Source organism: Mytilus californianus, unplaced genomic scaffold (assembly GCF_021869535.1).
Source record: "Mytilus californianus isolate M0D057914Y unplaced genomic scaffold, xbMytCali1.0.p SCAF_13, whole genome shotgun sequence".
Lineage (NCBI taxonomy): Eukaryota > Metazoa > Mollusca > Bivalvia > Mytilida > Mytilidae > Mytilus > Mytilus californianus.
This window is the reverse complement of record NW_026262615.1, coordinates 44205514-44277602: the sequence shown is the minus strand read 5'-3', so window position 1 is coordinate 44277602 and position 72089 is coordinate 44205514. Positions and strand designations below refer to the sequence as shown.

General features: G+C 32.1%; 2 protein-coding genes and 1 long non-coding RNA gene across 3 annotated transcripts; all 3 read right to left on the bottom strand.

Moving 5' to 3' along the window:
• Nucleotides 1-16998: 16998 nt before the first annotated feature.
• On the bottom strand, nt 16999-19467 carry LOC127723736 (uncharacterized). Its single transcript, XR_007992227.1, has 3 exons — nt 19324-19467; nt 18256-18403; nt 16999-17313 (listed from the first exon to the last, which is right to left on the bottom strand). It is a non-coding gene; the product is annotated as an uncharacterized LOC127723736 (long non-coding RNA).
• A 21578-nt stretch (nt 19468-41045) lies between these two features.
• Nucleotides 41046-47011, bottom strand: LOC127723731 (cholecystokinin receptor type A-like). Its single transcript, XM_052230481.1, has 2 exons — nt 46960-47011; nt 41046-42631 (listed from the first exon to the last, which is right to left on the bottom strand). Exon 2 carries the CDS (start codon nt 42628-42630, stop codon nt 41509-41511), a length of 1122 nt encoding a protein of 373 aa, XP_052086441.1. The 5' UTR covers nt 42631; nt 46960-47011; the 3' UTR covers nt 41046-41508.
• Nucleotides 47012-59817: 12806 nt separating this feature from the next.
• Nucleotides 59818-63388, bottom strand: LOC127723725 (galanin receptor 2a-like). Its single transcript, XM_052230474.1, has 2 exons — nt 63259-63388; nt 59818-61329 (listed from the first exon to the last, which is right to left on the bottom strand). The coding sequence occupies exon 2, from the start codon at nt 61326-61328 to the stop codon at nt 60195-60197; it is 1134 nt and encodes a 377-aa protein (XP_052086434.1). The 5' UTR covers nt 61329; nt 63259-63388; the 3' UTR covers nt 59818-60194.
• Between the last annotated feature and the right edge of the window lie 8701 nt (nt 63389-72089).

Below are 72089 nucleotides of genomic sequence, written 5' to 3'. Positions count from 1 at the left end.
TTTTTTATAATTATGATTTTGAATATCCTTTTCGGTATCTTCCACCTCTATTCTAAAGATACTATTGCTATTAGATTTCCAAGTCACAGCGTATACAGTCCCTTTGGCAGATAGTGTCTTTTTTGTTTTTAGAAGTGCATAAATATTCTGCCCATTCCAGTCAGATGTACAGTTCCTTTAAAGATTAAAAAATCCGAGCAACAATGCAGATTGTAGATATGGAAAATCTGTTGCAAAGTCACACACATGCAAATTTTACCTTCGAATAATTTTAATAATTTTTTGTGTGTCCTTTTTGGTTATATAGCTCATCTCAACGTGTACAAGTATCTAATCATCCTGATGTTCAACGTTTAAGGTTTATGTGTTGCTGATAAAGGTAAATTGAGAATAGGGTTTTGAACCCACAAAATGTATAAAGTGTTATTTTCATTACATGTAGGATACCAAATACAACATGTTATTGCAAGTCAACAATTCTGTCTGTTTACCCTACTATAGACTGTAGGATACCAAATACAACATGTTATTACAAGTCAGCAATTCTGTCGGTTTACCCTCCTATAGACTGCAGGATACCAAATACAACATGTTATTACAAGTCAACAATTCTGTCGGTTTACCCTCCTATAGACTGTAGGATACCAAATACAACTTGTTATTGCAGGTCAACAATTCTGTCGGTTTACCCTCCTATAGACTGTAGGATACCAAATACAACATGTTATTGCAAGTCAACAATTCTGTCGGTTTACCCTCCTATAGACTGTAGGATACCAAATACAACATGTTATTGCAAGTCAACAATTCTGTCGGTTTACCCTCCTCTAGACTGTAGGATACCAAATACAACATGTTATTGCAAGTCAACAATTCTGTCGGTTTACCCTCCTATAGACTGTAGGATACCAAATACAACATGTTATTACAAGTCAACAATTCTGTCGGTTTACCCTCCTATAGACTGTAGGATACCAAATACAACTTGTTATTGCAGGTCAACAATTCTGTCGGTTTACCCTCCTATAGACTGTAGGATACCAAATACAACATGTTATTACAAGTCAACAATTCTGTCGGTTTACCCTCCTATAGACTGTAGGATACCAAATACAACTTGTTATTGCAGGTCAACAATTCTGTCGGTTTACCCTCCTATAGACTGTAGGATACCAAATACAACATGTTATTGCAAGTCAACAATTCTGTCGGTTTACCCTCCTATAGACTGTAGGATACCAAATACAACATGTTATTGCAGGTCAACAATTCTGTCGGTTTACCCTCCTATAGACTGTGGGATACCAAATACAACATGTTATTGCAAGTCTACAATTCTGTCGGTTTACCCTCCTATAGACTGTAGGATACCAAATACAACATGTTATTACAAGTCAACAATTCTGTCGGTTTACCCTCCTATAGACTGTAGGATACCAAATACAACAATATTATTGCAGGTCAACAATTCTGTCGGTTTACCCTCCTATAGACTGTAGGATACCAAATACAACATGTTATTGCAGGTCAACAATTCTGTCGGTTTACCCTCCTATAGACTGTAGGATACCAAATACAACATGTTATTGCAAGTCAACAATTCTGTTGGTTTACCCTCCTATAGACTGTAGGATACCAAATACAACATGTTATTGCAGGTCAACAATTCTGTCGGTTTACCCTCCTATAGACTGTAGGATACCAAATACAACATGTTATTACAAGTCAACAATTCTGTCGGTTTACCCTCCTATAGACTGTAGGATACCAAATACAACATGTTATTGCAAGTCAACAATTTGTCGGTTTACCCTCCTATAGACTGTAGGATACCAAATACAACATGTTATTGCAAGTCAACAATTCTGTCGGTTTACCCTCCTATAGACTAGGATACCAAATACAACTTGTTATTGTAAGTCAATAATTCTGTCGGTTTCCCCTCCTATAGACTGTAGGATACCAAATACAACATGTTATTGCAGGTCAACAATTCTGTCGGTTTCCCCTCCTATAGACTGTACATTTTGATTTATTCTTTAACTACTTCGTCCTTAAATTACATGTAGTATTTTTGTCGTAGAATTTAAAGCGTCGGAAGTGAATATACAAGCCGCGAAAATTAGTCACTGTGATCAAATATCCATATTCCCAATCAAATTGGCAGACATTGTAACTGTTATGGCTACAACATCAGTGATTCAAGTGGCTCGATGGGAGCATCTGTCACATAATACTAAGTAGTGCAATATTGAAACTCAGGGAAAAAGTATTTAGATATTCATATTTCAAATGTAGTCATATTTTAGCATTTACACAAAGAAATGAGCTACATTTGAATTCAATATAAACCATTTGATGTCTACAGAAGTAGGCAGGGTAGTTCACTAGGACAGCCGATATATTTGGATATTACATATGTCTATTGACTTAAATATGTTTTTTTTTGTATGATTATTTGCTAAAAATATTGATCACGATAAATCAAAAAACAACAGTATGATTTAAATCGGTGTCACAGTACAATGTTTTAATCAGACATAAGTTATCTACAAATAAACTGTGATGAAACGAGTGAGGTTTATTTTAAAGATATCGTTTGGCGCTAGAAATTTTTCCTCTTTCCTGTTGTCGATTAAAATTATGATTACTTGTGATGGTAAAAGATAACAATAATTTATATCAAATTTCGATTGTACATTCAAGTGCAGAAAAATTGCATCAGATAAAACAACTACAAATTATTTTATAAAACTCTTTTAGATGAAGTAAACTCCATATATAACATCTTATACGTATAATATATGGAATATCCGTTTCACAGATGATAGCGGATATGTTCCTACTTCCTAATGTCGTAACTACAATCCCTTTCACGAATGTGACCTACTGCATTAGACTATTTACCGGATTTGTACTAACATGAGCAACATGGCAGATGCCACATATGGAAAAGGACCTGCTTACCCTTCCGGAGCACTTGAAATAACCCCAAGTTTTTGGTGGGGTTCGTGTTGCTTAGTCTTTGTTTTTTATTCAGGCGTTACTGATGAGTTTTTTGTAGACGAAACGCGCGTCTATCTATCTGTCCCCCAAAGGTGCAAAACGCCACGTTCGGCAGTGTTTCTGCGTAGGTATAAATAAGGAGATGCGATATGATTGCCAATGAGACAACAATCCGTCAGAGATCTAATGACTTGGATGCAAGCAACTATTGGTCCCTGTACGGTATTCAACAATGAGCAAAACCAATCCTTGTAGTAAGCTATAAATATAAAAAGCAACGACACGACAAAACGTAAAACAATTTAAAAGAGTAACAAATGTCCTTAAGTATGATTAAATATTTAAGGGAAACAGATCTGACAGACAGTAACCAACGACAAATACTAAAACAACGAAAGCAGAAACTGCTAATAAATAGTTCAAAAGTGATTGACTATACAGATCGAAACGTAGATATAAACACAACTATGAAGAAGACAGAAGACACAAAGTACCCATCTGCGAGTACACGCAGTTACTAAAGGCTAGTTAAAAGCAAATTACAACTAATAAATATATCAAGTTTTCGAGACTAATATAAGTCAGTACACATCCAATCGATTTATTGTAAAGACTTCATGAACCATCTTTAAAAAGATTACCCCCTATGCTAATATATAAATATCAACAGAATGTAGCACCATTAGTATTCATATCTGTACTGCAATACATATTTAGTTATGTTTTAATCTAGTTATAACAAAATTAATGTTCAAATATAATAGTATTGTGTTAAATTGATTACCTAAGAGTAATTTTCTTCAAAGGATAAATAAGTGTACATGCATATGGATGGTATCTAAATTAACATGCTTTATAAACATAATCATGGCAAAACGTAGGGTGTGATATCCCTTTTGTAATAAGGTTTCAATAGCTACAACAAAATTTTCAAACCTAAGCGATGTATCTTTGAAAGAATTTAGTAATATAATTTCAAGTAATTTTTAGTAACGAAATCCCTGAATTAATACTTTACCAATTATATATAGATTACGTTCATTGAAATATAAACCTCCATGTACCAAGTCAGAAATATGATAACTATTTTCCAGTCTTTCTATTGGTTGATATAGTGGTGCGTTTGGTTTTGTCAGGTTTTATGGACTTTCCTATATTTAATTTAAATTAGAGTTTGGTAGTTAATATATTTTACAGACATGGGCAAATACGTATTTACTCAAAACACTTTCTTTATAATAATATATCCTACAATAACACTTCATCCAATATTCCAAACATTATTGTTTGATAAAGTTTCTCATAGAGAAGACTCTATTATACAACAATTGAGATTGTGTAACTTTCAGGTGTCGAATTTCGTCAGCATGTGTTGTTTGATTGTGCAAACTTTCTCAAATTTTGGTTTATTCATAACTGTACGATGTAAATATTTCAAATGTAATACAAATTGGCATATATACAATTTTAAGGTAAAAAATCAAGAATGCGCTAATCTGGTTAAGTAGAATACCTCTTTTGCAATCCTGTCACACAAAATATAGGCATATAAGCTGTATCAAATTATGACTCATAGAAGGTTTTATCATTTTTATTCCGGTGAATTATTTTTCTTATAACATATCTTCCCATACAATTTCAGGCATTCCTGTCGAAAAGTTCTATCCAAAAGACAAAATACTACAGGATTTGTTGCATTGTTAACAAAAAAATCCGCGCCCTATGATATCGGAGACTGGCCGGATACTGTTTTTATACATCTTAGGATTCAATATATGGACCATTTTCGTGAAAACATATAACATATTTCCTATGTTGGATACAGCGGTTGCTATCATGAGGCTAATGGTTAGTCGAATCGCATTTCCAAGATTGTGCGATGAACGAGTCGACTTTTTGTTTGCCCTGTCACAGGTTCCAGCTTGCAATTTATTTAATTTTACCGCCTCATTTTGAATAGTTGATGTTATTTGAGTGGTACCCGATCTAATATCCGAAGTTGAATTCAAAGACGAAACCGATCTCTTTCTTATTGATTTCCTCCATTTTTTTCGAGTACAAACTTCTTGCAGTATTCTTCCATATGAAACCATGCACATAACAACGCAAACTAAACCTATAAATAATGTTATACTGTAATAAATTCCTAAATATTCTATATTTTTATACATTGGAGGAAGTTTGCATTCCTCACCAATTAGACCAAAAATGTTTGTTTCTATTTCGTTCACACCATAATATATTAATACTGGGATTGACAATATCATGCATAATCCTACGAGAACAGAAGATATGACATTCGACCTTTGTGTATTTGTAATTAGTATCGGTTCATTTTTGACAAATATTCTATATCTTTCAATGGCAATTGTAGTCAATAATATGCTGGAACAACATGATTTAGAAATTTGAAGAATTTGCAAGCACCGACAGATGAAAATGTGTAGTCGTATCGAATATCGAAAATCTCAAAAGGCATACAAAATACACATGCTGTAAGATCGATAAAGGCAAGCCAAATGATAAAAACTCGAACCGAATATTTTTCCATGATCGTGGATAATATATATATATATACCAATATCGTGTGTATATTTACAATTGTACCTATGACTGACAGAAATATGAGAAATAGTGTAGCTGGGATATCTTTTTCTATAACTCTTTGGTATTCTATTTCCCTCAAATATGTAAGAGTTTCGTTTGTGAAATTGGCTGCCATCCTGAAAATTATAAAATGAAAATGGAATGCAACTGTTTCATTTTGTTTTAATGTAACACCATTGATGAAGGTAAGCTATTTTTATGATAACCCATTTTCGTCAAAACTATGTTAAAACCTAACGACGAGGGGGGGGAGGGGGGGGGGGGGTTAACGACCTTGACTACCCATGAGGGTCTTGCACGGTCGGAAAATGTTAAAACCTGTTTTGTGTGCATATTTCTCGTTAGCGTACTTAGGGTGCGTTCGAATATGTAAATGAGATAACTATGAATACCCAAAGGTACATAATGGAAACTATTGTTGAAAACTGTTCGATATAAATCTGATCATAGTTGACCTCTTGTATCCAGTCTTTATACAGCTTCTAATCAGTTAACTGTCTATAGTGTCATGTAATCAAATCAGATCCACGCATGATTACTCAGTCGGTATTTTACTTGTTGAGTTATCATTAACCTTTACCTCATTCAGTCTCTGATGGAGAGTTGTCTCATTGGCAATTCTACCACATCTTCTTATTTGTATATTGATTTGATGGGTAAATGATCAACAAAACATCAGACACATTAAGGTGAACATCTACATAATTAGACAAATTTTCACTTCTTGCTCCATTAGTATTACCCGTCGTTCAAATCATTTTTGTTCAACCAAAAACTTTTGATGATCGTGTATGATGCAATCAAAATATTTAATTGAAACGACAGGTGTCTATATCCATATCCAAATATGTATGTTGGTGCGATTTTAATCAAAAGAAATAAAAGCTCGATATAGATTTCAAAAATCTTTTAAAATAAGGACCAACAGGAAAACAGTTTAAATAAATAGCATGTACATAGCTAAAATAAATGTTCAGGCAAATATCGAATATCCGGTTTTTTACGCGACTGACACGATGAGTCTGATTTTTAATGTTGTAAGTAAATTTAGTCCACAGCAAGACGAAATTTCTCATAAAGGAGAATATTATTCTATAACCAAAACGAATAGAATTATTGTTTTCATAGCCGTGCGCTGCGTTATTATCTATAAAACAGCATATACCAGTTTCAAAGATTTCTGTTCTTTCCGCGGATAACATCTAAGGCCTACTGCACTCAGAGGTGACCACGCTGCCAAATAACCATCAAAGTGATGAATGTAGAATCACGATATATCGAAAAACCAGACATAATAACACGACTTTTTAGATATATTTGATATAACTACGTCTGACTCAGTACTTGGAAACACACTACAATGAATCGACCGAAACTTATTGTTAAAATGATTTCCTTGTGCCTGTACTTCGTTAAAAAATGTTTTGACTACTAAATGTCCGGTAATTTAACGCATAATAAATTGTTTCTCCATTTTCAAATGTATTTCAAGTGCATGACAATGAAACTAGAAAAGACCAGTTCCAAATTAGCTTTTACTACAGGAAATGATCAAGAACAGGTGTGAATAAAAAAAAACTTCCTATTTAAGTATCTGTTTTTTTATATATATACATATATATTTCTTTATTTCAGACAGAAATTTATTTTACGATTTTAATACATGTAATGATACCACCACTTAAATTGGTAACAATCAACATTTTACACAATATATACAGAGTATCCATCCGAAATCCCAATATATTTGCGTCCATTCGTGTTTAGTTTTGAAACATCAAATGCTAAAAACAAAAGTCCGCTTTTTATTCAATGAGCTTTGTCGGAGAAATTATAAGAATGTTTTCTTTTTTTCCTGCATACTTATAGAAAATGATTATTTTTTTTATTTTAAACTAAAATTAGTTATGATTTTGATATATGAAAAAGCAGAGGATACCAAGGGGACTTTTAAGATTGCAAAAAATCAAAACAACGATGTAAAGACGAACAATTCCACAAATAATATATGGAAAATTAAAGACTGAGCCAAACGAGTCCAACCAAAAATACAGGGTTAACTAATGAACCTCAGAAAGGTTATGATTGCATTGCTGGCCTTCTTTTCAGTTAAATTGATCGAAACAAAAAACATAATGATGGTAAATGAAAAACAAAATATCAGACATATAGAGGTGAACATGTGAGAAGGACAAATATGCACGTCTTGCTCCAATATTGGTACCGTCGTCTAGATTATTTTAAGTGAAAACGTTGTAATAAGTCACGTATAATGATTTGTTAATTGAATTTATTATCACTTCAAATTTCTAATATGTTTGTTTACTGCAGTTGCAGATATTATTAAAATTGTTCGCTCAGTTATTCGAAATTTTAATCCTCAATGATCTTCAACTTCGTACTTAATTTGACATTTTAAAATTTTTTTATTAGAGCGTGACTGTTGTATCTTTTGTAGACGAAACGAACGTTAAAAATCTTAATCCTGGTATTTATGATAAGTTTATTCAATCACATTTATAACCGTTCGATTATTTCTATTGTATGATATAGGACTAGAAAATCTAATTTAGCATTACAAACATACCTGAATAGAACTTCAAAGTCTTTTTTCCGGATGCTTACAGTTGTATATGGTACTTCATATAACAATAATTTTACACTTATTGTTTCTATATTTCAAGTAAAATACTGAAATATATAACTGCTTTCAATCGTATTACTACACGCCTTTAACAAAAATATCCAATGAAAAATTTTACAGAGCGTTAATTGCTTTTCCTGTTCTTCGTTTTTGACCAATTCATGTCCGGTAATTTAACAGATATCAAATTATTTTCCCGATTTCTAAAGCTATGAAATGTATTTGAAGTGCAGGTAATATAATCGGAAAAAGTCCAGTTCAAAATATGCCGTTAATTCAGAAAAATGTAAAAAAAAAAAAAGACTTGCAAACAATCCTTGCAATAGGTTCCTTATCTAAGTTTACTGTATTGTTACATTATTTATAACAGAAAATAATTGCATTTTACCATTTAATATAAAAAGAAGATGTGGTATGATTGCCAATGAGACAACTCTCCACAATAGACCAAATGACACAGAAATTAACAACTATAGGTCACGGCACGGCCTTCATAAAGCCTATACCGCATAGTCAGCTATAAAAGGCCCCGAAATGACCAATGTAAAACAATGCAAACGAGAAAACTAACGGTCTAATTTATGTACAAAATAATGAACGAAAAACAAATATGAAACACAGCAACAAACGACAACCAATGAATTACAGTCTCCTGACTTGGGACAGGCACATACAGAATCTGGCGGGGTTTAACTAGTTTGAAGGCGCCAACCCTCCCATAACCTTAGACATTAGTGTAATAGTACAACATAAGAACAAACTATAAAAATCAGTTGAAAAAGGCTTAACTAATCAAATGGATACAAATAGAAATACATCCAACAAAAACACAAAGTGGACGTGGATGGGTACTTGTACATCCCACCAACAAAAATACACTTAGCACATCTCTGAGAGTACTCGCAGTTACTGACAGCTAGTTCAAAGCCAATAACAACTAATAAAAAAAATCATGCATCAAAGACTAAATTATCAATCAGTACACATCAAACATCCAATTGATTTAGTGTAAAGACGTCATAAACAGTCAGAGAAAATCATGACCTTGTACAATGCCAAATACAGGTATCGACAGATTCTAGAGCCATAAATGTGCATATATATATAACAATAATATTTAGTTTGGTTCTAATTTACTGATAACAAAATCAATATTCACACCAATAAAAACAATATTTAAAGTTCTAATTACAGTGTTGAATTGGTAACCTTTTCGAATAAGTTTATTTAAAGGATCGATAAGTTTACCGGGATCGTTTCTAAATTTCCGGGCTCGGAAAACAACATCTCCGTTAATATAAGGATGTGCTATCCTGTTTGAAACAAGTTTTCTACAAGTACAACCAAACTTAAAAACCAAATCTTTATATCTTTGGAAGAATTTACTTAAGGTTTTAAGTAATTCGTGGTACTGAAATCCATGACTTAATAATTTACCAATAATACATAGAGTACGTTCATTACAATCCAAAACGTCACAACAAACACGGGCATAGTGAACGAGGATGCCAAAGGAACAACACCATCCAAAAATGGCAAATTAACAATAGGGAACAAAAAATCGTCCCTTTTGTTGTAAATTTTAGTGTTGAGTTTTCCGTGTAAAGTAGGACTTTCAAATGTTCAGAAGAGGCCCTAAGCTGTGATGTGGTTATGATATGTTTGTCTACTATATGACTCTCTGTGGAGCGCACGGACTTGAATGTAGATTAATTTAAAATTTCAATTTTATGAACGTCCGTGTAGTGTGAATGGTAGAGTTATTAAATATACTCAATGAGTAGATGAAATCAATACCTGTGTTAATATATTTAATTTTCAGAAAGTGCCGTGTTTGATCTTCAGGTTTATCGATACGCGGAAACAGCCTTTGATGGCAAAAAAGCTGTAATTATGCGCGAATATTGATAGAGTGGGCTAAAGAACTAGATCGTGTCACACTCCTTGAACATATCATGTAATTTACTAATTGGTATTTGATACAGTTTACATAATAATTGATGCCTACCATTGTTTTAAAATATAGATAGGAGATCATCAAGTGTATAATTTATACGATGTTTAATTCGTTGCTTACGATGTCCATGTTGTGATTTCTACAAAAATTTGTAAATAAGCATCCGTCCGTGTCATTCTTTATTTGCCACCATTTGTAATTCAATTTGCAAAATCAGGATCTAAAAACAATAACTAAATGCGTGATCGTTTTCCGTTGTTGAAAACAAAAAACAAAGAATCGTTTTTTAAATCATAAAACAAAAGACGAATTAAAGTCAACTTGACATATCGATTTTCAGTTTTAGCCAATCAAAACGTTGAAATGTAGTCATTCTTTATGCATTAGAGAGTTGTATCTGATAATTGAAAGTATAAGATTTTTTTCTTCTATTTTTCTGCATGTAAAAAGAAAATAAGAAGTGTTTTGGTTTTTTTATCCTAAAATTATTATTGATTTCGATATATGTGATGTTGGCAGCATAGATAGTCTGACTTATTAATTTAGATAAGGAACATTTACGAGATCAAACAAAGACTTTCCAATTATCTTTTGTTCACCTTTAATAATACTAAAATTAACAAATCTTTTAATTAAATTGATAGAAAAAATATAAAATATAAAACAAAATATATTATATTAAAAATGCGTTTGTTTGTAAAAAATACCATCTTTATTGGAGGTTAATTCTAAGAAAATTATCTCGTTTGTTTAATTAAGGAAAGAAAACATGGATAGCAATTACAAAATTAGCGAATTCTATTTTTAAATCAAGGAAAATGGTGATGATGAAAAAATAAGACAAAAGATACCGATATGACATTCAAACCTCATAAGTCAAGGACAAATGAAAATTGGCATGGCAAAAAAAAACGAAAAACGACGAAAAGACAAAAAATTCAACAAACACTACATAAAAACCCAAAGACTGAACAGCCCTAGCCCCATCAAAACCGGGGATATTCTCGTGTTCAAAGGAATGGTTAGCCGTTACTGTTCCACAATGGCACCCGTCACAATAAACTAATCGATAGAATTTTAAGCTAGAATATGAGAAGATAGTTCTTATAAGGTGGTTTCTGAAAATTAAAAAAAAAAATCGGGGTCAAGGAACTCGTATAAAAAAAGTCGTAAAAGTATGATAATTGTCTTCATGTAAATGAAAAGTAACTTTCTTCTCACTAAATTTGCACATTTCATTATAGATCTAACTTAGTTGATTTCTGCGATTGTTTACAATATAAGTTGATTGAAGACCCTGATCTACCTTAAACATTTGTTTCGAGATTTCTTAGGACAATATTTGAGCCTTAATGACAGGAATTTCGTTGCAAATGTTGTTTTGGTTGACAACATGATATGTCAGTCTACAACGGGAAAACAATCAAGTCTAAAATTTACGCAATACTAAGTACTCTGACGCGTGATGACAAATAAAGTAACAACAATTTTTTAAAGAACTATATTCGTTGGTATTGGACTGGTTGCTGTAACTGGGATCCTTTTAAATTAATGTTACATTACTTATTGAACTACTGTCAGGAAAAAAAACAACAGAAAAAAGTAGTTATAATTAATGATGTTCGAATTGCAATTGTGTTTCAAAACTAGAAACCCCAAAGATTGACTGGGGAATGGAAATATGGTCTCTATTGGTCTTCCTCCGACCGGCAATAAATCCCTCGCCAAACTTTCCCGTGTAGGGGAACTCTGAACACCTCTCCACCATTTGAATAAATTTAACTACATGCATCACTTGTTGTAAAAAAAAATGCCATGCTTTTAACCAGAATGCTTCTTGATGCTTAGATTAATTCTCAAAGTAAGACCAACTGAGTGGACGCCTTTCTGGTGATAAACACGTTTATGAAGAAATCCAATGATGTTGCATATATTACCTAATGCATGAAACATTATTTATGTATCTAATAAACCTTCGATTTTCGCCGTCGATTTGGAACAAGTAAAAAAGAAATTGCTCTCGCAGTGAAAATCATGGCTATGCTTTAAAAAGGGAAAATATGTATCATCATTCTGGACGAAAGTGAAGGATTATTGACATTATTTATTCAATTCTACAGAGGAGTATAGGCCACACTACACGGTATCAAAATAAATTGAATATAATTATATGTAATGTCCCTAATTGAGAAGAATAAAGAAGATACTGAATTTCAAATAGATAGTGACACAGTGTTCTCCCCAAATATGTTTAGCACCAGGGTCTCTTGTTTTGTTTACTACAATGGTGTTATCTTAATAGATTCTATAACGGAATATGGTGTTTAATCATGATATTCTGTATGACACAGTGTTATTTCAAATACCATTCTGTTGCAATAAAATGAATTCAAAATAAATACCAGGATTAAAAATTGTGTACGCCAGACGCGCATTTCGTCTACAAAAGACTCATAATTGACGCTCGAATCACAAAATTTAAAAAGACCAAATGAAATACGATGGTGAAGACCACTGAAGACCCCAAATTCCTAAATGTTTTTTTTCCAAATACAGCTTAGTTTAGCTATTCCTGAAATAGATGTTGTTACTGAATTAACATTTCAGTTTTCTTTGATTAGAGACTTAAAATTTATTTTATAGCATTATATATAATTATTCAGGTAACGCTTTTGCAATGAATATGAGGTATAGATAATTTTGCTTGTCCATCGGTCTATTGCTCAGTCTTGTGAATCTTACACCATTGATGTACTTATATAAAGTTTTATCTTATTTTACAAGTGCACATGTCCTCAAATGGACAACTACACCAAAAAAGGGAAGTGACAACATATGCTCCGTAAGATGTAATCGTAGATTTGTGCCTTAAAAGTGAAATTCGAAGATGAGTTGCTCTTGCTGCAAATAGATAAGTGAATTAAGTACAATCATTTCATTGGATTATTCCTAATACTATACATGATTACTACTGCAAATAATTTTCTAGTGGCAATCAAATTTGTTCATTCATACTCATTGTGCATCTTTTTTGTTATCTAATCGTAGTTGCCTTAGTCATGTCTAGACATGTAACATTATCTACTGGACTTCAGCATTGGTATGAATATATTTATTTGATTTACACAGAGAGCAAACATATTTGCGATTGACTAGGCTATTAAAGATGTTAAAGAATGAGTAACTGTGGAATCACAAAACATTTTGAAATCCAAACTTGTATCAATTTAAAATTAACAAGCCAATACTTAAAATAATCGATCAAGTTACTATCAAGGATATCAGTCTTTTTTGAAACAAATATTTCTATTTTTTCTTGCTTTAAAATTCTATATTCTGTCGACAACTTTTGTATGAGGAAACAACAGAAAAATTGAACAATAAAATATTTTGTTATTTAGTGATAAAATTGAGAATGGAAATGGGAAATGTGTCAAAGAGACTACAACCCGACCAAATGCGGCGAGGTTAAATATGTTTTGTGAGATCTCAACCCTCCCCCTATACATCGTACTAATGTAGAAAAAACAAACACACATCAATACGCACAGTAAAACTAAGTTTAAAAGAAGTCTGAGTCCTATGCCAGAATAGGTAACAAAAGAAACTAAGCAAAATGACAATGGTACATAAATTAACAAAGCAATACTAGAAGTTACAGGCATACCAGCTGCAGACCTCAATTAAACTGATTGAAAGATTATGTATTCATCATAAGAATATTGGAATAAGACAAAACATATTTTGAGCACGCATAGAAAGCGACAAGAAGTGTTTATACGCAGAAAAAATGAAAACTTCACACAGTAGGTTTGGAAATCTTTAAGGTTACTTTAAGGGATGATTGTAACATATCATAAACTGTAATGTTTAACCATGATTAGGGAATTGATTTGATACTTTGTGTGATAAAATTAAAATTAACAATAAACAAAACTCCAACGAAAATAAAAAGGAAATTCCCTTATCAAACAGAGTTATGAAGAAGAACGATTGATATTTACACTTCAGTCGCTTTTTGTCAGTTATGACAGTTGTTATCCATTCGTTTGATGTGTTTGAGGTTTTGATTTTGCCATTTGATAAGGGACTTTCCATTTTAAAACTTCCTCAGAGTTCGGTATTTTTGTAATTTTACTTTTTGTCCAAAACGATGTAACTGTTTCTCAATTTACTTACGAAAGGTTTTCGCAGTTCTTCAGTTCCAGTATAGTCGACTGATTTAAAATTTGACAGATTGTGTCTACCTGCCGCTTATGACATTTTGATCTAGTGTGGATGGATTTGCATGTCTGTTGGTGCAAGCAGAAGTGAGACACTTGTCCTGTCGATGCATTCGGTCTAACTCTTCTCTGGCTGGAATTCATGCGATTCTCTGAGTTTTTGGTTGTTGCCTTGATTTGTATCTTTGTTATCTATTTATAAGATTGGAACATACTGTTGCCTTAGTTTACATTTTCCAATTTCGTTAACAACCCGTTTATTACTATCTCCATTAGGACAATAAATAATTGGCCGTCATGGCTCCGAATTCCCTGTGATTTAGACGGATGAGTTTGAAATTGTTAATGTTGAGTGGCTTTAAAATTGAAGAATTTGGAGAATTCATCATTTCCATAAAATTGGTTGAAAACACTCAATACGTTTAATCAATTAGAACATTTTAAGACATCTTATTAATCAAGTCAGGGTGATAAGAATATCGGAAATAAATTGCCAAACTTAATTAAGTTTGTCTGTCATCTTAATTTCAATATAGAATACGAAGATGTGGGATGACTTCCAATCAGACAACTCGCCATCAGAGACCAACTCAAATAGAATTTAACAACTAAAACTCCCCGTGCGGCCTGCAGAAAAATCCATACCGCATAGTCAGCTATAAAAGGCCCGGAATGACAAATGTAAAACAATTCAAACGAGATAACTAATGGCCTGATTAATGTACAAAAAAAACCCCGAAAAACTAAAATGATATACCGCAACCAACGACAATCGCAGAAATACAGGCGTTTGCCTTTGGACAGTCACATACAGTTGTGTGGGTTAAACTAGTTTCTTTGCGCCAAACCCTGACTCTAACCTGGGATAGTGGTGAACAAATTATAAAAATCACTTGTACGGGTCTTAATTCAAAAGATCGATGCAAAACAGAAAGAAAAAACACAGACCTAACGTGGCAGGATATGTATACATCCCAACAACAAAATAGTACATATTTGAGAGTATTCGAAGTTACTGACAGCTAATTCAAGTCGACTTAATTCCCAAGCTATTTATTTTTTTCAAGGACAAGACAGATTAGCTTTGAATCAATTCTGTAATGACCCTGGCAGCTCATCAACGACACAAGGTACCTTCTTCATTACATGTATCACTTCACTGTTTTAGCAAAAGCATTAAAAAAGCTTACGTAATTCATAAGAATGTATCTGACAAAATACCCCTGCCATAGAATTGAGGCAGACATCATTTCCTTACTAAATTTAGTTGCGCCGCCATACAATTAAGGCAGATATCAAATCCTTGCTTAATTTAGATGCTTAGATATACGTCATTTAGTATATGTTATCATTTACATGTGATCGTATTGATAGTGAACTCATTGGCAATCATAGCACATCTTCTTTTTTATCTGGATTTAGATATATTGAGTAAGTAAAAGTAAAATAACAAAAATATCGAACTCCAAGGAAAATTCAAAACGGAAAAGTCCTTCATCAAATGGCAAAATCAAAAGCTCAAACACATCAAAAGAATGGATAACAACTGTCATATTCCTGACTTGGTACAGGCATTTTCTAATGTAGAAAATGGTGGATTAAACTTGGTTTAACTATTCCTTACAGAAGATATCTAGAGAATAAATATGATTTTAATTAAAGCTTAGTTGTGAAATAAAACAAATATAAGAAAAGATTTGTGGGACGAAAGGCAAAATAAATACTAAAACACATGTGAAAACAAATTTTCAGAAATAAAAATACCTCTAGTTCAGAAAAACCGGACTTAATTTATGAATGGAAAAGAGAGAATTTAATACAAAATACCAAGTGACGATGAATTCATTGTGTTCTCATCACGAAGATTATACTATAATTGAAAAAGTTTCTTTTGATGCAGGAAAATATATTGATTTTATCACGGGTTGGCCCTTTATGCTTAATATTTTACCAAGACCAATAAAAAGGAGTTAAGTATCGGTAAAAGTGCCAAACCCGTGGTAAAATCAATATAAATTCAAGCACCCATGAATTATTACTATTCTAATAGGGCAAAGCGTTTTAGTTGTAGGCAAACATTTGCTGTTCACGTTATTGATCACAATTTTAAAATAGACGTAAAAGACGAAGAAAACTGAATTAGTGACATACTTACCGATTTACAACAATATACTAAGAAACGTGAGGAAAAGTAAATTAATAATGAAAATGGAACCATTGTGTGTGTTTCTACTTGAAATCATCCCTTCGTAGATTTTTACGGACGCCATTACGAGTTGGGTGATCGTTATGGAATAACCATTTCATAGATGATATCGGATATGTTTCTTATGTCATAACTACAATCCTCTTCCCTTTTTCACGAATATGACCTACCAAGTTAGACTATTTACCTAGTTTGTAATACATTTGTAACATGAGCAACACGACGGGTGCCACATGTTGAGCAGGATCTGCTTACCCTTCCGGATCACCTGGGATCACCCCTAGTTTTTGGTGGGGTTTGGGATGCTTAGTCTTCAGTTTTCTATGTTGTGTTTTGTGTACTATTATGAGTCTGTTTGTCTTTTGGACCATGAAGAATTTGCAACCACTGGTAGATGTGGTGTAGCTGTATCGAATATTATAAATTTCAAATGGCATAAAAACATGCTATAAGATCAGTTAAAAAAAGCAAAATGATGAAAACTCGAATCGAATATTTTGCCATGACTGGCGATATCTTGAGTATCAATATCATGTGTATATTTCCAATTGTTCCTATGATACACAAGAAACTAAGGCATACTGTAGCTGGAATCCCTTGGTCCAGAAATCTTTTGTGTTCTATTTCACTCAAACTGGTATAAGTTCCGTTTGTTAAATCAAACGCCATCCTGAAAATTGTAAATAAAACCTTGATTTTAATAACACAACACATTAATGAATGAAAGCTACTTGTACAATTTTTGATTTTTCGAGTAGAACTCAAAAGTAATTTGTCTTGTGTACTACTGAATGATAAATTTAATTTTTAAATCAGCGGCCTTTTAAATTTTACTTCCTTCTTAACGATCAAGTGAGTTTATTGTTTATTGTAATTGATTCAGATATGTTCGTATAGCCTAATTCACATATGAACACAAAGAGACACTTTTGACGCCTTCTAGAGTTAGTTAACCTTAATAGATAGGCCGCTTTACACAAAACGGACGGATATGTTCTAATTGTTGCAACTACAATCATGTCCCCTTTTCACCGAAAGTGAAGTTCTAAATTACACTTATCAATGACATGAGTGACATGACGGGTGTCACATGTGGAACAGGATCTGCTTACCATTCCGGAGCACATGAGATCAACACCATTTTTGGTGGGTTCGTTTCGCTTAGTCTTTGATTTTCTATGTTGTTTTATGGGACTGGTGGTTGTCTGTTTGTCGTTTTTGTTTTAGCCATGGCGTTATCAGTTTATTTTATACTTATGAGTTTTAATGTCTCTTTGGTATCCAACGCCTCTCTTTTAAAAACAACCTAAGTTACCACAAATTTGTTAGCGTTAAAATGATTTCCTTGTTCCTGTACTTCGTTAAAAAAACTTATTTGACCAACAAATGTATGTCAAGTGTCAAGTGCTAGACAATCAAATCGAAATAGATCAGTTCCAAATCAGCATTTAATGCAGGAAAACGTGAATCACAGATTTGTAAAAAAAGTACAATAACTTCCTTGTTGAATTTTTTTTTTTTTTACCAAATTTTATCGGACAGAATTTTATTTTATGATTTTAATCAATGTAATGATACCTCAACTTAAAATGGTAAAAACCTAAATACGTACAAAATATCCATCAGAAGCCCAATATATGTTGCCTCCATTCGGGTTCAGTTTTGGCCAATTAAAAAGTGGAGTTATAGTAATTTGTCATGTCGATGTATGAGTTTGAATGTCCCTCTGGTATCTTTCGCCCCTCTTTCATGATTTATATCTGATAATTGAAATTAGATTATCTAATAAAATGTAATTAGTTAATTGGTTAACTGTCTTGTACGTCCTAAACAACAACTGTCTTGCTCAACATCAGACGGTGTAGTGTAATTTTCTTTGAAGAAAAATGTGTCTTATTATATCAAAGCTTTCCCAAAGTTTAAATTTTTAGGTATTATTCAATGGTTAAAAAGTTTAATGAATATATAAAAAAGAAGATGTGGTGTGATTGCCAATGAGACAACTCTCCACAAGAGACCAAAATGGCACAGAAATTAACGACTAGAGGTCACCGTACGGCCTTCAACAATCAGCAAAGCTTATACCGCATAGTCAGCTATAAAAGGCCCCGAAATTACAAATGTAAAACAATTCAAACGAGAAAACTAACGGCCTAATTTATGTACAAAAAATGAACGAAAAACAAATATGTAACACATCAACAAACGACAACCACTGAATTACAGGCTCCTGACTTGGGACAGGCACATACATACAGAATGTGGCGGGGTTAAACATGTTAGCGGGATATCAACCCTTCCCTTAACCTGAGACAGTGGTGTAACAGTTCAACATAAGAACGAACTATAAAAATCAGTTAAAAAAGTCTTAAATCATCAGGTGGATACAAATAGAAATACACCTAGCAAAAAAACATAGTGGACGTGGCCGGGTATTTGTATATCCCAACAACAAAAAGACAATAAGTACTGATCTAAGAATACTCGCAGTTACTGGCAGCCAGCTAGTTCAAAGCCACTAACAACTAATGAAAGAAAATCATGCATCTCAGACTAAATTATCAATGTATGCATGTCTGGATGTTTCTGGTGTACCGAGTAATTTTCAACCATTGTCATAATACGTTGTAATCATATATGATATAACAGTTCAAAATCGTATTTGACATTTAGCAAATACCTCAATGATCTTTATTGTCTTTGTGCATATAGTTGTATGTACATTTACAGATGATAGATAATTTATCCTTAAGTGGTCTAATGTTCAAGTATAAAGTTCTTATATACAAAAACATGATTTTTCATATTACTACACGCCCTTCCGATGATGCATCCAATGAAAATTTATTGTTATCACAAAACTGAAGTCAATATGGGAAAGCCTAATGTGGTTAACATGTTTAGTCGATCAAACAATCATATGGTTGTCGTTTCTTTAGTCTATACAATCATATATGGCTGTATACTGTTTTAAACGCAATGGCGTAAGTGAAAAACCCATGGACAATCTAAAACGAGTTTCAAACTGATTCCAAACTGACGACATTTGGATAACACGAAACAATGAGGGACAATACCGTACATTTAATGAAGAAAAACTACTTGCCCTAACTGATTCGCTGTTGGCAAACAATTTTGTTCGTCCATATTCCTTGCTCATCCTCTGTTGTCAATGTAAACAATCAATAGTTCTTTCTTTAGTCTTGTATTTACATGTCATACTAGACTTCGGTTTTCGTACTGAATATAATTGTAAGCTTGATTACACCGAGAGCAAAAATGTTCGCGATAACTTTGATTGACAGTATTTATACCTAGTATATGTGTTATTGATACTTCAAACTCAATTTTCCATATATTTTATCAAGCTGTTTGGTGATTAGGACTGAACGCTTGTGTATTTTAAAGTATGTCATCTTAAAATGATTGTCCCTACTTTGTACTACACCGACAAGCCGAGTCGGATTCTTTTTTTCTTCAAATGCTCGTTAATATGGTTAATATCTGCATAGAGACATATCGCCAAATAAATATGTTTTGTTTTAACATAAAGCTATGAGCAATCTTATTGCTACATACTTCGTGAGTGAAGCAAATTAAACCAGTTACAAGTGACTGTTTGTTTTCAGGTATTTGTTTTAGCATACCTTTAGGGGTGAGCATGTTATCTATATACCACCAAGGCGATTTTGGATGTCGAAGGGTGATAATGTTTAAGCACAAAACATTTCAAAATCGAGACATTATACAAAAAACTTAAATATATTTGAAATTAACCAGCCACTACTTAAATATGGAAATAATCGATACAATAACTATACAAGGTATTAGGTTTATCATTGAATACGCCAGATATGCGTTTCGTCTAAATACAATTTATTATTACAGCTTTAAGCAAACCAGCTGTATCAAATCAAAAATCAATGAACATTTAAAATCAGAACGTTGTTTCAAATTTGAATACGGCCATTTGTTTCTTACGTGAAAAAAAACTCACCGACTTAAACCTATTTCTTAAATTCTATAAAGATATATTTTTTTTTCCATTAAAATTTTTGCCGTTTTTCTGTTCTTCGTTAAAACAATGCTTTCAAGTATTTTTAACTGATGATTGATAGGTAAAATTATTGTATTTCCTTTTCTGAATGTTTTGGAAGTGCAATGCATTATAACCATTCCTAAATTTGTTTTTATTACAAGTTATTTTTTTAGCAAATGCTCAATTTCGCCCTTAGGTTCTGTAGAATGTAATATATATATTGTTGTTAATTTTTTTTGTTAGAATGGATTTTTTTTTTTAATTTTAATTTTCAATCTTAATTTTTAAACTGTTATGATAACAATAGAAAGAAGGGCAAATTTGTATTATGCATTCTCATTACAAATGTTTCTATTCTTTTCCTTTTGCAAAATAACAAATTGTTTGGGCACAATCATTATATTTTTTGTTAAAACACCAGAAAATTGAATAATATTAAATTATCTTATAAAGTTAAATTTGAATGATTAAGGTATTCGTTGTTATTCTGTGGTTAACATGTCGAAATATACTATTATATTATTTATTTATGTATTTCTCTGTCTTGGGTGTTCTTGCATTTATTTGTGCTGTGTTCCCGACATGCAATGTTGTCATTTTAACGGTATATTTAACATTGCCATAAAGCGCGGAGATTTGGCTAGCCACAAAACAGGTTCAACCCACCATTTCTTTCTTAAAATGTCCTGTACCAAGTCAGGAATATGGCAGTTGTTATCTAATAGTTCGTTCCTATGTATGTTGCATTGTCGTTTGTTTTTGTTGCACTTCAGTGTTCTGTTTTTTCGTTGTTTTCCCTTTTATAGTTGATACGTTTCCCTCGGTTTTAGTTTCTAATCCGAATTTGTTTTTTCTCAATCGATTTAAGGCTCTTGAAGAGCGGTATACTACTGTTGCCTTCATTCTACACGTGGAAAATGAAATATCAATATTTAAATTTTAAAAGTTAAATATAAGAATGTGTTTCGAAATGACACTGTACCCCAATTGCACTATATTAATTTGATCAGTGTTAATGATGTTAATCCCATAATTTCGCATTGATATAGTACAAAAGACAAACAACACGTTAAATTAATTCATACGTCCGATGCGCTTTTCTTGGATTTGCCTTCATCAGGAACGCTCAAAGCCAAATATTTCAAAGCCAAGGAATTATAAGAACTGAAACAATTGAAGAACTATATGACAAAAATTAATCTAATACAATAGCCAAATCCATCTAAGGCCAACTTTGACTGAGGGAGTTGAAAACTTAGTTTTTTTATAATTTCATAATTTGTAAAGACAATTTTAGAAAGGGTTGTTATACATCATATAAGTACCAAAGCACTGACTACTGAGCTGATGATACCCTCGGGGAATGATAGTCCACCAGCAGAGGTATCGACCCAGTGATGTTAAAAATGAAAACAACACGTTATATATATGGTAGGCAAAATAATAATGAGCATTTGTATAAAGATTCAAAATGATGTCACTACAACGTAATTGTGAATTCCTTTTGCGAATAAATTGAACATGATAATGTACCTATTTCACATGTTCAGAGAACTATAAAAAAAAAAAGGATGACATTGTGTTTCGGTATCAATTATAAAAGTTAATATCATAATGAAAATGTGTTCAGGTTTCTGGCTTTAACAAATCAAAAATTCAAACAGATATTGAACGGACCGGCGAACGATATAACAGACGTAGAGATGAACTGACGAACCAACTAACCTGGAAACATAATTCCATTCCACTGTCGGAAATTGGCAGAGCCACTAGACATGCCTTCAAATTTGATTCTTATATGTAACAACCGATTTCATGAACAATCTGTTGAAGAAGATTTCCATTTGAACTTCAAAGAATTACTGCAGGTACCTCACTAAGTCTTTATATTTTACAATAACATTTTGCAAATTACAACTGCTAAACTTCTTTTAATTATTTCTATTGAATGATATTATTTCCTGTGTCGATATACCTTGCATTTTTAATCTAGCAAAAAATCAATCTAAGTTTAATTGTGAACTGTTTGAGTCGATAGACACCAAAGGAATTTCCGCGGGAATATTTTGTAAAAGGGGAACGAAAGATACCAGAGGGACATTCAAACTCATACATCGAAAATAAACTGACTAAAAAAGAAAAAAGACAAACAGACAAATAATAGAAAACTAACGACTAAGCAACAAGAACCCCAACAAAAACTGGGGTTGATCTCAGGTGTAATCATTTGATATCAAAGCGTTGCAGGTTGCCATAACTAGTTTCTTACTAAGATATCTGCATGTGCTGATGCAGTCTTTTGATTTTTAAATTTCGGTTCTATCAAGGATTGTTTGACATCACTCTGGAATTTTTATTTGTTTTTACCACAGATAATTGACAGTATACTGTGCAGTGATGTAAGCAAATGCGGCATAAAACAATTGGGAAAAAGTTTTGAAACACGAAACGATGACTACCTTTACTCAATATTGACCTTCCCATTCACAAATAGTATCTTTGCAAGGTTTGTATAGATACCATTTATGTCACGAGCCAAAAAACGCGTAAGTTATTGATGGGTGACTGTTTTACGTAGAGTGGCAAAAATTGCATACACAGTTGGGACGAGTAAATGTAATGTGATACGATTATTAACGGAGTTTGGTACTAGACTGATTCAATCCTGCTTGTTGAAAAGATAACAGTTCAAATACCCATTGATCTATGCTGGGTGTTTTAAATTGGTTAGGTTGAGTGTACATGATACATTGAATTGTGACTAGCATCATTTCCATACATTTGTTGGAAAACATTAAAGATACCAATCAATCCATGCATTTAAATATTTTTTAATCAAAACACGTTGATATCGAATAAAGCTGACAATATGGTATGACACCACTAACTCAATTCTGGTAATAAAGAACACACAAGAAAGTAGTCCATATATCAAACAAATTAGTTCTTACGCTTAGCTGTCATTTCTAATATATATAAACCATGTGGGTGATTTTAGTGTCAAATAGAAGTTGAAGGACTGGGGATCGTTGTTAAACCCTTGTTGAATGATAGTAGCAATAATACAAATATCGTACGAAGTTGAACCAGAAAAACATATAACTGTAGCAAGGTTCGAAATACCTGTTATTGTACTTCCAAACTTGTCCCTGTGCTCTTGTACTTAATTAGTGAAGTGTTTTTTCCAGCAAAAGTAACAAGAATGTATTGCGTTGACATGGAATGACTGTTAATTGAACTTCAGGCTCACGAATGATTGACATTGGATAATTTAACATAAAGAGCAATGGGTATTTTATAATTGGTTATCTAATATAGATTAACCTAGTTTGTCTTTTATTAATTTTCCTAATGAAATCAATTGTTTACATGTTTTGTAAACTCCTGACCGATGCAGGAATGAAAAGACCTTAAACAATCATCTTCTGCAGGGCCTTGACTACTCTCAAAATAAAATTGTCAATTATCTATGGAGGAATCGTCAATGCATAGATACAATTACCATTTAACCAAAGCATACAGTTGCTTTTAGGCATTCTCAGGCATGTATAACAAATATCTGTAGCAATAAAATGTAGACCGACATAATATCCGTGCCTGAAATTTACTGTATGATAAAACAGGAAACAAAAAAAGATCTGACAGACAACCAAAAACGACAAACATTGACATAACGTATAAAACAAACCAGCTAAACCTGTTGGAAAGGGATTTACTATACAGATCGATAGGTGTTGCTGAACACAACTTTCAAAAAGAAAGAAGAAACAAAGTACCTATATGTATAAGAGAACTTTCAATTGCTGATAGCTAGTTCAAAGTGAACTACAACTAGTTGATATATTACGTGTTCCAGACAAGTGTCAGGCAGTACACTTCCAACCAATTTAGTTTAAAAACGTCACAACCTGATTGTAAAAGATGACCGTCTGCAACATATAAATATAAACAAGAAGTAGGACTATAAGTGTTCATAACTGTATTGTAATACATCTGTAGTTATGTTTTAATCTATTAAAACAAAATCTTTGTTAAGATATCTTACTATTCTGTTAAATTGATAACGAAAGAATAAGAGTGTTCAAATAATCAATGAGTTTACATGGATGGTGTCAAAATTCACGGACTCAATAAACTTATTCATGGTACAACGCTGGATGTGATTTCCTGTTTGCAATACATTCTACATAGTTATAGTCAAATTGTACCTTTGAAAGGATTTTGTAAAAAATGTTTTCAAGTTATTTTGTTGTAAAGAAATCAGTGAATTAATAAATTAATTGTTATATTCAAATTACGCTTTTTTAAATCTCAAACATCCTGTAGCAAGTCGGGAATATGGCAGTTATTTTCAATCAGTATATTGGTTGATGCAGTGTAGCATGTAGTTTTTTCCAGTGGTATTGACTTCCCTCTTTTTAAGTTTACCTCAGAGTTAAGTATTTTTGTTGATACAATTTTCAGACATTGACATATACATGTAAGAATTAATTCAAACAATTTCTCATTACTCATATATGTTACAATAATACTTCTATGCATTCTGATTTGATATAGTTACCGATACAGTAGGTTCCCGTCAACACCATATATGATTATCAAGCTTTAAAGGCATCAGATAATCTTTATTCAATTTTTATTTAATCAGTTAATATTTTTTGATTGTGCTGTCTTCATCACATTTTGTATTACTCGTAGCTGTAATGTGTGAATATCTAATATGCATTACCAATTCGCATACATGAAAGTTCAAGCTATGAGAGTTTGCACATACACCGTTCTGAAAATATTATACATTATTTGCTATTCTGTCTTAAACAAATGTAAAAAAGCACGTTTTATTAAGTCTTGTTTGAAAGAAAGTGACATCAGTTTTATGCCGTTGGTGAATTATTCTTCAAAAATGCTTTTCTATACAATTTCAAGCATTCCTGTCGAAAAGTTCTGTCCAAAAGACAGAATACGATAGGATTGGCTGCATTGTTGACAAAATAACCGCGCAATAGTAGTTCGGAAACTGGTCGGACAATATTTTGATACATCTTAGGATTAAGCATCTTGGCCATTACTGTAAACACAAACGACATATATCCTAAATAGGAAATAGCGGTTGCTATCATGAGGCTTATTGTTAGTTGAATCGCATTTCCAAGATTGTGTGATGAACCAGTAGCCTTTTTCTTTTTATTGTAAAAAAGTTTAATGTGCACTTTTTCCTCTCCATTTGAAATGGTATATATAACCTGATTGGTCTCCGAACTTATTTCTGACGGCATGTTGGAAGACGAATCTGGTTTCTTTCCTAATGATTGCCTCAGATCTTTCTGAGTACAAATTTTACACAGTATTCTTCCATAGGAAAAGATGCACATGACAACGCCAGCTGAGTATATGATTACAAATATACTGTAATAAACTCCTACATTAAGTATACTCTGATACTCTGATAAAATTGTACAATCCTTGCCGGTAAGGTCAAAACTATCTGTTTTCTTTTCGTTCAGACCATAAAATATAACTGCAGGAATTGACAATATCGTGGATAATCCTACCAGACTAGCAGATATGACATTCGACCTTTGTGAATTAGCAAAAAGTACGTGCACGTTTTTGACAATTATCTTATATCTTTCAATAGAAATTGAAGTTAATAAACAGCTGGAGGCCACTGTTACAATGTGATTTAGAAATTTAAATAATTTGCAAGAACCGACAGTTGAAAATGTGTAGTTGTATCTAATATCAACAATCTCAATAGGCATACAAAACAAACATGCTGTTAAATCGATAGAGGCAAGCCAAATGATAAATAGTCGAACGGAATATTTAGCCATGATCGGTGATAACATGTATACCAATATTGTGTGAGTATTGCCAATTGTTCCAACGACTGACAGAAATAGCAGAAATATTGTAGCTGGAATCCCTCTGTCCAGAAATCTTTGGTATTCAATGTCACTCAATCTTATAGAAGTTCCGTTTGTAAAATTGAAAGCCATTCTGAAATTCATATAAAGGACAAAAAGTATACAGCTGTTTAATCTCAATTTATTTCAACAACATAAAAAACGTATCTGTTAGTTCAATGGGGTATGATATTTGCTTTAAATCAAAATTACAATTCATATAGAATCGTTTTCACAACAGTGTGGCCGAGACCATTTCTTTACGCGCTCAGGTTATCAATTTACTGGGTCAGATTAGGTGAACGTTCCTCTGTAACACTGAATTACCACATCGTAATTGTTATAGACATTTAAATTGTGGGGCCAAACAAAGCTTCTAAATGCATAAATCAAAAATTACGAATGAATAGCATGAGGACTAAACCTTGTGTGTTAATTTAAATGTTAAATTCTTAACATTCTTTTTTTAATCTCATGCACATGGATGAACTTTACTCTTTTATTCTATTTAAATCCCCACTGGAAGGCCTCTGACACTCAGTGAGAGTAAAATCACTGTTATCGATAGCCGATGACAAACAAGTTAAAGGTAAATGATTCAGTATTATTACCAACATAAGTATTGTGGTTGTCCAAACTGTTACGGGAATACCTCCATCGTTAGCTAATGTAGAATTGCTATTTTTGTATATGAAACAAACAATGATAATTTTGTGTATAACGTCAGTATAAATATCAAATGTTTATCAGGACGAGAATATGTGAATGTTAATCAAATAAGTACCCTGATTTAAGATAGACACCGATGCTAAGCCAGAAATTTTACGTGCTAGTTCACAAGATGAAGTTCACAACAGTTCTCAGGAAGACATAATATTATACCGATACCCATTATTCTGACTCTGAGCCGACACATCTTTGCTCTTACATATAATTGCCGCGTTACTAGAATAGGATCTACAACGAACTTCAGGTCTGAACAGGCGGGGATCGAATTAACGACTTTCCACGATCGTGGTATATACGCTTGATTTGAACATCTACTTCCATTAAAGCATCGTTATCCAACCTTCACCATAAACCAATCAGCGAAGTAGACTTTCTATACATCATATGATTATTCCGAGGGCCTCGGTGAGTTGTTAAAATAGTTCAACTTCTGTATCTCAAACTTGTCAACACTAATGTTGTGAATTCGAGCTCTCCTCCATAAAAACCTAACAGTGCTGAAAATCCGGTTAAATACTGATCAATTCGGAAATTATACATTGACATAAATGAAAACACACACTGAAAATTCAAAATTACAAACTGAATTCAAATAATTGAAACACACATTCAGACTATCAAATTAAACACTCACATGTGTTCAATATATCTTATTAGCATATTTATGGTGCGTTGGAATATGTATCTGAGGTAAACAATTAATACAGAACGGTACCTTAGGGTAACTATTGTTGAAAATTGTGTGACATAAGTGTGATCATAGTTGACCTTTTGTATATAGACCTTACGCACGCTTCTTATCGATGCAAGGTGATTAGTAAATGAATCATCCTCACGCATAATTAATCGGTCGGTTTTAAAATGATTCGAGATTAACAATGCAATGTTCATTTTTTTTCGAAAAATGGCTGAAATATAGTATTGAAGGGATCGAGCATGCCATATTATTTCTTTTTTATCTTAGACTGAATTACTTTTTTATAACATTTTTTTTCTACAAAATAAACTCGGTTAGGTTAATAAATGTTCAATCATTGTCATTACACGTTATAACTATAAATGATATACCAGTTAAAATCATATATGACATTAAATACATACCTGAATATTTATTGTTGTCTCTGTGCATATACATGTACTTCTACAGATGATAGATAGTTTATCCTTATGTGATCTATTGTTCAAGTAGAAAGTTCTTATATATAACAATGGTATTGTTCATATTACTACATGCCCTTCAGATGGTGCATCAAATGACATTATAGAGTTTTGGGAGCAACCATTTAACTTCAAGGTTAGGGGGTAATGGTTTTTTGTCTGAGTCAGAATTTTTTTTTCTAAAATCTAAAACTATAAGGTACAGGGAAAATCTGGATTCAAAATATTTTTCTTGTCATCTGGTTGAAAAAAATATCTATTTTCATCAAATTTGGGATCAGAATATTTTTTAGGAAAAAACCATAACCATAATAGGGCCCCCTTGAGATGAAATGGTCGTTCACATATCACAAAACTAAAGTCAATATAGGAAAACCTAATGTGGGTAAAATGTTTAGTCTATACAATCATATATGACTGTATACTGTTTGAAACGCAATTTCGTGAAAACTCACGGACAATCTAAAAAGAGTTTTAAACTGATTCCAAACTGACATTTGGACAACTATACCATACTTTTTACTACTTGCCCTAATTGATTCGCCATTGGCAAACAATTTTGTTCATCCATACTCCTTGCACATTCTCTGTTATCAATTAATTGTTCTTTCATCAGTCCTATATTTACATGGCATACTATACTTCGGTGTTCGTATTGAATATTCTTGTAAATTTGATTACCCCGAGAGCAAAAATGTTCGCAATGAGGAAATAATCAAACAAATAACCATAAAGGGTATCATGTTTGTTATTGAATATGCCATTCCGTCTATAAAAAACTCATTAATTCAACTGGAATCAAACCATCTGTTTCAAAGCAGAAATCAATGAACATTTAAAATCTGAACGTTGTTCAAAATATGGTTACTGCCATTTTCCTTTAAGTTAAAACTCATCGACCTAAGCCTATTTCTTATACAAGTATTCTAAATAAAGATATTATTTTTCTGTAAGAATATTTTCCTTTTTCCTGTTTTTTGTTGTAACAATGCTTTTAAGTATTTCTTAACTAAAGATGATATTATCTTCTTTCCTTTTCTGAATGTTTTGGAAGTGCAGAGCAATATAACCACTCCTAAATTTGTCAGAATTGCATAAAGGCAACAGTAGTATACCGCTGTTCAAAATTCATAAATCTATTGAGAAAAAAACAAATCTGGGTTACAAACTAAAAATGAGGGAAACACATCAAATATAAGAGGAGAACTACGACACAACAGAAACACAACATTAAAATGTAACACACACAGAAACGAACTATAATATAGCAATGGCCATTTTCCTGACTTGGTACAGGACATTTTAAGAAAAAAAATTACAAGTTAAATTCCAGCAAATGTCGAAAATTATCCTTGTGTTCTGCAAAATGTTATTTGTTTATTGTTAGTCACTCTATTTTTCTTAGAACAGATTTCTATCCAATTAAATCTTATTTTTAATTTATTTTGATAACAACAGCTAAAAGGGCAATTTCGTATTAAGCATTTTGAGTACAAATGTTTCTATTCTATTTCGTTTGTTAAATAGCATATTTTTGGGGCACAATCTTTTTTTTCTGTAAAAACAACAGTATTATATATGTCTGTTTGTTTTGTGCACACATCGTTGTCAATATAATGGAATTGTATGCGACTGTCATACAAGTGAGAAGTTGAGCTAGCTATAAAACCAAGTTTAATCCTGTACAAAGTCAGGAATATGACAGTTGTTATCCATTCGTTTGATGTGTTTGAGCGTTTGGTTTTGCCATTTGATGAAGGACTTTCCGCTTTGAATTTTCCTCAGAGTTCAGTATTTTGGGGATTTCACTTTTTTAAATATTATTATAAAGTAAGTATAAGAATGAATTAGGTTTCAATTTAGCAGAATTTTAAAAACGACTAGAAATTTTTCCTTCACAGTAAAAATGAAATCTTAATATTTAAGGTTTTAACATTAGTCAAATATAAGCATGTGTTTCCATATGTCGACATACCCCCACTTGCAATATATTTCTTTCTTCGGTGAAATGTGAAAGTGTGGTCAATCTCTAAATTTTGCATTTATATGGAGTAGATCAAATCTTTCTCATATGCAGAAAATTCCAAAACGATGTGACTACAACGTCATAGTCAATTCTTTTCACGAAAAATCTAACATGATTTTTACGAATTTCACATTTTCAGTGAATCAAAATATATGGGTGAAAACTGTGTTTTAGCACTATTTACAAAATTCACATCATAACAAACATATGTACTACGACGTGTCAAATTTCTATGAATACAACGTAATGCTTAACTTCTCAAAATTTCCAACTGACATTGGACAGACAGACGAACGAATGAACAGACGGGCATATAAACTGACGAACAGATGAACGGACGGACCAACACACCTTGAGTCATAATATCATTCTACTATCGGAAACGGGCAGAACTACTATGGCAAGCGTTCCCTAAAAAGATTACTTGTAGGTGGTTATGGCCTGGATACTAGTAGTACAATTTAAAAGTTTCGATGTTGAAGATGTATTAATCAAGGACGCGATGATAATAATTTCGCACGCCAGACGCGCGTCAAAATTTTATTTTAGTATATACTACCCCATTGTATGAACAATCTGTTGAAAAAATGTACATTAAAACAACATAAGAATTACTGTCAGGTACGTTTCTAGGTATATATATTTTCCAGTAACATTTGGCAGCTGAAAACAGTTTATTTCTTTTTTAAATGTTACTTTTCCTGCACCGATATGCTATGCCTTTTTGGAACTAGTAAAAATTACATAAAAGTGTTACCGTGAACTGTGTTTGATCAATATAAGCGATGTAAAAGTAGAAGAGAGTCGGTAGATACCAAAGTGATTTCCCCTGAAGTCTTTTGTAATAAATTTCAATTAACAAATCAAATCTTGAAATTTTTTCTAAATTTAAAACCTTGCAGCTTGCCAGTTCTAACCTCTTACTCAGATCTTTTGCATTTGCTGATGAAGTCGTGTTGTTCTTTTATTTTGGTATTGTCAAAGATTGTTTGACCTCATTCTGGTCATTTTTTTACCCCAGATAATTGACATCTCAACAATCCCATACGACTGGGAACAAAGATTTGAGCACAAACTTTTGTCGCCGTTTCTCCGTAACTACCTTTCCATTAACTTGAAAAAGTATATTTGCACGGTTTGTATCGTTCTTAATTAACACAGCAGCCAATACGTGAGTTAAACGTCCGAATCATGCAATCATCTATGTCACGAGACACATAATGCTGGATTTTATACGTCGAGTTGCAAAAATAACATACATAATTGGGACAGCTAAATGTAATTTGAAATTATTATTAACCATGTTTGGTATAGGACTGGTATAATTGGGTTTGGAAAATGGCTGTTGCTATCTAAAAGTTCGTTTCTATGTATGTTGCATAGGTGTTTGTTTCTTGTTGCACTCACGTGTTTTCGTTGTTTCCCTCTTATAGTTGATGTGTTTCCCTCTATTTTAGTTTGTAACTGGGATGAGTTTACTCTCAATCGATTTATGACTTTTGAACAGCGGTATACTACTGTTGCCTTTATATATCACATCTTCTTATTTTTATATAAAATATTGAATTGTTAGGTAACATCATGTCCATACATTTGGCGGAAAACATTTAAGATATCTATCAATCCATGCATTTAAATAATGTTTTCAATCAAAACCACGTTTATAACAAATAAAGCGGAAAAGTATGGAAACATTAATTCGGGCCCGGTTAAAAAAGACATAAAAGAAAGAAGTACATATATAAAAAATTACTTCCTACGCATAGCTGTCATTTTTGATATTTATAAAACATGTGGGGTTTTGGTATCCAATGAAATTTGAAGGACTCGACATCATTTTAGAATGATTGCATATAATAATAAAACAAGTCATTGTATGGAGATTAAACAGGAGAACATATTTTGTCTGTTTTTCAGATCTGAAATACCTGTTTTGTGTTCTTCCGAACTTACATGCGTTCTTCTGTTTAATTATAAACATGTTAATCTTTCCATCAGGAATAGTAAGAATTGGTTGGGTTTTTTTTTCATGGAATGACTGAATATGAACTAATGACCTTGGAGAATAGCGTAAGCTAGGTTTAAAATGTTAACAACAATAATGCCTACCCAGGTTAAAATTAGCAGAGAGCATGGCATGATAGAATTATTTCGATTCTTAAAGGACAATTTAGAACTTTGGTACTTCGAACCTATAACACGCGTTCAAAAGGCTTCCATTTTTAATTGATGAAGCCAAAACGTTATAGAAAATCTTTTGTTTTTGCGATAAACAAATAAAAAGATCCATGTAAACTTACTTTTAGATCGATTTCATTTAATTTCCTTGAGAGCAACACCAAAACAAATATCCATTTTGATATCCGGCGTTGTTCAATTCACACCTGACTTTGCAATTTCAATTGTGATGTCAATTACGCGTAGCCCATGTCATATTGGAATTAGAACACGGTTTTGTTTCCAAAGCGAAAGAAGGGCTGCATATTAGAATTGAATACTACATTTACTTTCTGCTTTACTGTCGGAGAATACTACTTACAAATATTTATTCTACATTTGAATGCTACATGCATTTTTTCACTTATCTATGAGTAAATCCAATTTGAACTTTTGTTTGTTCTACGTTTCAATGCCTGTTTCTACATAAGAAAATGCCTGTACCAAGTCAGGAATATGACAGTTGTTGTCTATTCGTTTGATGTGTTTGTGCTTTTGATTTTGCCATTTGACTAGGGACTTTCCGTTTTGAATTTTCCTCGGAGATACGAGCAAATAATCAATCATATATTGCGTAATGCTCATCACGTGATATGACTTATCGATTTACAGGAGTAACACGACGGGTGAAAATATGTGGCCCATGATCTCTTTACCCTTCCTAAGAACCAGAGATCATCCCGATTGTTTTTGTTTTGAAATTACTCAGATTTCGGTATAATTCTAAAATAACGTTCTCATCATCCACTGGTCTTCTCAAACAATTTTAAACCATGAACTTTAAAGTAGCCTTATTATCCTATTAAAATTAAATTTGTAAATCAAGAAGATGATAAAACCTAGTTGAAATATTAAATCCACAACTTTTTTAAGGTCATTGGGGACCTAAATTAAAATCGATAGAATTCCTTGATATTTTTTTTTTATAATGCAGTTTACGTGTATAACATGCTTTTTAAAAATATATTTAATAAATATGGGTCACGTAGGTGTTTCAAGCTGCAGAAAATGGAACATTTCTAATTTTTAAAAAAGAAGTTGATTTAGTAGTTTTAATGTGCTAGATGCCTAACATACCTTTCCTAACAAGCAGATGCTTTGTGCTTGGCTTTCCAGATGAAAAGGAAAACTTCTGGAATATTGAGGACGATCGAACGTCCGATATAAGTATAGTATATTCATACTTAACCGTTAATTTAACGTATGTATCGTAGATATTACGCATTTCAAATAGACGATCGACCAGGATTCAGATTTGATTATCTCCCATTTACCATATAAATCATATAAGCCATTGCACATGTTGAAAGTTTGGCGGGAATGATTCTCTCCAGGATTTTCACAAACAAAATATCGGTACGTGGTTTTTTTTCAAAAACTTTAATATAAACATTGCAAATGCATTATGTATGCTTGTTAGATATCTACCCTTTATCGGTCCCGAAAAGAGGAGATTTTGGAAAAATTCGTACTTCTCTATTTTGTTATTAATATTAAGAAAGAACAATAAAGATCTCCCATCTTAACATTGGATACTTATACTTAAAAAAAAAACATTTCTAAAGAACAACATATAACCGGGACATCAAGATGTTCGACTGATCATTTTATTGACGTTCTTACCACCATTTGTTCTAAAATGAGAAATTTATGATGAGGTATATTCAACTAAAGATGTCATTCAGATGTAGATTCTTTATAATTATTAAATATGCACTCAAAACACTTCGATCACAATCATTCTTATTTCGTAGTTATATCAAAAATGTTAGACATTTCGACGCTTAATGATAAAATGTGTAACGCTTTCAACTTTCAATTTTTCTTTATCATTTAAATTGTTTTGATTATGAGTCAGATGTAGATAAAACCAGCGTCTAGCGTATCAAATTATAAACCTAGTCTCTTTAGTGAGTTTTTATTTTAATATTTCGCATAATCAATTAAAAAAATAACTACATCGTATCATTAAACAGAACGTTTTGAATAAAAATGGAAATTGAAGATACAAACTCCTTGCTATAAGTTTCAAAAAAACTCATATTTTGGATAAAAAGACACTTATTCTAATAACAAATACACCAATGATGATATTATCAAAATCCTATCCTTTTCTCTTGATCAACATAACTTGTTTTTACTGGATGATTTGAATGTATACTCATATGAGCAGAATTAATAGGAAACCTTCTAAAGGTTTTAAAAAAAGCGTTTTTCAAGGTTCTTTAATTTCATTATAAAAGTTATTGATGATGTCCAGTCACTCAAAAACCAACTATTCATTGTATGCTTGAATCACAAATATCCCAGTAAACTTAAAATAAAGGGTGCTACTGAACCTAGAAGATCTGCTTGATATCTTAATATGTTTTCAAATGTTTAACTTCAAATTAGACAAAAGAACGAACGTGATGATTTTAACTTTCCAGTAACTCAGCACTGATTTACTAATACCCTTCGTATTTTGATATTATTTAAAAATCACGACAAATCTTTTTTATTACAATGTTTTTGTAAGTCAATAGAGATAATGGAACATATATTCTGGAATTGTCGTACATTATTTGTCGTATGGGAATAGCTAAGATGGATATATGAAAACGTGCAAATTGAACTACAACTTAACGTAGAGTTAGCTTTATTTGAGATCATATTTTCTAAAAAATGCAAAGCGTGTAAGTAAATAGTATACCATTAAAGAATTATCTTACATAAAATTTGCCAAATGAAAAACAAATCAGATATTATAATAATAAAGCATTCAATGAGTATAATCCTGCAGCAACCCATGGCTCCAACTGATAGGTTATACCTTCCCAATACAAACTTCCTAGGTTTATCATTATTATCTATTTTCAAGTTTGTCAAAAGATTCTTTATAGAATAGGAAAAAAGAATCAACTACAGTATATGTACTTGGTTTCCCCTTTCAAATGTTACTATGACTAATTACCGTAATCTTACAATATGGTAATGATATAATTATGTGAATTTTTTTGCAAATTAACACACACAAAAAAAGAAATCTTATTTAGCATTACATACCTGAATAGATATTTCTAAGTCTTGTTTCTGTATGTTGTTCATTTTCGCTTATTATTTTTATAATTCTCAAGTAATATTAAACTATATGACTACTTCTCCTTCTTTCTGTAACTTCCTCTTGAGGTTATGAGCACATCCTACAAGCCCTTTCGGATGGTGCATCCAAAGAAAAACTAATATTTTACCCAACGATGACTGGCATCTTTTCCTGAAATTTCATTTTATGATAAAACAGTTTGTTTCTAAGTACGGAAATATAAAAGATACATTGATCAATCAATTATTCACGAATGATATTTTTTAATTCCGGCAATTGGATCTATGCTGGGGATGAGGTGTCGGTGATGATGTCTATGTTGTATTTAGACTTAGTTACGCCTGAGAAGAATTAGTTAACATAATCAAAAGCCTGTGTAGACAGATTTCCAAGCCGTTTTCATTTCGACGCGTTTTTGGCAACAACTTACCATGACGATCTGTACGAAGCACATGGTAAAAACAAATACCAATCCTACCCAATATGCTACTGGCAGTCAGAGTTCCTGATTTATAGCACTCCCTGTCGACTTGCATAACTCGACTTATTGTTTATATTTTCGTCCGTTTTTTTATATGCATGTACTATTTATCACTCGACATTCGGCATGACTATAGAAAATATATCTTAGTTGGATTAGAGCAAAAACATTGTTCGAAATGACCTCGATTGACAGGTACAAACATTCACGTGCAAATGTATATTTAAGTTTGATTTCAATCAACAGAAAGAAAAATCTCAACATTAATTTAACTTTGAAAAAAAGTTTATAAAATAGTTGCTGAACGCTAAGAAGAAATTATTAAATTAATCTCATTATGACATCTCCCCCAGTTTTTTTGGTGGGGTTCGTGTTGTTTAGTATTTAGTTTTTCATGTTGTGTTTTGTGTACTATTGTTTGTCTGTATGTCTTTTTCTTTTTTAGCCATGGCGTTGTCAGTTAATTTTCGATGTATGAGTTTTAATGTCCCTCTGGTATCTTTCGCCCCTCTTTTATAGCTGGAATACATGTTAATGCAATATCATATATCTGTCTGTGTACGAGACCAACATGATGAGTCGGATTTTTAAGGTATAAGAACAGCACATTATTCTGAAACCAATCTGATTTGTATTTCTGTTACTAATAAAAGCTTTGTTCTGCGTTATTATCTGTGAAACATCAAATACCAGTTTTAAAGATTTTTATTTGGCCTGTCCCCCAATCAAATATAAGTCCCCCTCCCCTTGTGCTCAGACGCAAGCACGCTACCTCATCACCATCAAGGTGGTGGGTGAATGTAGAATCACAATATATTTTAAAAACCAATCATGATGACACAACTATATGAGATATATATTTGAGATAACTCAGTCAGTACTTGATAACACAAGATAATCGAGTAATCGACCGAAACTTATTGTTAAAATGTTTTCCTTGTTCCTGTCCTCTGTTTAAATGGTGTTTTGACCACTTCATGCGTGGGGATTTTAAAGAAAGCAAATGTTTTCCGCAATTAGAAGTACATGGCATAAGAATCAATAAACAACAGATCGAACTATGCCTTATCTCAAGAAAATCTCAGGCTCATATTTGCAAAAATCCTTGAGTTCTTTATTAAAGTATCTGTTTATTTTTCAAGATTTCAAATCCAGGTGATGAAACGTCAAATCAAATGGTAACAATCAACATTTCTACGAACTGAGTTAATAAATGTCAGTCCAAGGTCCTTGCATATTTGTGTCTATTCGTATTTTGTTTTGCGTGATAACAAACAAACAGCAAAAAATCAAGGTGTTTGAATTTCTTTTATTTATTTTTGTTAACTTTAAAACGAAAAACCAAAAAAAAGTGGATGCAATGATAAGACACAAGCCGAAATAACATTATTTTGATTCATTTATTTCGATTCTAAGTATAAGCCATTTCAAAAGTTGGAAAAGTAGAAATTTTCACCTATTGCAGGGTGTATTTGGAACTCAAGATAATATGAATGTCGTCTCAATTTCCTGCATAGTTACTTCTACCTAAAATACTTATAGTGAGCGTGACTTCTTAACACAGGTAAGGTACATTTATCAAGTTTATCAGAGAGAAACAAATCAAATTATTTTAACTTGCTTGCATTCCCTGATCTACATGAAACTAAATGCCCTCATAGTCTCGGCATCGGAATTGTCTGTTTTTATTGCACTTCTTTTGATATTGAATCCAACTGTTTTGATTCGAGCGTAACATTTGAGTCTTATGTAGACAAACCTTGCATTTGATGTTCAAAATTATAAGCCTGGTAACTTTGCTTTGTTTACCCAAGCAGATTACAAATCAAACCTAAGGTTTAGTTGACATAAAACAAGGAATTCTGGGATAACGTCTTGTCCACATATTTGGTCGGGAAAATTTAGAAAATTGACGAAATCATAGATTTAAATGAAAACAATTAAAACTAAAAATATTTAGTATTGATACACACTGTAAACCGCATCCACACCCTCTGTTTTTGTAATACATAAATACATAAGGCAACAATCTTTTAGATTGAATTATCAGGCTCCTGCAAACATTGTAAAATTAAATCTACAGATTTCGAATACTGTGGATTCATTTATTTTCGTGGGTATCAATTTTCGTGGATAGAGAAAAAAAGACGTTTATTGGTATACGTAAATTCGTGGATCGCTGATTACAAAAAAGAAAAAAAATCAGAAACGTAATTCGTGGATTTCTTTTTATTTAGGAGATCATATAACCTCCTTGGTTTGATCAATAATAAAACATACAAAAAAGAAGGAATTCATTGAAAAAGTTTTGAATTGTCAAAATCCTCGCTTAGTCATTCTAGGTTAAAGTGTTCATTGAAAACTTCTATTACAATAATGGACAGAGACAACTAATTACTTGTTTATTTTACAATTTATAAATTTTGCTCGGAATTTTATAAGGCATTCAAAACTCTATGATTGAAAGCTCATTTCCCTAATAACGATATAATAAACAATCATATAAGTAAAAGGTGTGAAAATAAATGTTCCTGTCATAAACAATATTACCTACGGGCAATATACACGTACTTAATCCTATTGATTGTTAATCACCAGTAAACCACACTATGACACGGCAATTAACAACTTGCAGTTATTTTCCATGAACACTTTTATTCAATTTTAAAAAGTAAATTATCACTGATATTCGATATATTTATTATTGACTTAATCAAAATACTTGTATCTTCTTTCAATAAAAACACGTGTTATGTTACAATGTTTATCGCTAGTTAACACCATACTAAAACTGCATAACATAACCGGATATAAACATCCGACTCCATACACATTTCTCTTGATTATTCTTCGTTAAATTCTTAAATTTGCAGTTCGCTGTGACCCACGAAACACACGAAATTTGGAATATCACAAATAAAAATGAATCCACAGTATGGATCTCTGTGATTTTGATATGCATTTAACTTGCTGAAGCGATCAAAGATAAATCCGAATTTCAATTCGAATGAAAATTTAACATGCATATTAAAAGCACGGCAACAAAATAGAAACACTTCATCAAATATCAGGGCAGACCAGTAGCAACTAGCTATACAAAAAGGATCCTAAGTAAAGGATTTACTCGTTGCACGACAGCTAGAACGTGACCATATACTTAGCAAATACGCCTACGTATTTGGTCACCTACGTAACCATATTATATATTCATAAGAATCATACATTTTGTGCTATTTATCTTTTTAATCGGTTTATTGTCTGTTGACATGTTTTTGCTGAACAAGCGAAACATAATTTTTGTCTACTGGGACCACGAGACTCGTCAAAAAGATATGTCAGGACAAAATCACAGGCAATCATTTATAATTCATTGATCACTTAACCATTCCGGCAAACACATATTGTCTGCATTTGACATGACAAATGTCTTCCACCAGTAAAACAATAGCGATCGTAACATTCTCACTTGTTATTACGCAAATATGGTGTCAGCAATCAGAATGAACGACTAGCTAATTTCTTGCTGCTAACGCAGTGCACTAACACACTATAATTGCAGCAAGAAATTAGTCAACAAAACGTTAATATCGTTTGTGTATTTAAAGCTGGATCACATTAAATAACAAATATTTGGGTACGTAAAGGAAAGGCTTGATGGATCTTTCTTTTATTGTTTTAAAAATACATTTCAGACATACTTTGGCATTCAAATGAATTCTGTTGAAATTAGCAATTCTTACAGTATAACTCGTGCAGATAGTCAATGCAATCAGTTTTCAATTCAAAAAGTAAGGAGATGAAATATGAATGCCAATGAGACATCAATCTACCAGAGACCTTATGACTTGGATGTAAGCAACTATGGGTCGTAAGTCCCTGTGCGGTCTTCGACAATGAGTAAAACCCATAACGAATAGTAAGATAAAAAAACTACGACATGACTAAATGTTAAACAATTTAAAAAGAAAAACCAAAGTCCTGATTTATGATTGAAGAATTAACGAAAACATATCTGACAGACAGCCAACAACCACAAATATTGACATAACGTAGGAAGATAATGCTAAAACAGTTGGAAAGGGATTTACTATTAAGATAGACACGTAGCACTGAACACAACTACCAAGAAGACAATAAAATACAAAGCAAAAGAACTCTCGGTTACTCAAAGCTACTGCAAAGCCAAATACAACTAGTAAATATATTAAGTGTTCCAGACAAGTGTCAGTCAGTACACGACCAACCGATAAAGTGTAAAGACGTCATGAACTGGCTTAAAAAGACGACATTATGCAATGAGAATATATAAATATCGACCGGAAATAGGACCATAAGTGTTCATATCTGAATTGCAATACATCTTTAGTTATGTATAAATTTATTAAAACATTGTAAAACAAAATCTATGTTCAACTATCTTACTACTCTGTAAAATTGATAACCTAAGAATAAATGTATTCAAGTGATCAATAAATTTACATGGATGGTATCTAAATTCACGGGCTCTTTAACGGTAAAACGCAGGATGCGATATCCTGTTTGTAATACAGTTTCCATAGCTACAACCAAATGTTCAAGCTAAATCTTTGTATCTTTGAAGAATTTAATAAAAGGTTTCAAGTTGTTTGTTGTAACAAAATCCCTGAATTAATAAGTTAGTTGTTATATTTAAATTATATTCATTGAATTCTAAAACGTCCTGTACCAAGTTGGGAATACGACGGTTATTTTCAGTAATTCTATTGGTTGATACAGTGTAAGGTGTAGTTTTGTCATGTTTTATTGACTTCACCCTTTTGAGTTTACCTCACAGTTTGATATTTTTTAATACATTTTCAGACACGGGCATATACATGTAAGTATTAACTCAAAACACTTTCCCTATACTTATATATGTTACAATAATACTTCATCCATTTGTTACAGCAGACTCCCATGAACAACATATAGGATTGTCAATCTTTTAAGGCATGAGTTAACCTTCAGATGGCGAATTTACCCAGTTTGTACTATTTGATTGCGCTGTCTTCCTCACATTTTGTTTTATTCGTAGCTGTAAGATGTGAATATTGAACATGCAATACAAATAAGCATACATAAAAGTTCAAGCAATGAGAGTCGCACATCCTCCATTTTGGAAATATTGTTCGCTTTCGCCACTCTCTCATAAAAAAATGTATTTATAAACGTTTTATTAAGTTGTGTTTGAAAGAAGGTTGAATCAGTGTTATGCTGTCGAGATATTTTTCTTTAAAAAAAATTTTCCATACAATTTCAAGCATTCCTGTCGAAAAGTTCTATCAAAAAGACAAAATACGATAGGATTGGCTGCATTGTTGACAAAATATCCGCGCACTAGAATGTTGGATACTGGTCGGACAATATTTTGATACATTTTAGGATTTAGTATTTTGATCATTAATGTGAAAACATACAACATATATCCTATATAGGAAATAGCGGTTGCTATCATGAGGCTTATTGTTAGTCGAATCGTATTTCCAAGATTGTGTGTTGAATGAGTAGCCTTTTTCTTTTCACTGTTAGAAAGTTCAATGTGCACTTTATTTATTTTTTCCTCCCCATTTTGAATAGTAGATATTACCTGGGTGGTCTGCGAATGTAAATTGGAAGAAGAATCTGGTTTCTTTCCTAATGATTCCCTCCAATCTTTCCGAATACAAATTTTAAACAGTATTCTTCCATATGAAAAGATGCACATGACAACGCCAGCTGAACCTATGATTACTAATATAATGTAATAAACTCCTACATTAAGTATACACTGATACTTTGTTAAAATTTTACAATTCTTGCCGGTCAGGCCAAAAATGTATGTTTCTTTTTCGTTCAGACCATAAAATATAACTGCAGGAATTGACAATATCGTGGATAATCCTATCAGACTGGCAGATATGACATTCGACCTTTGTGAATTAGCAAATAATACAGGCAAGTTTTTGACAACTATCTTATATCTTTCAATAGCAATTGAAGTCAATAAACAGCCGGAGGCCACTGTTACAATGTGATTTAGAAATCTAAAGAATTTACAAGCACCGACAGATGAAAATGTGTAGTTGTATCGGATATCAAAAATCTCAAAAGGCATACAAAACAAACATGCTGTAAGATCAACAAGGGAAAGCCAAATGATAAAAACTCGAACGGAATATTTTGCCATGACCGGCGATAACTTATATACTAAGACTGTGTGTATATTGCCAATTGTTCCTACGATTGACATAAATAGCAATAATATTGTAGCTGGTATCACTTTGTCCAGAAAGTGATGGTATTCTATTTCTCTCAAACTGGTAAAAGTTCCGTTTGTAAAATTTGATGCCATTCTGAAATGATATAGAAAAAAAATTACAGCTATTTCATCTCTTTTCATTTCAACAATATAAGAGAAATATTTCAATGAGGTATGGTATTTGCCTTAAGGATTTACACCTGTGAGGAGCCAAAAATTTCTAGAATTAAACTTTTTTTCTTAGCCTGGGTTTATATGACTGTAAAAAAGTAAATGATGAAGAAAAAATCATATGATGGTGCACTTCTTTTTTTCTATGGTCAATTGAATGTGTCCCATTTTAAAGATTTTCCCATTTTTATCCTTTTTTACCCATTTTTGGGCTTCTGTATTATCATGAAAAAAATCACAATTTCACAATTAAACTTTTGTTCATACTCTCACTAAAGACGAAGTGAACCAATCTGAATAAATTTAACCTAAAAACTCTATAGATTGATGTTGAATAGTTAGATAAAATATTGTTGCTTTTTTGTGTCAAATAGACAGTGCTGTCAATTTTGTAAATTTGGGATTTTTCTCGTCTTTTTTAGAACAAAAAGCACATTTTTCAACTTCTTTGTTATAAATAATTGAAAAAATACATATCTTAGAATTCTGAGAAGAAAAAAAATATATGGGATGTACATATTTTTGGTAAAATAATTTTCTCAACATTTTGGCTGATGACACTGACCAGATTGGTTATAAAATTTCTAAAATTTTATTAATTCAAAACTACTTATTGTAAGTACACAATTTTTTCACAGAGTTTAGTTTGATTATAATTTTTTTTTTAATTTATTGATCATGTTGATATTTTCTACTTGTATCTCAGGTTTTTGGAAATAATTCCCGAACTAGATTTCAACGAGGCTGAAACCTCAGAAGAATACATCCTTAAATCAACGATTCAATTTATATTTTGCTAGCGGAATGTAACATTTTTATTGTCGAAAATGAAACATACAGTGATGATTTGGTGAGGAACATGTAAATGTTAATTAAATAGGAACCCTGATTTGTGGTAGACACCGATGATAAGCCAGATAATTAATGTGCTAGTTCACAACATGAAAGTTCAGTTCACAACAGTTCTCAGGAAGACATAATATCCTACCGCATCCCATTATTCTGAATCTGAGCCGACAAATATTTGCTCTCACTCATAATTGCCGCGTTCCTAACGTAGGAGCTCTTACAAATTTTTAAGGTTGTGGTTTGAGCACTCTTGCTTCCTCCACCAATAAAAACTTACTTCCAAGAAAAACCCAACAGTGCTGAAAGTGGGGTTGAATACCAATCAATCAATCAATCAATCAATCAATCAATCAGGAATTCCGCATTAGAGGGTGTTTGCCGAATTCTTTCTAACGTACTGTCCTCTATTGCAAATGCGTCTGAAACTGTCATTTTCATTGCATAATACATACCAAGATGAAGTTAGACTTACTTATATTAAACCAGAGACATACCGCTATTTTGACATTTAAACAAATAACATTTACGATACCTATTTGCATGCACCAGATGCGCAATTGGCAATAATGTCTCTTCAGTCATGATTGGGATTGTCATATCAGAAAATCCAACACCTAGTACAAACTTTGGAAGAGCTGATCACAGCAAAAAGGGCCTAATGTGTAGCCAAATCCGGATAAGAAATCAGAGCTTGGCATGAGGGATATATATTTATTTATTTAAGATGCTTTCCAAAAAATTTGAAGAAGATGTGATATGAGTGCCAATGAGACAACTCTCCATCCAATTCAAAAATTATAAAAGTAAACCATTATGGGTCAAAGTACGGTCTTCAACACGGAGCCAAGGCTCACACCGAACAGCAAGCTATAAAGGGCCCCAAAATTTACTAGTGTAATCCATTCAAACGGGAAAACCAACGGTCTAATCTATATAAAAAACGAAAAACGAGAAACACTTATCGACAACTACTGAACATCAGATTCCTGACTTAGGACAGGTGCAAAAAATGTATTGCCAATAGTTAATCCATGCATTATTATTCTGTCGGTTGGAAAGAGTTCGAGTTTTACAAAGCAATGCTTATTTTTTTTCGAATAATAGCTACAATATTGTTTTGACGAGAACGGCATGCCATATACTTCGATTTACACCTGTTCTTACAACCCTGAATGTACATGGGCTAAAGCATGTACATAAATAGCCAACACAATCATTGCCACTTTGATAATATATTTACTAGATGAAACAAAATCACATTTAATTAACCCATTTCTCTGACGTCATTCTATTGTTCTTACAGTGGATTATTTTTCAAGAATCCACTGACCACTTCGTTAACTTAAGATAACTTATTTTATAACTTTAAACTTTTAACTTACGATTTTTATCCTCTCAAAAACGAGTGGCATATGAAGTGTTCGAACTCGCGCGTATTTTCTTCATAATCAGTAGAGTCTTCAGTCTATGCATGATACCACTATACCACGAGTGCTCACATAAATAAATATTTAAATAACACTCTTAAAGCGCACAACTGTCAATACATGTCAATAAACTGTATTTCTATCTCAGAGATAATTCGCTTTTGTTATCTAATAAAATATATATACTATGTCTGGATTTGTTCATGCTCTTTTCAAATTTATTTATATCACGTCATTGAACGGACTCTAATTTGAATAAAGTGTGATATATAAGCTACGACCGTAAAACTACTTCTTTGACTGTAAAACCAGAAACAAAATCATCGCCTTTAAATGAAAATGAAGTATATAATACCTCTAAGATTAAAACTATTTTTATCGAGAAAAAAATTACAATGAAAAAATTTCATTCCGAATACAAGGTTCGAACTTTGCACTGTTAATATCACCGTTATGACATTCGTTACCAACGACTAGACGATCACGGCTATGAACAGCTTGATGGTAAGTTTATGAAATCAAGATATTTATTCATTGTACATCCGTAGCAAGAGCAATTCTGAAGGGGATTCAGAATGCGTACCTCAGATAAAATTAGTTTATTGACCAGTGAACGATATATGCCAAATGTTATAACGTTTAAATAATCGTAACTTAATGAAACGGAAACAGTTTAAACAGATTTAAATATAATTGTTCAATTTAAATCGTAAGTACATAATTTTAATATTTAAGGAAAGCAACATGAATTTGAGCATTGTGAAATGGCAGATTTATGGCATCTACCCTATCAATATTTGTTTGACTAAGAACGGCTTAGCGGTGTTTAGTCTTCAATAAACTAAAACATGTTGCTCAATATTATATATATAAATTTTGAAGGTTCTAAATTTTGGTAATTAAAATTTTTTAACTTTTCAAAACAAGATAAATAAATTCTGTATATTAATATATGTCTTTTTGAATAAATTAAATATACCAAAATCTATTCGATATAAATAATTTGTAATGATTAAACATTAAATGAAATATGTATATACAAAACTAAAATCTGGTGTTAAAAAGGGGAGCTAACACCTTATTTAAGTTATCTTAAACTTATGTTAACTTGTCAAATGTCTAATTATAGATGCGAACCGTGTGGATATAATCATTTCCAGCTATGATAGAATAAAAAAGACAAAATACGAAACTATTTTTATGAAATATCGTTGATTCATTGTCAAACGTAAAACAGGCAGTCGTTTTAATAGAAATGGGTTAAGCTAGAGAATTGATAAGAAGTAGTGGATTCGGAAACGATAATCAACTTGCGACTAAAGTCGCTCGTTGATTATCGTTTACGAATCCACTACTTCTTATCAATTCTCTACTACGGAATGACTGTAATATTTTTCTGTCTATGAAGAAATAACATAAAAACTGTGGTGCACACTGAATAACCCTCGTTTCAGGTTATTCAAAAATGTGAACCACATTTTTTAGGATATTTCGAATAGACATAAAAAATATTACAGTCATTCCTTATGATTTAATTCGAAATTCCATTTTTAAGGAGTAAATCATGAAAAATACGTGATGTCACGGTCACATGACAAAATTATGTCTACGAGCTGATAGACAAAAAACTTTCAGCCGATCAGAAGACGTGTTACATCCAAAATTAAATTATACACCCATACGTCTATGTTTTAATGATGTCAAGAAGTTTTTTGAATACTTATTTCTTACATTCGAAGTCAACCAACATCACAGTCCAATCACATAAAATGTTAATGCTGTTTATTTCTAAAACCTAACTTTTAGCTTATTATAATTTGGATGAATTGTTAATTGAAAATTTGAAGAAAACAAAATCAATATTATTTCACTGGGTAGAAATAATTTGTTTGAAATTAAACGTCAACTCAAATGAAACACAAGTTATTACTGCAAATTATATCCGTATACCATGAAAGTCTGTACATTCGCTTACCTTACTTAATATGCCATACTCACTTTCCACTTGCATTGCTTGCATAACTCGACTTGTTGTTTATGTTTTCGTCCTAAATATGCGTGTATTACATTTTTTGTCATTCGACATTCAACATGACTATCAAGAATATACCTTAGTTTGATTACCGCGAAAAATTTGTTCGAAATTATCTCGATTGACAGATATTTATTCACATATAAAAATAAGAAGATGTTTTGCCTCCAAAGGTTACAATCTTCAGTCAGACGACATTATTTCTGAAACAGGAAATTATTTTGAACCGATTAAACTTTCTGTTACATTTAACATGTTTAACAGCTGTTTGCATATATTTGAGAAAACCTAGTCAGTACTTGAAAATACAACATGTATTAGACAATCGATTAATCGACCAAAACTTATTGTTTAAATTATTTCCTTGTTCCTGTTATTTGTTAAAAATGTTTTTCCACCACTTTATGTCAAAATATTTTAGAATAGCTAATTGTTTCATTGTTTTTAAATGTATTTGATGTGCAAGATAATAAAATCGGAAAATACCAGTTTCAATTGAGCTTTAATTACAAGAAAAACTTCCAACACATATTTTTAATATTCCTTTTGATAACCTCCTCATCAAAGTATCTGTTTTTTTTTTTTATTAACTGTTTCAAAATGATTGGTTCACCATTTAAATCCATGTTATTATACGTCAACTAAACATTGGCACAATCATCATTTCTACAAAATATGTAAATAGGTTTCCGTCCGAAGTCCTACTATATTAACGTCCATTCATGTTTTGTTTTTTTAAAAATCAAAAACTAAAGACAGAAACTCAATTTTTGAATCAATTGGTTTTGTCGTTTATTGCAGAGTTGTATATGAAAATTTAGATTTTTAGACTGTTGTCTCTTTTCCTGCATAGTTATGTTAAATTAAGTTTTTTTTACATTTTTAACTAAAAGTATTTATGGTTTTGATATATTTAAAGGCGGTCAGCAAGGTGACATTTCAAACTCATCAGTCGAAAACAAAATGGCGACGCCATAGCAAAAAAAACTAAAAACGACGAAAAGACGATCAAGTCGATAAAACACTAGAAAGAAAACTAAAGACTGAGCAACACGAGCCCCATCAACACCCATGGTAAACTCATGTGTCCCAAAAAATTTACGATTGCACACCTTATTGTAAGTACACCTGATTTAGTATCATGTACTTTCTATTATCAGAAACATACCTTAATTTTATGGTAAATGATAAACAAAACATCAGACACAGCGAGGTGTTGTGTGTGTAACATGTGTGTAAAACTGATATTCACCTTCTGCTGCATTAGTAGCACCCATCGTCTTGATAGTTTTGACAACAAATGTTGTCATAAGTCGCGTACGCTGACATCAAAAAACTAAATTAAATACAATATCACGTAAAATCTCACATCAAATATAATTTTTGTTTACAGCAGTTGAAGATAAAGATAATATTATACAATTACTGTCTTTTGATAAGGTAAATGTGTGGTTTTATTGACTTTTGAAAAAACTGATATTCACTGAGGCCAACGGCCGAAATGAATCCCACTAGGTTTTTCAAAAGTCAATTAAACCACATATTTACCGAAACAAAAGACAGTAATTGTTTAATTCCATGTTCCGAGCGAGAAAAATATGTATAAAATAGCAGTTATTTACCAAAACCAACTAAACGTCAAACATTGTATCGTTATTATACACGTAAAAGCACGCGACGTTTTGCGCGGTGAATATACTTTTTCCGCAGGTGAATATGCTTATTTATTCAAAATCCCATTCATATAGAAAAACCTACTAAAGTTCTATCAATATAATATAATATTATTTATTGGCACAGTTATTTAATCAAATGTGTTACTATTCGATTATTTGTAATTTATAATATAGGACTACCAAATCTGATTTAGCATTACAAACATACCTGAATAGATCTTCTAAAGCCTTTTTGTAAGCTTATAGTTGTATAATTTATTCTGCTACATATGACAGAAGTTCTACTCTTATTCTATGGTTGTCAAGTAAATATTAAAATATGTAAGTGGTTTATCAATCATATACCTACACGCCTTTTAAATTGTGTATCCAATGAAAATTTATATTTTTACACAGCGTTAACTGGTATTCCTGTACTTTGTTGTTTTTAACCACTGTAAAGTCCGGTATTTTAAAAGATAGCAAACTGTTTTTCAATTTTCAAATCAATAAAATGTATGTGTAGTGCAGGGTTATAGAATTGGGAAAGACCAATATGAAATATGCCGTAAATTCAAAAAAGCACAGACAAGGAAACAAATATTCTAACAGCTTCCGTATTACAGTTTATGTTGTTGTTACATAATTTATATCAGAGAAGAATTTTATTTTACCCTTTTAAATCCATGAAATGATATTTCATCCTTAAATGGTAACAATTAACATTTCAAAAAACAATATGAAAATAAATATCCGTCCGTACTCTGTTTATATTGTGTCCATTCGTTTTTCGTTTTGCAATATTAAAAAGTAAAAACAAAAACTCAATGCGTTATCGTTTTCCATTGTTAGAAACAAAAAAAAACAAGATTTGTTTGTATATCATAAAAACAAAGACAACGAACAATAGCTTCCAGGTAATCAGCAACTCTCTTTCAAGGAAATCATGATATGAAACGTAAGCCCTGGAATATTGTATCTTCTGAGAGATATATAATCATTTACACGAACTGATAAAATGCTACTATATTTAAATGGACAGTTCGTAATTGGGAAGCTAAAATCATCATTTCTATCGTAACTGTTTTTCTCAACACTGACCCTCGTTGTATATTTCTAGCTGTAGGTTACGATATGATGTTAAAATATATCGGTAGTAACCCTTATTTCAACTTCGATGGAATGGATGCGTTTAACAAAGTCAGCAAACTCTGGATTATTTAATGAGGCGACATAAAATATATAGTAAAACGTGAAGTTAAAGAATAACATGGATAATGGTAGCTTCTTTTCAGATTCTAATACTCCAGTTAATAAAGGCAGTAGATCTATTAACTTTTTAGAAAGATGGAATTCTAAGGTGATGATGATGATGGCAAAAAAAAACAGAGCTGCAAATATTACACGCCTATTGCAACTACCGGAGAAAAATAAAAGCTAGAATAAGGCAATGTACTGATGCTAGATTACATTAAAATCAATCAAAATTGATACAGAAATTAAAATTAGAAAGCTTACCCTATCAAATAAATCTACATTTAGTTAAAATTCGTATGTTATAATATAAACAGTACACCCTTTATAATAAAGGTTTTTTAAAGAACTAGATTCTATGGCACTGAACTGGTTACCGTACCTGGGATCCTTTTTAATTAATGTTACATTACTAAGGAACTTGTGTCAGATCAAAAACAAACAAAATAAAGTGGTGATAATTAATTATGAACAAATAGCAAGTATGCTTCAAAACTAGTACCTCAGTTATATAATAACAGTGACTATCCAAAAAGTATACATTTGTACATATTGTTGCTCTATTTGAACTTTCTTGAGGAGGAGAATTCTGAACACTTTGTTTTTTCCCCCATTCGAACCGCCCCTGCATTTTAATAGATTACCTACAAGCATCAGCCTGTTGTATGAAATTTGCAAATGTACACCAACATCTCAATCAACAAATTCACAATACAACACGCTAATTGATAAATACAAATATACTATTGTATAATATTTAGGACGATATCAAATGCAAGATTTTGAAACGAACAGTGAATATTGACATGATCAAATGTGAAATGTGATGTTCTTTTTGAAAGCAAAAACAGCAATGTTTCTGAAAAGAAATTAAAGGTCGGTTAATAAAGTAATCATGTTAATGGATTGGCAGATATGTAAATAGCTCACAGTCTAATTTCACGATCAATCAAGTGCCCTAACTCGAAAAAAACATATTGGAAAATTAAAGAGGACTGATGATTATTTATTCATGGCAAAGTGCAGCTGCCCGTGATTTTTTCTGTTGGAAAATCCGATTGAATCCGGTTAAAATCATTCACAAGGTTTTTCTTTTCATTAATGCGAAGCATACGTAATTGCATGCCTCTAGCAGAATTCGGGATACAAAAAAGTGCGTCGTTAGTTACGCAAGTTATCTCTCTTACTCCAAGAAAGGACAATGGTCACACACCCGAAAAAATACTTAGTGTGGATTTTCAAGTATGCATGTTTTATTTTAAAACTTCGAAGAAATGATCTGTATGACTCCAATCAGAAATTTTTGTATCATTCTGCAACCTCTGTTACCGGTGCAGACCCACCCAAGAGGATACAAAATAAAACTTGTGTTTAAAGCATCAGAAAATTAAAACGCTTCACAACGAAAACATACATAATAAACACATTAAACTTGTTTCGATTTTGCTTTTATTGGTACCAAATTTGTTAAAATCAAAATAATAATGACCCTGCAAATTTTTTGGGAACACCGTAGTTTTATATGAAATACATGCAGTTGCATAACATTGTGATATAGGTAACAAATGGCATCATAATATGTTAATGTGCGTGTTGATCTAGAAATCATTGACATGTTTGTTTCTTTTTATAATAACACAAAGCTTACTATTAGGTATATGAATGCAATTGAAAGCTATAGCACATATTTATTTTTTTTTTTTTTTGAAAAGTAAGAAGGTATTAAGGCGGTATTCGAACTCTAGTGCTATATTTACAAGTTGAAGAGCAAGGAAGACAAAAAAAATCATCAGAGTCTGATTTCAAAAACTTACATTGTTTAAACCTGTTTATTTACTTTTGACTTTAATTGTTTATCCCTTGTAATTTTTTATTAACTGTGTATTTGCATTCAGGTGTCACAGGTCAAATTTATTCGTTTATTGTGTGTTAATTTACGTTTTTTGATTGAGTTAAGCCTTCCAATTGATATTTTATAGTGTGTTTTTCTATGTTGTGATGTTATACTATTGTTTCAGAAAAGGGAGAAGGTTTGGTACCATTAAAACGTTTAATCCCGCTGCAAATGTTTGCACCTGTCCTAAGTCAGGAATCTGATTACAGTAGTTGTCGTCTGTTTAGGTAGTTCATACGTGTTTCTCGTTTCTCGTTTTTATATAGATTAGACCGTTTGTTTTTCCGTTTGAATGGTTTTACACTAGTAATTTTTTGGGGCCCTTCATAGCTTGCTGTTCGGTGTGAGCCAATGCTCCGTGTTGAAGGCCGTACCTTGACCTATAATGGTTTACTTTTATAAATTGTAACCTGGATGGAGAGTTGTCTCATTGGCACTCATACCACATCTTCCTATATCTATATAGAAATTTAAATTTGAGCACGAACATCAGCATTCAATTTTTTTCACAAGTGCAGAAAATTAACCGGTGTCTTCTATTCCGTCCGCAATTTTATAGGAAAGTAACATCTAATTTGAAAATTAATGTTGAAACGGAAACTACAAAATAAACACGTGTTTGATAAAAATAGAACATGACAGTTTTTCTTAATCATTATGTTGAAATTATAATTGCGAAGGGGTAGCGGAAAAAAACTGTTTTCTTTTATTGCGCTTTTGTGTAACATTCAGAAGTAGTGAATGAAAGTTTGAATTTTTTCAAGATAATGAGTTTCAGACGAAAACAAAAGAACACTTGATAACTGCAATTTTAACCCCTTCATGGAAAAAATATAGAGTAGTTCGTTAGATATTTAGTGGAATAAGAGATGAAATGAGTTCAGACTCTTAGATTTTTTAAGCTTTTGAAAGATTTTTGTTTTTCTCATCTAAAAACAAATTTCATTCAATTTTCGTAAACTCTACAAGAAAACCACCAATTTCAACATACTCTACTCTAGAGCCTATGTTACAATTTTTACAACTAGCATTTTATTAAATGTTATCCATTCAATTCATATAACACTACTCTATATAAAATCGTACAGCATTATAGTATAAATAATCTCCTTGCATTTACATTATGTACATTCATAGCATTACACTATACACAATGTTGTAGCATAACACTGGGAATATTCTTGTAGTAAAAGTATTGTGGAAGTCGATCTTAAAGTATTCGATTATGTATTCGATTAGGTCTATGTTATCTTCTTAAAATTTATGTGCAGTTCTACATTTGATCTTATTACAGCCATAAAAAAATTCTGCACGATACAAGCATTTTAAAGGTGAGGACAACTGTTTAATCTAGAAAAGACGAAAGTGTTATGATGATCGAAATTGATAATTGAAGACCGACAGTAATTTTTCTTTCGTCACTTGCAGTTCATTTATTATGTCAATTCGCAATTTGTTGGCAGCAAAATAATCTTTGAAAATTAGTCAGATTATTTTCTAATCAATCGAATAGTGTACAATTTTTAATAAGCAATTATTAAAAAAATGTACAGCGTAGAAGTTTGGCGACGTTTATTTAGCCATCCATAACGTCGCCGAACTTTCCATTTCCGCTAAAGATTAAACTTTAAAAGGATATAGTTTGAAAATTAGCACTGTTGCTTAGATTTTTTTTGAGAATGCAAAAAAATAAGCCTATCTGTACATTGTTTGCAAAAGATGTTTATTAACTTTTTGCCAATCAAGTACATGTGTCTATTTGACAAAGCTTTAACATAGAAAATTATGATAAAAAAGAATAAAAATGTTTTCACTACCTTTAAATGTACTAAAGAAAGTAAACTGAGAGCTTTCCAGCATAAATTGTCTTAGAACTATTTAAATACTGACTTAGAGACACGAATAAATGTGCCAGTTGTTAAGAAGTAGCATTATAAAGCTTTTTTTAATGCGCTAAAATAAATATTTTGAGAGATTTTTTTATTGGTTTTTATAAGTGGTGAAGTTGACTTTATCTCTTTAAAAATTTCCAAGAAACCATCACGAGTTGTTTGCCCTTTCTCCCTGATGTCGCTATCAATGATTGTATACCGTTTGTACAGAATTCATTACATTCGCACGAAGCTTTATTTGCTACCCCTTTTAAAACTTATAGTTGGGGAAACCACTACCTGTTCAATTATAAACACGTGCTGCAGGATCTCTATATTGTCGACTTCAGGTCTAAACCTCCTGATTAACCCTCATTCATAGTTGGTGGGTCAAGTTCACTAGCAAACAATTTTGAACTAAAACGATCATTTTGATTTGAACAGCTATTAAAAGACTGTCATATTAAGTATTTCAGTCAATTTTCAGACTTATCCACTGTGGTATATTCAGGAGTGTTCAGACAATTCGCTTGCAGTAAATTAAGATCTGTTCAGTCTCTTATTAGAACTATTAGTTGTTATTTACCATACACATGAACAAAAATCTGAGTTGTCAAAACAGCTACTGAACAGGACAGAATTGACCACTAGCAAAATGTGTGAGAAATACTGAATTATTTTAACATTAACGCCGTTTTTGTTGGGTTTGTTTTACTTATACATTGTTTTTTCTGTGTTGTGTTTTGTATACTGTTTTTTTTTCTTTTGGTCGTTTTTCTGTTTTGCCATGGCGATGTCAGTTTGATATATTCGGCCTCTTTTTTAAACCCTTAATAAGACTTAAGGTTTTAGTTTTTAGATAATGTGTTTATCAACATGACCGTTTACGACCATTTAATATCTTACACTATTGATCATTACTGGTGACATATACATGACCAATAACACTTCTCTGCGAAATGTGTTATTCGAATGTTCTTAATAATGCGACCATAAATCCATCAACTGGAAATGAAACTTTAAAATACTGATGAATTTAGTCAAGGATTATGTTCACCAATGGGCTAAACGTGAAAAAGTAGATACTCTTTCTGAATGTGATAATGCTGTGAGGCTATTGAAACAAATAAGAACTAAAAAACTAAATGGGTATGTGAAAACATATACTACATTAAGACCCAAATGTTACTAAGCATATGTCCTGCTTTCATGACAAATATGTTGTTGACCAAGCAGATAAAGCTCTAAACAACATCGTGTGTGTTTGTGTAAATCACATTACAAAGCCTGCTTGATAAAAGAATAAGGTATTGACAATTCACATTGAAACTCCAAATTTACCTTTACAGCATAAACCAACGAGGAAATTCTGAATCAACTTGGGTGTGTTCTATGTTTCTTTAGAATATCAACCAAAGATGAAGAACTGGATTTTACTACACTGTATTTGATACAGTGTCCTTACAAACAACGTTATAGTCCTGGGACTTCCAAGTACTTCACGAAACCTCTTTTCAAAAATATTAACATCATTTAGATCCTAAAAAAACGGACTTCATACTCGGGCGGGGTGAATCAGATGATAAAAAATTTCCAAAGTACATAAATCTAAGTCTCTTTCCACTTGTAATGGTGTTAAAATCTTTGACTTGTTTACCCTTTACACTAGTATCCCAATACCAAATTAGAAAAATACAAATTGAAAGAATTGGTCCTTCATTGTTTCATAAAAAAGAAGAAACACATATATCTTGTTTAAGGGAGGAATAAATCCTACGTTTGAAAATAAATATACTGATTCAAACTAAATCTCTGAAACTGGCATTATCGAGATGCTTGATTTCTTGATCAACAACATACATGTTACCGAACAGTTTTATCATATTCACATAATTCAATTTATTGTGTGCTGGTTCATATTCTGGACGCCAGTCTTTGCTCCTTTCTAATAAAATCCACATAAAGCTGAAGGACGCCTCCGGGTGCGGGAGTTTATCGCTGCATTGAAGACCCATTGATGGCCTTCGGCTGTTGTCTACTCTATAGTCTATTGTCTCTTTGACACATTCCCCATTTCTCAATTTTATTTACGTTTGAAGGACGCGTTTTTCACCAAACAATCGGAATTGCTATGAGAACCAACTGTGCTCATCTTCTTGTCGACGTGTTTCTCAAGTTATATTAGACAACTTTTATACAGGAAATTCTTAGAAAGAATAAAACAAAAAGCAAGCATGATCCTTCAATTTCACGTTCTGCTATATACATGATATACATGATGTTCTATCATTAAACGTTTGGTGACTATGTCGAACGCATCTATCCAATCTTATAAAACACAAAGGATACGACAGATACACTTAAGACTGCCTCATATCTTGACTTACGCCTAGAAACTGACAAAAGGGTCGGATGAGAACTAACCTTTACGACAAAAGAGATGATTGTTTAGCTTGGGAACTTTCTTTTTTTTATGTAGCAAATTAACTGCAGCACCTTCATATGGAGTATAAATATCCAGGTTACCATATCCCAGAGCTTGCATTTCCATCATTATTTACTTTGATAGAGGTTTCCTGCTAACAAGGAAGATATTAAACCACGAGTTGTTTGCACGTTATTAAATATCTGTTTCATATATGACGACGGATATGTTTCAATTGTCATAACCTATGTCCGCCCTCTTTTCTTGGAATGTGACATACCTAATAAGATTTGTGTACTAACAATAGCAACATGGTTAAAGAATCCGAGCAACAGATATGGAAAATCTGTTGCAAAGTCACACACATGCACATTTTACCTTCGAATAATTTTAATAATTTTGTGTGTCCTTTTTGGTTACTGTGGATTCATTATTATTCGTTGGATACCAATTTTCGTGGATTTCGTGGGTACAGGTGAACCACGAAATTAAATGTTCAACGAATAACAAATTTTCCATAGGCGTGTATGCAGACTTCGTCAAAACCACGAAATTAAATATCAACGAACATGTCAGTTTTCCTTAATCCACGAAAATTGGTACCCACGAAAATAAATAAATCCACAGTATATAGCTCATATCAACGTGTACAAGTATCTAATCATCCTTATGTTCAACGTTTTAGGTGTGTGTGTGTGTGTTGCTGATAAAGGTAAATTGAGAAAAGCGCTCTGAACCCACAAAATTTATAAGGTGTTATTTTCATTACATGTAGGATACCAAATACAACATGTTATTGCAAGTCAACAATTCTGTCGGTTTACCCTCCTATAGACTGTAGGATACCAAATACAACATGTTATTGCAGGTCAACAATTCTGTCGGTTTACCCTCCTATAGACTGTAGGATACCAAATACAACATGTTATTGCAAGTCAACAATTCTGTCGGTTTACCCTTCTATAGACTGTAGGATACCAAATACAACATGTTATTGCAAGTCAACAATTCTGTCGGTTTACCCTCCTATAGACTGTAGGATACCAAATACAACATGTTATTGCAGGTCAACAATTCTGTTGGTTTACCCTCCTATAGACTGTCGGATACCAAATACAACTTGTTATTGCAAGTCAACAATTCTGTTGGTTTACCCTCCTATAGACTGTAGGATACCAAATACAACATGTTATTGCAAGTCAATAATTCTGTCGGTTTACCCTCCTATAGACTGTAGGATACCAAATACAACATGTTATTGCAAGTCAATAATTCTGTCGGTTTACCCTCCTACAGACTGTAGGATACCAAATACAACATGTTATTACAAGTCAACAATTCTGTTGGTTTACCCCCCTATAGACTGTAGGATACCAAATACAACATGTTATTGCAGGTCAACAATTCTGTCGGTTTACCCTCCTATAGACTGTAGGATACCAAATACAACATGTTATTGCAGGTCAACAATTCTGTCGGTTTACCCTCCTATAGACTGTAAGATACCAAATACAACATGTTATTGCAGGTCAACAATTCTGTCGGTTTACCCTCCTATAGACTGTACATTTTGATTTATTCTTTAACTAGTTCGTCCTTAAATTACATGTAGTATTTTTGTCGTAGAATTTAAAGCGTCGGAAGTGAATATACAAGCCGCAAAAATTAGCCACGGTGATCAAATATCCATATTCCCAATCAAATTGGCAGATATTGTAACTGTTATGGCTACAACATCAGTGATTCAAGTGGCTGGATGGGAGCATCTGTCACATAATACTAAGTAGTGCAATATTGAAACTCGGAGAAAAAGTATTTATATATTCATATTTCAAATGTAGTCATATTTAAGCATTTACACAAAGAAATGAGCTACATTTGAATTCAATATAAACCATTTCATGTCTACAGAAGTAGTCAGGGTAGTTCACTAGGACAGCCGATATATTGGGATATTACATCTGTCTATTGACATAAATATGTTTTTTTTTTTGTATGATTATTTGCTAAAAATATTGATCACGATTAATAAAAGAACAACAGTATGATTTAAATCGGTGTCACAGTACAATGTTTTAATCAGACATAAGTTAGCTACAAATAAACTGTGATAAAACGAGTGAGGTTTATTTTAAAGATATCGTTTGGCGCTAGAAATTTGCCCTCTTTTCCTGTTGTCGATTAAAATTATGATTACTTGTGATGGTAAAAGATAACAATAATTTATATCAAATTTCGATTGTACTTTCAAGTGCAGAAAAATTGCATCAGATAAAACAACTACAATATTTTTTATAAAACTCTTTTAGATGAAGTAAACTCCATGTATAACATCTTATACGTTCAGAATATATGGAATATCCGTTTCACAGATGATAGCGGATATGTTCCTAATGTCGTAACTACAATCCCTTTCACGAATGTGACCTACTGAATTAGACTATTTACCGGGTTTGTACTAACATGAGCAACACGGCAGATGCCACATGTGGAAAAGGACCTGCTTACCCTTCCGGAGCACTTGAGATCACCCCAAGTTTTTGGTAGGGTTCGTGTTGCTTAGTCTTTTTTTATTCAGGCGTTACTGATGAGTTTTTTGTAGACGAAACTCGCGTCTATCTATCTGTCCCCCAAAGGTGCAAAACGCCACGTTCGGCAGTGTTTCTGCGTAGGTATAAATAAGGAGATGCGATATGATTGCCAATGAGACAACAATCCGAGAGATCTAACGACTTGGATGCAAGCAATTATAGGTCCCTGTACGGTATTCAACAATGAGCAAAACCATACCTTGTAGTAAGCTATAAATATAAAAAGCAACGACACGACAAAACGTAAAACAATTTAAAAGAGTAACAAATGTCCTTAAGTACTTAAACAACGAAAGCAGAAACTGCTAATAAATAGTTCAAAGTGATTGACTATTCAGATCGAAACGTAGATATAAATACAACTATGAAGAAGACAGAAGAAACAAAGTACCCATCTGCGAGTACACGCAGTTACTAAAGGCTAGTTAAAAGCAAAATACAACTAATAAATATATCAAGTTTTCGAGACTAATATAAGTCAGTACACATCCACTCGATTTATTGTAAAGACTACATGAACCATCTTTAAAAAGATTACCCCCTATGCTAATATATAAATATCAACAGAATGTGGCACCATTAGTATTCATATCTGTACTGCAATACATATTTAGTTATGTTTTAATCTAGTTATAACAAAATTAATGTTCAAATATAATAGTATTGTGTTAAATTGATAACCTAAGAGTAATTTTCTTCAAAGGATAAATAAGTGTACATGCATATGGATGGTATCTAAATTAACGGGCTCTATAAACATAATTATGGCAAAACGTAGGGTGTGATATCCCTTTTGTAATAAGGTTTCAATAGCTACAACAAAATTTTCAAACCAAAGCGATGTATCTTTGAAAGAATTTAGTAATATAATTTCAAGTAATTTTTGGTAACGAAATCCCTGAATTAATACTTTACCAATTTTATATAGATTACGTTCATTGAAATATAAACCTCCATGTACCAAGTCAGAAATATGATAACTATTTTCCAGTCTTTCTATTGGTTGATATAGTGGTGCGTTTGGTTTTGTCATGTGTTTTGGACTTTCCTATATTTAACTTAAATTAGAGTTTGGTAGTTAATACATTTTACAGACATGGGCAAATACGTATTTACTCAAAACACTTTCTTTATAATAATATATCCTACAATAACACTTTATCCAATATTCCAAAAATTATTGTTTGATAAAGTTTCTCATAGAGAAGACTCTATTATACAACAGTTGAGATTGTGTAACTTTCAGGTGTCGAATTTCGTCAGCATGTGTTGTCTGATTGTGCAAACTTTCTAAAATTTTGGTTTATTCATAGCTGTACGATGTAAATATTTCAAATGTAATACAAATTGGCATATATACAAGTTCAAGTAAAAAAGTCAAGAATGCGCTAATCTGGTTAAGTAGAATACCTCTTTTGCAATCCTGTCACACAAAATATAGGCATATAAGCTGTATCAAATTATGACTCATAGAAGGTTTTATCATTTTTATTCCGGTGAATTATTTTTCTGAGAACATATCTTCCCACACAATTTCAGGCATTCCTGTCGAAAAGTTCTATCCAAAAGACAAAATACTACAGGATTAGTTGCATTGTTAACAAAAAATCCGCGCCCTATGATATCGGAGACTGGCCGGATACTGTTTTGATACATCTTAGGATTCAATATTTGGACCATTTTCGTGAAAACATATAACATATTTCCTATGTAGGATACAGCGGTTGCTATCATGAGGCTTATGGTTAGTCGAATCGCATTTCCAAGATTGTGCGATGAACGAGTCGACTTTTTGTTTGCCCTGTCACAGGTTCCAGCTTCCAATTTATTTAATTTTACCGCCTCATTTTGAATAGTTGATGTTATTTGAGTGCTACCCGATCTTATATCCGAAGTTGAATTCAAAGACGAAACCGATCTCTTTCTTATTGATTTCCTCCATTTTTCTCGAGTACAAATTTCATGCAGTATTCTTCCATATGAAACTATGCACATAACAACGCAAACTAAACCTATAAATAATGTTATACTGTAATAAATTCCTAAATATTCTATATTTTTATACATTGGATGAAGTTTGCATTCCTCACCCATTACACAAAAAATGTTTGTTTCTTTTTCGTTCACACCATAATATATTAATACTGGGATTGACAATATCATGGATAATCCTACTAGAACAGAAGATATGACATTCGACCTTTGTGAATTTGTAATTAGTGTCGGTAAGTTTTTGACAAATATTCTATATCTTTCAATGGCAATTGTAGTCAATAATATGCTGGAAGCCCCTGTAATAACATGATTTAGAAATTTGAAGAATTTGCAAGCACCGACAGATGAAAATGTGTAGTCGTATCGAATATCGAAAATCTCAAAAGGCATACAAAATACACATGCTGTAAGATCGATAAAGGCAAGCCAAATGATAAAAACTCGAACCGAATATTTTGCCATGATCGGTGATAATATATATACCAATATCGTGTGTATATTTCCAATTGTACCTATGACTGACAGAAATATGAGAAATAGTGTAGCTGGGATATCTTTTTCTAGAAATCTTTGGTATTCTATTTCCCTCAAATATGTAAGAGTTCCGTTTGAGAAATTGGCTGCCATCCTGAAAATTATAAAATGAAAATGGAATGCAACTGTTTCATTTTGTTTTATTGTAACACCATTGATGAAGGGAAGCTATTTTTATGATAACCCATTTTCGTCAAAACTATGTTAAAACCTAACGACGAGGGGGGGGTTAACGACCTTGACTACCCATGAGGGTCTTGCACGGTCGGAAAATGTTAAAACCTGTTTAAGATTTGTGTGCATATTTCTCGTTAGCGTACTTAGGGTGCGTTCGAATATGTATATGAGATAACTATGAATACCCAAAGGTAAATAATGGAAACTATTGTTGAAAACTGTTCGATATAAATCTGATCATAGTTGACCTTTTGTATCCAGTCTTTATACAGCTTCTAATCAGTTAACTGTCTATAGTTTCATGTAATCAAATCAGATCCACGCATGATTACTCAGTCCGTATTTTACTTGTTGAGTTATCATTAACCTTTACCTCATTCAGTCTCTGATGGAGAGTTGTCTCATTGGCAATTAATCAAAAGAAATAAAAGCTCGATATAGATTTCAAAAATCTTTTAAAATAGGGACCAACAGGAAAACAGTTTAAATAAATAGCATGTACATAGCTAAAAAACATTTCAGGCAAATATCGAATATCCGGTTTTTTACGAGACTGACACGATGAGTCTGATTTTTAATGTTGTAAGTAAATTTAGTCCACAGCAAGACGAAATTTCTCATAAAGGAGAATATTATTCTATAACCAAAACGAATAGAATTACTGTTTTCATAGCCGTGCGCTGCGTTATTATCTATAAAACAGCATATACCAGTTTCAAAGATTTCTGTTCTTTCCGCGGATAACATCTAAGGCCTACTGCACTCAGAGGTGACCACGCTGCCAAATAACCATCAAAGTGATGAATGTAGAATCACGATATATCGAAAAACCAGACATAATACCACGACGTTTTAGATATATTTGATATAACTACGTCAGTACTTGGAAACACACTACAATGAATCGACCGAAACTTATTGTTAAAATGATTTCCTTGTTCCTGTACTTCGTTAAAAAAATGTTTTGACCACTAAATGTCCGGTAATTTAACGCATAATAAATTGTATCTCTATTTTCAAATGTATTTCAAGTGCATGACAATGAAACTTGAAAAGACCAGTTCCAAATTAGCTTTTACTACAGGAAATGATCAAGAACAGGTGTGGATAAAAAAAACTTCCTATTTAAGTATCTGTTTTTTTATATATACATATATATTTCTTTATTTCAGACAGAAATTTATTTTACGCTTTAAATACATGTAATGATACCACCACTTAAAATGGTAACAATCCACATTTTACACAATATATACAGAGTATCCATCCGAAATCCCAATATACTTGCGTCCATTCGTGTTAAGTTTTGAGACATCAAATGCTAAAAACAAAAGTTCGCTTTTTATTCAATGAGCTTTGTCGGAGAAATTATAAGAATGTTTTCTTTTTTTCCTGCATACTTATAGAAAATGATTATTTTTTTTATTTTAAACTAAACTTAGTTATGTTTTTGATATATCAAAAAGCAGAAAATAGCAAGGGGACTTTTAAAATTGCAACAAAACAAAACAACGTTGTAATAAGTCATGTATAATGATTTGTAAATTGAATTTATTATCACTTCAAATTTCTAATATGTTTGTTTACTGCAGTTGCAGATATTATTAAAATTGTTCGCTCAGTTATTCGAAATTTTAGTCCTCAATGATCTTCAACTTCGTACTTAATTTGACATTTTAAATTTTTTTTATTCGAGCGTGACTGTTGTATCTTTTGTAGACGAAACGAACGTTAAAAATCTTAATCCTGGTATTTATGATAAGTTTATTCAATCACATTTATAACCGTTCGATTATTTCTATTGTATGATATAGGACTAGTATATAATTTAGCATTACAAACATACCTGAATAGAACTTCAAAGTCTTTTTTCCGGATGCTTACAGTCGTATATGGTACTTCATATGACAATAATTTTATACTTATTGTTTCTATATTTCAAGTAAAATACTGAAATATATAACTGCTTTCAATCGTATTACTACACGCCTTTAACAAAAATATCCAATGAAAAATTTTACAGAGCGTTAATTGCTATTCCTGTTCTTCGTTTTTGACCAATTCATGTCCGGTAATTTAACAGATATCAAATTATTTTCCCGATTTCTAAAGCTATGAAATGTATTTGAAGTGCAGGTAATATAATCGGAAAAAGACCAGTTCAAAATATGCCGTTAATTCAGAAAAACGTAAAAAAAAAAAGACTTGCAAACAATCCCTGCAATAGGTTCCTTATCTAAGTTTACTGTATTGTTACATTATTTATAACAGAAAATAATTGCATTTTACCATTTAATATAAAAAGAAGATGTGGTATGATTGCCAATGAGACAACTCTCCACAATAGACCAAATGACACAGCAATTAACAACTATAGGTCACCGCACGGCCTTCATAAAGCTTATACCGCATAGTCAGCTATAAAAGGCCCCGAAATGACAAATGTAAAACAATGCAAACGAGAAAACTAACGGCCTCATTTATGTACAAAATAATGAACGAAAAACAAATTTGAAACACAGCAACAAACGACAACCAATGAATTACAGTCTCTTGACTTGGGACAGGCACATACAGAATCTGGCGGGGTTTAACTAGTTTGAAGGCGCCAACCCTCCCCTAACCTTAGACATTAGTGTAATAGTACAACATAAGAACAAACTATAAAAATCAGTTGAAAAAGTCTTAACTAATCAGATGGATACAAATAGAAATACATCAAACAAAAACACACAGTGGACGTGGATGGGTACTTGTACATCCCAACAACAAGAAGACACTTAGCACAGATCTGAGAGTACTCGCAGTTACTGACAGCTAGTTCAAAGCCAATAAAAACTAATAAAAAAAATCATGCATCAAAGACTAAATTATCAATCAGTACACATCAAACATCCAATTGATTTAGTGTAAAGACGTCATAAACAGTCAGAGAAAAACATGACCTTGTACAATGCCAAATACAGGTATCGACAGATTCTAGAGCCATAAATGTGCATATGTATATAACAATAATATTTAGTTTGGTTCTAATTTACTGATAACAAATCAATATTTATACCAATAAAAACAATATTCAAAGATCTAATTACAGTGTTGAATTGGTACCCTTTTCGAATAAGTTTATTTAAAGGATCGATAAGTTTACCGGGATCGTTTCTAAATTTCCGGGCTCGGAAAACAACATCTCCGTAAATATAAGGATGTGCTATCCTGTTTGAAACAAGTTTTCTACAGGTACAACCAAACTTCAAAACCAAATCTTTATATCTATGGAAGAATTTAGTTAAGGTTTTAAGTAATTTGTGGTAACAAAATCCATGACTTAATAATTTACCAGTAATACATAGAGTACGTTCATTACAATCCAAAACGTCACAACAAACACGGGCATAGTGAACGAGGATGCCAAAGGAACAACACCATCCAAAAAAGGCAAATTAACAATAGGGAACAAAAAATCGTCCCTTTTGTTGTAAATTTTAGTGTTGAGTTTTCCGTGTAAAATTGAAATATCTGAATCTAGGAATGACAGTTATTACCGTTTATATTTGATTTAGTCCACAGTATGACGATATATAAGTAAGTTCTTTTGGATAGTTTTCGGAAGTATATTTAGAAAATTCTTAATTATTTAACGAAAAAATATCAAAAAGATAACGGTAAGTGTTGTTGAATTTATCAATTAAATGCAATTTCTACGGGTCTTTACTGAGTTTGGTCATAAACTGTGATTCATAACAGTACAAGAACAAGTCTGCTATTAAAGAGGCGCAATTGGTGCCCATAGGAATACCTACAACCTGTCGATAAACTTTATTGCCGAAACGTACATAAATATTATCAAGAAGAAAATTAACTGCTTCAATCATCTCATCACCTTTCAAGAAAGTATATCTAGCATATTAACCTTTCTCATTGGAGAAGAAGGCTTTAAATGAGTTGCAGCAAATATATTTGCATTCAGATTTACCAAATGGCCATTTAATTAAATAGGAAAACTTTTGTTTGATATGATTGTGTGAAAATGTAGTGTAAAGAGTTGAATAGTCAAAACTGTCAACAGAATCAAAAGGACCATCAAAAGCACGTAAATTATCTAAAACATCCAAAGAATTTTTTACACTCCAAAAATAGTTGATTCCATTATTTTCAGATATTTTATTTCAAAAGTTAATGATAAGTTCTTTGATAGGAGTTAAGGAACTAGTTAAAAGCACTGAACAATTAGTTGTAGAACGCTTACTAGAGACAGAGATGAAACGCTATTTTACTGGTTTTTGTGTAGTTTAGGTAACCAATACATAGTAGGGACTTTCAAATGTTCAGAAGAGACCCTAAGCTGTGATGTGGTTATGATATGTTTGTTTACTATATTACTCTCTGTGGAGCGCACGGACTTGAATGTAGATTAATTTAAAATTTCATTTTTATGAACGTCCGTGTAGTGTGAATGGTAGAGTCATTAAATATACTCGATAAGTAGATGAAAGCAATACCTGTGTTAATATATTTAATTTTCAGAAAGTGCCGTTTTTGATCTTCAGGTTTATCGATACGCGGAAACAGCCTATGGTGGCAAAAAGCTGTAATTATGCGCGAATATTGATAGAGTGGGCTAAAGAACTACATCGTGTCACACTCCTTGATAATATCATGTAATTTACTAATTGGTATTTGATACAGTTTACATAATAATTGATGCCTACCATTGTTTTTAAATATAGATAGGAGATCATCAAGTGTATAATTTATACGATGTTTAATTCGTTGATTACGATGTCCATGTTGTGATTTCTACAAAAATTTGTAAATACGTATCCGTCCGTGTCATTCTATATTTGCGTCCATTCGTAGTTCAATTTGCAAAATCAGAATCTAAAAACAATAACAAAATGCGTGATCGTTTTCCGTTGTTGAAAAAAAAACCAAAGAATTGTTTTTTTAAATCATCAAACAAAAGACGAATTAAAGTCAACTTGACATATTGATTTTCAGTTTAAGCCAATCAAAACGTTGAAAAGTAGTCATTCTTTATGCATTAGAGAGTTGTATCTGATAATTGAAAGTATAAGATTTTTTTCTTCTTTTTTTTCTGCATGTAAAAAGAAAACAAGAAGTGTTTTGGTTTTTTCTTCCTAAAGTTATTATTGATTTCGATATATGTGATGTTGGCAGCATAGATAGTCTGACTTAGTAATTTAGATAAGGAACATTTACGAGATCAAACAAAGACTTTCCAATTATCTTTTGTTCACCTTTAATAATACTAAAATTAACAAATATTTTAATTAAATTGATAGAAAAAATATAAAATATAAAACAAAATATATTATATTAAAAATGCGTTTGTTTGTAAAAAATACCATCTTTATTGGAGGTTAATTCTTAGAAAATTATCTCGTTTGTTTAATTAAGGAAAGAAAACATGGATAGCAATTACAAAATTAGCGAATTCTATTTTTAAATCAAGGAAAATGGTGATGATGAAAAAATAAGACAAAAGATACCAAAATGACATTCAAACCTCATAAGTCAAGGACAAATGAAAATTGGCATGGCAAAAAAAAAAACGAAAAACGACGAAAAGACAAAAAATTCAACAAACACTACATAAAAACCCAAAGACTGAACAGCCCCAGCCCCACCAAAACCGGGGATATTCTCGTGTTCAAAGGAATGGTTAGCAGTTACTGTTCCACAATTGGCACCCGTCACAATAAACTTATCGATAGAATTTTAAGATAGAATATGAGAAGATAGTTCTTATAAAGTGGTTTCTGAAAATTAAAAAAAAATCGAGGTCAAGGAACTCTTATAAAAAAAAGTCGTAAAAGTATGATAATTGTCTTCATGTAAATGAAAAGTAACTTTCTTCTCACTAAATTTGCACATTTCATTAAAGATCTAACTTAGTTGATTTCTGCGATTTTTTACAATATAAGTTGATTGAAGACCCTGATCTACCTTAAACATTTGTTTTGAGATTTCTTAGGACAATATTTGAGCCTTAATGACAGGAATTTCGTTGCAAATGTTGTTTTGGTTGACAACATGATATGTCAGTCTACAACGGTATAAAATTTACGCAATACTCTGACGCGGGATGACAAATAAAGTTACAAAAATTTTTTAAAGAACTATATTCGTTGGTATTGAACTGGTTGCTGTAACTGGGATCCTTTTAAATTAATGTTACATTACTTATTGAACTACTGTCAGGAAAACAAACAACAGAAAAAAGTAGTTATTATTAATGATGTTCGAATTGCAATTGTGTTTCAAACTAGAAACCCCCTAGATTGACTGGGGAATGGAAATATGATCGCTATTGGTCTTCCTCCGACCGGCAATAAATCCCTCGCCAAAGTGGTGCGTCTGTTTGGCTGTGTGGGAAGTACAAGTTCGCAGCCACGTCTGGTCAGAATGGGGACGTTAAATCCGATGACTCGTGTAAAGAGAGTGCCACGCTCTTTGCACGTTAGGAACCCTTGCAACAACTCTTTGAGTGGTCCGTAGGTGGCCTGTTGCAAGGCTAAATTTCTGTCCTTATCTAATATACCATCATTTTCCCGTGGCAGTCCAAATTAGAATTTGTTCTATTTGAACTTTCCCGTGTAGGGGAACTCTGAACACATTGTTTTCGAACCTTTCCGCCATTTGAATAAATTTAACTACATGCATCACTTGTTGTAAAAAAAATTGCCATGCTTTTAACCAGAATGCTTCTTGATGCATAAATTAATTCTCAAAGTAAGACTAACTGAGTGGACGCCTTTCTGGTGATAAACACATTTATGAAGAAATCCAATGATGTTCCATATATTACCTAATGCATGAAACATTATTTATGTATCTAATAAACCTTCGATTTTTGCCGTCGATTTGGAACAAGAAAAAAGAAATTGCTCTCGCAGTGAAAATCATGGCTATGCTTTAAAAAAAGGAAAATATGCATCATCATTCTGGACGAAAGTGAAGGACTATTGACATTATTTATTCAATTCTACAGAGGAGTATATGCCAAACTACACGGTATCAAAATAAATGGAATATAATTATATGTAATGTCCCTAATTGAGAAGAATAAAGAAGATACTGAATTTCAAATAGATAGTGACACAGTGTTCTCCCCAAATATGTTTAGCACCAGGGTCTCTTGTTTTGTTTACTACAATGGTGTTATCTTAATAGATTCTATAACGGAATATGGTGTTTAATCATGATATTCTGTATGACACAGTGTTATTTCAAATAACATTCTGTTGCAATAAAATGAATTCAAAATAAATACCAGGATTAAAAATTGTGTACGCCAGACGCGCGTTTCGTCTACAAAAGACTCGTAATTGACGCTCGAATCACAAAATTTAAAAAGACCAAATGAAATACGATGGTGAAGACCGCTGAAGACCCCAAATCCCTAAATGTTTTGTTTTCCAAATACAGCTTAGTTTAGCCATTCCTGAAATAGATGTTGTTACTGAATTAACATTTCAGTTTTCTTTGATTAGAGACTTAAAATTTAATTTTATAGCATTATATATAATTATTCAGGTAACGCTTTTGCAATGAATATGAGGTATAGATAATTTTGCTTGTCCATCTGTCTGTTGCTCAGTCTTGTGAATCTTACACCATTGATGTCCTTATATAAAGTTTCATCTTATTTTACAAGTGCACATGTCCTCAAATGGACAACTTCACCAAATAAGGGAAGTGAACACATATGCTCCGTAAGATGTAATCGTAGATTTGTGCCTTAAAAGTGAAATTCGAAGATGAGTTGCTTTTGCTGCAAATAGATAAGTGAATTAAGTACAATCATTTCATTGGATTATTCCTAATACTATACATGATTACTACTGCAAATAATTTTCTAGTGGCAATCAAATTTGTTCATTCATACTCATTGTGCATCTTTTTTGTTATCTAATCGTAGTTGCTTTAGTCATGTCTAGACATGTTACATTATCTACTAGACTTCAGCATTGGTATGAATATATTTATTTGATTTACACAGAGAGCAAACATATTTGCGATTGACTAGGCTATTAAAGATGTTAAAAAATGAGTAACTGTGGAATCACAAAACATTTTGAAATCCAAACTTGTAGCAATTTAAAATTAACAAGCCAATACTTAAAATAATCGATCAAGTTACTATCAAGGATATCAGTCTTTTTTGAAACAAATATTTCTATTGTTTCTTGCTTTAAAATTCTATATTCTGTCGACAACTTTTGTATGAGGAAACAACAGAAAAATTGAACAATAAAGTATTTTGTTATTTAGTGATAAAATTGAGAATGGAAATGGGAAATATGTCAAAAGAGACTACAACCCGACCAAATGCAGCGGGGTTAAATATGTTTTGTGAGATCTCAACCCTCCCCCTATACATCGTACTAATGTAGAAAAAACAAACACACATCAATACGCACAGTAAGACTAAGTTTAAAAGAACTCTGAGTCCTATGCCAGAATAGGTAACAAAAGAAACTAAGCAAAATGACAATGGTACATAAATTAACAAAGCAATACTAGCAGTTACTGGCATACCAGCTGCAGACCTCAATTAAACTGATTGAAAGATTATGTCTTCATCATAAGAATATTGAAATAAGACAAAACATATTTTGAGCACGCATAGAAAGCGACAAGAAGTGTTTGGAAATCTTTAAGGTTACTTTAAGGGATGATTGTAACATATCATAAACTGTAATGTTAAGCCATGATTAGGGAATTGATTTGATACTTTTTGTGTTAAAAATTAAAATTAACAATAAACAGAACTCCAACGAAAATAAAAAGGAAATTCCCTTATCAAACAGAGTTATGAAGAAGAACGATTGATATTTACACTTCAGTCGCTTTTTGTCAGTTATGACAGTTGTTATCCATTCGTTTGATGTGTTTGAGTTTTGAGGTTTTGATTTTGCCATTTGATAAGGGACTTTCCATTTTAAAACTTCCTCAGAGTTCGGTATTTTTATGATTTTACTTTTTGTCCAAAACGATGTAACTGTTTCTCAATTTACTTACGAAAGGTTTTTGCAGTTCTTCAGTTCCAGTATAGTCGACTCATTTAAAATTTGACAGATTGTGTCTTTCTGCCGCTTATGACATTTTGATCTAGTGTAGATGGATTTGCATGTCTGTTGATGCAAGCAGAAGTGAGACACTTGTCCTGTCGATGCATTCGGTCTAACTCTTCTATGGCTGGAATTCATGCGATTCTCTGAGTTTTTGGTTGTTGCCTTGATTTGTATCTTTGTTATCTATTTATAAGATTGGAACATACTGTTGCCTTAGTTTACATTTTCCAAATTCGTTAACAACCCGTTTATTACTATCTCCATTAGGACAATAAATAATTGGCCGTCATGGCTCCGAATTCCCTGTGATTTAGACGGATGAGTTTGAAATTGTTAAGGTTGAGTGGATTTAAAATTAATGAATTTGGAGAATTCATCATTTCCATAAAATTGGTTGAAAACACTCAATACGTTTAATCAATTAGAACATTTTAAAACATCTTATTAATCAAGTCAGGGTGATAAGAATATCGGAGATAAATTGCCAACCTTAATTAAGTTTGTCTGTCATCTTAATTTCAATATAGAATACGAAGATGTGGGATGACTTCCAATAAGACAACTTTCCATCAGAGACCAACTCAAATAGAATTTAACAACTAAACCTCCCCGTGCGGCCTGCAGAAAAATCCATACCGCATAGTCAGCTATAAAAGGCCCGGAATGACAAATGTAAAACAATTCAAACGAGATAACTAATGGCCTGATTAATGTACAAAAAAAACCGAAAAACTAAAATGATATACCGCAACCAACGACAATCACAGAAATACAGGCGCTTGCCTTTGGACAGTCACATACAGTTGTGGTGGGTTAAACTAGTTTCTTTGCGCCAAACCCTGACTCTAACCTGGGATAAGGGTGAACAAATTAAGAACAAATTATAAAAATCACTTGTAAAGGTCTTAACTCAATAGATCGATGCAAAACAGACAGACAAAACACAGACCTAACGTGGCAGGATATGTATACATCCCAACAACAAAATAGTACATATCTGAGAGTATTCGAAGTTACTGACAGCTAATTCAAGTCGACTTAATTCCCAAACTATTTATTTTTTTTTCAAGGACAAGACAGATTAGCTTTGAATCAATTCTGTAATGACCCTGGCAGCTCATCAACGACACAAGGTACCTTCTCCATTACATATATCACTTCACTGTTTCAGCAAAAGCATTAAAAAAGCTTAAGTGATTCATAAGAATGTATCTGACAAAATACCCCTGCCATAGAATTGAGGCAGACATCATTTCCTTACTAAATTTAGTTGTGCCGCCATACAGTTAAGGCAGATATCAAGTCCTTGCTTAACTTAGATCCTTAGATATACGTCATTTAGTATATGTTATCATTTACATGTGATCGTATTGACAGTGAACTCATTGGCAATCATAGCACATCTTCTTTTTTATCTGAATTTAGATATATTGAAAAAAGTAAAATAACAAAAATACCGAACTCCAAGGAAAATTCAAAACGGAAAGTCCTTCATCAAATGGCAAAATCAAAAGCTCAAACACATCAAAAGAATGGATAACAACTGTCATATTCCTGACTTGGTTTAGGCATTTTCTAA

Bases quoted from the DNA above. Each gene is read 5' to 3' on its own strand.
- LOC127723731 (XM_052230481.1), bottom strand. From the start codon at position 42,630: ATGGCATCAAATTTTACAAACGGAACTTTTACCAGTTTGAGAGAAATA.
- LOC127723725 (XM_052230474.1), bottom strand. From the start codon at position 61,328: ATGGCAGCCAATTTCTCAAACGGAACTCTTACATATTTGAGGGAAATA.